Source organism: Elaeis guineensis, chromosome 13, assembly GCF_000442705.2.
Source record: "Elaeis guineensis isolate ETL-2024a chromosome 13, EG11, whole genome shotgun sequence".
In the NCBI taxonomy this organism is placed as follows: domain Eukaryota; kingdom Viridiplantae; phylum Streptophyta; class Magnoliopsida; order Arecales; family Arecaceae; genus Elaeis; species Elaeis guineensis.
The window spans coordinates 73,327,960-73,400,048 of NC_026005.2; the positions used below are offsets into that span (position 1 = coordinate 73,327,960).

Here is a 72,089-nt window from a genome sequence, read left to right on the forward strand (position 1 = left end):
GGATACAACAACGGATCCAAAATAGTAAGATTGCTATGATAGGATATGAAGAAGAAGAAAAGATTGAATATTATGGTGTACTGATAGATATCATAGAACTGAAGTATGGGTCCAGTAATTCTGTAATCTTATTTTAGTATGAATGTGGGATATTAGCAATAAGATCGGTATTCATATCGATCTACACTTTATCAATATAAACTTTGTACGAGCATGGTACCAGAATGAGCCGATATATTAGCAACTCAAGTGAAACAAGTAATATATCTGAAGGATCTAAAATATCAAGATAATTGATATGTCATACAAAGAATAATACCTAGAAACGGATATGATATACCAATCCGACTAGAGATGGATAAAAATTTAGATTTACATGAAGAGAAAGCTTTTCAAGAGGAAGAACAAATATTAGCCGAGCTTCTTGTTGATAAAGAACTTGTAACAACTCTTTTGAATAGAGCTGATCTGCTGCCCAACAAAGTTGAAGCTGATTTTGTATTTAATCTTGATGAGTCAAAGGACAATGATCAGTTCATTAATGACGATGAGATAAAAGATGATATATTAGTCGATTATTGTGATTCAGAGGAGGATCTATATATCGAAGAAGATATGAATATTAATAAGTAAATTTATATTTTTTGTTGAATCTTCTCTTGCAATAATGGTATGCAATATAATTCTATTTATTAGAATATAATTTATTTTTTGCTATTATTGCTTAATATTATATTCATTTATATGTCAAGAATTATAGGTATGGCACCAGGAGATAGACGACGATGTTCGCATTCACAACCTACCCCTGAGACTGAGGTGCCTTCACCCATTTTCACCGCCGCACCAGCAAAGTCGCCAGAGGGTCCTACACTGGCAGGTCCCAGTGAGGCAGGTCTGAGTGAGGTAGATCCGAGTGGTATTATTATACTTTTTATATAATAAAATTTAATTTTTTTTATTTAGATAGCTATCATACTAATAATTTATTTATTGTTATTTCAGGTCAATCTCCGTCGATGATGAGGTGAGGGCGTGGTCCATCAAAGAACCTCACTCAAGAGTATTGGAGATGTGAGAATCTGAAACAGCATCTTCGTATTGAGATACCACCTGACTATACCAGGCCCATTAGGGGATGATATGAGCCGTGGCAGATCGAGCTGGGCATCATATGCTGTAGCTATGCCCCCGTGACGTTTTTTGATTGGCGTCATATTGTACGGGCTCAGAGAGAGATTTTCTACATCTAGTTATAGATAAAATAAATTATACTATGAATATTTAATTAGCACGGTATTCTTCTAATATTTGTTATTGGTAAGGTATATTTGATATTATTGATTTTGAAGAGAATCACGTGTGGTGAGCTGTGGATGCTCATTTATATTTACGTTTTAAGAAGTATCGCCACCGTATTCATCAGCATTGGTATTATGTGATGCAGGACAATGGGGTAGAGGCATGCGGTAGTGACCCTATGACAGCATCACTATGGATGATTGGGCTCTCGTATGCTGGCATTATGAGGATCCGACATATCAGGTTACACATCCAAACTTTTTTTTTAGAGTTTAATGATTGAATCATTTATTCTTAAATTCAGTTTATTACCTACTAATTTGACTGCTAACTGTACAGAGACGATGTACCCAAAATATCACAAATCGGACGAGACAGACCATATCGCATTGTGGGGTTTCGAGGTCGTTCGCTCATCATATGGAGCAGATGGTAAGTAATTTTTAATTAGCATATTTTAACTCTCTAACTATTTAAAAAAAATTTAATTAATTATTTTTAAATTACAGAGAGATGCAGAGAGTGGCGAGCTTCCTGGTAAGATTGATATCTACCAGCAAACCCACCAGTGACAATTAGGAGAGTGGACGACGGGGAGCCAGGAGCTTTTTATAAATTTTTTTAATTATTTTTTTATTCACAATTTGATTTTCAGTATGAAATTAAAATAGCTATAACTTTAATTTTCAGGATCGTATGATAGGCATCAGATCTCAGCCTACTCTTGAGGGCTCGACCGCACCTACAGATGACGAGATCTGTGATCAAGTGCTTGGTAGGAGACTCTGTTATGTTAGGAGTCTAGGGCATGGGATCAGTGCTCCCTCATCCTCATGCTCATTCAGGATTGACATCCATACTGTCTGCGATGCTCTACTGACGGAGGTGCAGAGGCAGGCTACTGAGGATCGATAGTGGACTGAGCAGCGAGCTAATAAGTTGGCTGCATGCATCGTGAGTACCAACTGCTCCAGACCTCAATGATGGAGCAAATAGCACAGATAGAGCGGATATGCAGCTGATGAGACAGCAGCAGACCGGTCCGAGCTCTCCTCTTTCTCAGTCTATTTTTCTTCTGCAGATGCCAACACTTGACGGTCTCTTTATGTAGCTTGTTATTTTTATTTCAGACCTCTTGTAATTTTAATTTAATATAATAAAATGATAAAATTTATTTATGAGTTTATTGTATGAATTTTTTATTTTAATTTTATAGATTATAAATAAAAAATATTATAAATATAAATTAAAAATATATATTTATAAATTATTTTTAAAAAATATATGTAAATTTTTAGCGGTGAAATTATTTTCAATGAAATATTGGTCATCAAAAAATATATTAGTAATAAAAAAATTGATCGTAAATATTTTTTTAATAAATTTAAAAATATTAAAATTTTATATTAAATTAATAGTGATGAAAATAATTTTATCATAAATAATTGATAATTTAGTAGCAATAAAAATTTACATAAAAAATTATCATATTTACAATAAAAAATTTACATCGCTAATATTTTTTTTAAATCTAAATTTCATAAAAAAATTTAATTAAATTAATAATGATGAAAGTTTTTTATCACAAATAAATTATTTTTTTATTAGTGACGTAATAGTTCATCGTAAATTATTTTTTTTTATGATTAAAATTTTTTATCGCGAAATAATTTTTAAAAAAAAATTTAATGATGAAAATTTTTTATCAGTAATATTGATTATTGACGATGAAAAATTTTTTTCATCGTAAAAAATTATCAACGACATCATTATTTGTGACTAAATATTAGCGACGATAATTTCATCGCTAATAACTATTACCGATGAAAATCAATTATTAGCGACGAATTTTTTGCATCGCTAATATCTTATTCTGTTGTAGTGCCTACAGGTATGCATAAATGCAAAATCTCAAAATTCAGAGACTCTGTCACTCTTTCCTCTTAAGTCATTTACTAATTTGAGCATCGGAGGATCTTCGTTGGAACCACCTCCTATGAGATTTGTTTTGTAGGTCTTTCTTTCTCGATATCAAGCAGAACCAGCATCACTTCACTCTAATATCCGTCATTGCCCTTCGTCTTGACCTTGACTGTGTGCACATTCTCTGAAGATAATATCTCATTCATCGGCAATCCCACCGTCAGTTTCAAGGCATAATTCCTAGTTAGCTTCTAACCGACCACCGACTACCCACCGAGGAAAGGCCGCAATAGTTTGGCGTGCCAGAAAGGGAGATAATAGCCGATCGAGCAAAGAAAAATCTCTTCTCTCAAGGACCTCCATGGCCAAGATAAGGGCGCAGAATATCTTTGTTGGTTCAGTTCAATGCTCATCGCAGCGTGATGCACCTCCGACAACCCGTAGGGAGCCAAGTGCTTCACGGCCGTCGGTGATGGTAAATTTTTGGTTTGCTGCCCTCATGCAGCAAGTAAAAGGTCTAATGGAGGCTGTTCAAGATTTTCAACAACAACAACAGCTGGAAGAGGTTGCAGTACATGATGCACCTTCTAGGCACAACCACCGGCCGTGATCTCTAACCCGCCATTCTACTCAGCATTCCCATTGAGTGAGTTCTCTGCCTGCCCGATGACCGCCACGTTCAGAGTCTCGACGCACTTCACGTGTCGATTCCGATGATCGCCAGTCCCCACGTTTCTCTCAACAAACTCACTACATGGGGAAGAGGTCGTGGTCCCCTTTGAGATCTTCTTCTTCTGAGGAAGGCTCTACTCCAGGCTACTCACGGTATCCTGATATGTCACAACAATGGCTGGATAAGTATGATCAAAAATTGAAGGAGATAAATCGCCATCTGGAATGGCTCCAAACCAACCATCGTGACCCAATCGATGGATTCGGCGTTAGCATGAATCTGTCTTTCTCAAGATGGATCCTCGATGAGCCAGTTCCTAGTCGGTTCAAAATACCACAAATCGAGCTATATGACGGCTCCACAAGCCCACTCGATCATCTTAAGAGCTATAAAATCCTCATGCTTTTACAAGGGACATCTGATGCCCTCCTCTGCATTGCTTTTCCGATTACGCTCTGAAAAATTGTGCGGACATGGTACTCGGAGCTACAGTCGGGAAGCATCAATTCTTTCGAACAGTTCGAGCAGCTATTCATGGCACACTTTAGTACAAATCGAAGGGTGCCCAGAACAACTGACAGTCTTTTCTCTGTCTGCCAGCAGGATAGAGAATCTTTGTGAGAGTTTGTGGCATGTTTCAACATCGCCACCCTAGAGGTCAAGGACCTCGATCAGGCGACGGCCATTGTGGTGATGAAGCGGAGACTCTGAAACTCTAAATTCACCTACTCTTTAGACAAGATGCTTCCTCGGTCCTTCGTCGAACTCCTCAAGCATGCACAGAAATATATTCTTATCGAGGAAGTCGTGGCTGACCAACGCCAATTTGAGAGAAAGGGCCAGAAGAAGAAGGCCAGGAAAGGAGGAGGCTTCGGGGAGCCCAGTCGGATCTGTGCCAAGAATAAGGCTCCACCTCCCCGACTAATCCAAAAGCCCAAGAACTTCATGGGCAGGTATGACTCCTACACACCTTTGACTGCTTTTCGATCGCAGATTCTAATGGAGATAGAAAGGAGAAAGCTTCCTTCGTCGACCCTTGCCAATAAGGGCAAAATCTTATGATCTGAAGCGCTATTGCCGCTTCCATCACGACCATGGATATGATATAGAGGAGTGTCGCCAGCTGAAGGATGAGATCGAGAACCTGATAAGATGAAAATATCTTGAAAAGTATGTGCAGAAGTACCTTGCACAGCTGCCTTTCGATCTACCTCATCCAAAATTCGAAGAGTAGACTCACATCCAACCAACGGCAGGGGTGATCAACATGATCTCAGGAGAACCATGACTCCGGACGGCAGATAACCACGAAAATACTTTCAAGTGCCAGCGTGCCGACAATGACATCATTTTTACTGAAGCAAATCTATGAGGAGTCCAAACTCCTCACAATGATGCTGTAGTTGTGTCAATGACAATTGTCAATTATGATGTAAAGAGATGTCTTATCAATAATAAAAATTCTGTTGATGTAATTTTTTATGATTGTTTCTCCCGCATGCGATGATTTTCTACTAAACTTCTCAAATCCATTAATGTTCCTCTAGTCGGGTTTACAAGTGACTCAGTCAAAGTGGAGGGCGAGATTGAACTCCCTATCATAGTCGGGCAACTACCTCGGCAATCGACCATTCACCTCAATTTTTTCGTAGTTCGGGTCTCGTCCGCCTACAATATCATCCTGGATCGGTCCGAATTGAATGTGTTCTGAGCAGTCATCTCAACCTATCACCTGCTCATACGCTTCCTGATAAGGAACGGATCTGATGAGATGCGAGGAGACCAACAGTTGGTCTGACAGTGTTACTTAACCACGATTAGTGGAAAAAGATCAGTTAAAACTCTTCTCATCGACAACGGGCTAGATTAAAAAGAAATTAAAAGTCGAGGAGAACCTACAGAATAGCTCACTCAGTTTTCTTATTCGGTGGAGATCCGAATAAAATCATTCAAATTGGATCCTCACTTAGCAAGAAATTGCAAGAAGAGCTGATCAATTTTTTAAGAAGAAATACTGACGTCTTTGCCTGATCTGCCTCCGATATGTCGGACATCCCTCTAGAAGTTATTGTCTACTGATTGAACATTGACCCCCATCACAAATCGGTGAGACAAAAGAAGAGAAGCTTTGCTTCAGAGCGATAGAAGGTCATTAATGAAGAGGTTGACAAGCTATTGACAGTCGACTTCATCTGCGAAGTAATCTACCCAGATGGGCTCTCGAATGTAATTATGGACAAGAAAGCAAATGGTAAATAGTGCATCTGCATCGATTATACCGACTTGAACAAAATCTGTCCTACGGATTGCTTTTCTCTCCCCCAAATAGATCAGCTAGTTGATGCGATAGCCAGACATAAGCTACTCAACTTTATGGATGCCTTCTCTGGCTTCAATCAGATATGGATGGTGATCGAGGATGAGAAGAAGATAGCGTTTATCATCAAGAAGGGTTTATACTGCTACAAAGTCATGTGCTTTGGCATCAAGAATGTCAGAGCAATATATCAAAGACTAGTCAATAAAGTCTTCAAAGACCAAATTAAATGTAATATGGTGGTTTACATCGATGATATACTCGTGAAAAGCACTGAAGTTGCCCTCCACGTCAGCGATCTGGCTGAGGCTTTTGATGCCCTGAAGAAGCATCAGATGAAGCTAAACCTGACAAAGTGCACCTTTGGCATCATGTCGAAAAAGTTTCTTAATTTTATGATGACAAAGAGAGGCATCGAGGCCAACTCTAAGAAGATTAAGGTGGTTCTCGACATAAAACCCCCAAATTCTTGGAAGGACATTGGAAGATTGGTGGGTCGAATTGCATCCTTAAGTCAATTTATCTCCAAGTCTACAGAATGGTGCCTTCATTTCTTTAAAATCCTCAGGCAGATGAAAGACTTCACTTGGAAGAAGGAGTGTCAAAAAATCTTCGATGAGTTAAAATAATACCTCAGCTCTTCTCCACTTCTGATGAAGCTCAGCATCGATGATGAATTACTCATGTATGTGGCAACCACTTCTGAAGCCATCAGCTTGGTGCTGGTCCAAGAAGAAGACAAAGTGCAAAGGCTCGTCTACTATACTAGTCGGATGTTATGCGATGCTGAAATAAGGTACTCTAGGATTGAGAAGATCATTTTCACAATCATGAACACTATTCGACGGTTACGGCCCTACTTCCAGGCCCATTCAATAAAGGTTCTTACCGACCTCCCCCTGAGGTCTATACTTCACAAACAGACACCTCAGGGAGAATGGCAAAGCGAACGGTCGAGCTCACCAAGTTTGACCTTTTTTATCCTAAAAATATCAATGAAATTTCATATTCTTGTCGATTTCATCATCGAGCATACCCCGACAAACAATGATCAAGTCGAAGGTAACTCCTCGAAGAGCACTCAAGAGCCCGCCTGAATTTTGCACATTGATGGAGCTTTAAACACTCAAGGATGCGATGCGGGCCTGATCTTAACCAATATTGATGGGATGGTGACCGAATATGCTCTTCGATTCAGCTTTAAGACTTCAAATAACCAAATGAAATATGAGGTCCTGATAGTCGACTCAAGATTGCTAAGGATCTCGATGTCAAGTGCCTACGGGTATTCACCAATTTGCAACTCATCATCGGATAGTCCCAAGGAGAATATGTGACCTGAGATCATGTTCTCTCCAGATATCTACAAAGGCTTAAGTCTCTTTAGACATATTTTCATCACTTCAAAATTTCTCACATCCCTCGCTCTGAGAATGCTCGGACTGACTCTCTATTCCGTCCGCCACATCTGATTATGGAGACCTTGGAAAAATCTTCATCGAGCATTTTGAGAGCTCGAGCATTGACTCAAAAGAAGAAATCCATCGGATTGAAGTCAGATAAGAGCCGAGTTGGATTGACCCGTTCATCGATTTTTTAACGGACGGAGCCTTGCCAACTGATCCTACCGAGGTGCGCCGAGTAAAAAATTTGGCAACTCAGTATGTAATCATTGATAATCAACTTTACAGAAGGTCAGCATCTCCACCCCTGCTCAAGTATCTCTGACCTTTCGAGGCTGACTATACCCTCTGGGAGATGCACGAAGGCATTTGCGGCAACCACTTGGGGGGCAAGTCACTGTTTTACAAAATTTTCTTGCAAAGATATTACTGGCCAACCATGCAAAAAGATGTATATGATTTGGTGCAAAAGTATGATCAATGTCAAAGGTTCATCAACATTCAGAGTTTCCCATCCAGCCATCTTACGGCCATTCGGGACCTTGGCCATTTGATCAATGGGGTGTGGACCTACTCAGTCCATTTTCGTCTGCTAGTGGACAAAGAAAATTCTTCATAGTGGTCATCGACTACTTTACTAAGTGGATCGAAGTCGAACCATTGACACAAATAACAAAACAGAAGACTATTAGCTTCCTGTGAAAATCCATCATCTATCGATTCGGTCTGCCCTGAACAATCATCACCTATAACGGCCGACAATTCAATCACACCAAATTTAAAGAGTTTTGTGCGAAGTATCATATTATCCGTAAGCTCACTTCGATCGAGCATCCTTAGACTGATGGAGAAGTTGAGGTGACCAACAGGATGATTCTTCAAGGCCTAAAAATCAAAATCAGTCAAGCTAAAAGAAACTGGACTAACGAGCTTCACAGTATCTTATGATCTTATCGATAACTCCTTGAATTCCAATCGAAAAAACTCCATTCAAATTGGCATTTAGAATCGAAGCTATGATTTCAATTGAAATCGGCCTACCTTCAACTCGAGTGGCATACTATGATGAATCTATCAACTCAGATAAGAGACGAGCAGATTTGAATTTGCTCAAAAAAACTTGAAAAAAAGCTCGATTAAGAATAACCTCCTACCAACAAAGGATAGCATGATATTACAACTCTCGAGTTAAGTCAAAGATCTTCTAAATAAGAGACTTAATCCTAAAGAGAGCAGAAATTTCTAAGCCCACTAAGCAAGAAAAATTATCTTCGAATTGGGAAGGTCGCTATAGGGTCTCGACAGTCCTACGATCAGAGGCATACAAAATTGAGAATTTGGATGGCACTGAGATCCCTTAAACTTGGAATGTCGAAAGCCTACGAATGTATTATCAATAAAAATATCTTCGTCAAGCAAAAAGATCTTTCTTCTTGCAAATTATGTGCCTTATGACTCAAGTTTTTGACAGACTACAATACAACCACCCCCTCATCAGCTCGTACCTGATGAAGTGTTAGTCAGCTCATACCCTACTAACAAAACCAGGAGTGGGCCCATTCTTAACAATAGGTGGGTCCCTCAATCATAAGCGCATCCGTTAAGAGCTACAGTGCCAGATTGAATGTAAGAGCTAAACGAAATCATTGCGTTAATCGGCTAAAATTTGATTATCGAAGCTGCACAGTTTGACAACTGCCACCATACTCGCAACGGCCCAAAGGCTACGAGCATAAGAGATGTAGTTCATCATACGATCTGGTAAAAATAAATTGTGCTAAGTCAGCTCAATACTGACTAACCAAAGATCTACCGATCCTAAACAAAAACCACCTATAAGTTCTTACTTAACAGGATAATCTACAATGAATAGTTTATGATTATGACTTCGCTCTGGTCGAGTTCACCTAAAATGTCAGTTATATGACTTAGAGAATCTTCTCAAATTTAGTTAATCTGGCTATAGCCTACTCAGTTATCTGCTTCCTACAAACTATCTTACTTTATTACCAACTTCGTTACTTAGTCAAATTTGTGGAAAGTTTATCAAAAAAATAAAAAAGAGATGCACACATGCAAAAGAGGTCGGACAATTCATGAATAAAGTTTTCATTTCATTTCAAAGAAATTTATTACAAATATAAAAACAAAAAAAAGAGTACAAGAGATGTTTAGGAGCTCGATTGGGGATGGTCCACTTCGGCCTCTGCATCCTCATCGTCCGACTCATCCGATTCCTTGTCGGGCTGGATGGAGCTCAAGTCCACCTTGGGCATGAAGCGGTGAACTTGCTTCTTGCACTCTAAGAAGTCGAGTTGAAATGCGTCTACCCCGGCATCGACAAGCTCATCTTCATACTCTTTTGACTCACAAAATTCGGCCAGTGTCTGAGAAACAACTTTTTGGGTTCGAGTTTTTACCGATGTTAATTTTTCTTGGAGTTCGACGGTAATCTTCTCAGCTTTCTTGGCGATCTTCTCCACCTTCAGTACCCTCTCTTTCTTCTCGATGAGGGCATTCTCAGCCGACTCCATCTCTTTTTGATAATCGACCTTCAGCTTCTCAAACTCCTCCTTGTCACTCCGCTGTTGGGCCACCAAATTGGTCAACTCGACCTCCAACAGAGAGATCTTATCTTTGCTCTTTCTTTCCCACTCCTCGACAGCTTGGAGGAACTCATCGGAGACTTCAGCTCGTGCATGAGTAGTTTGGGCTTGCTCCTCCAACTCGTGGTTGATCTGTGCAGACTTGATCAATCCTTCCGACAGTATTGTAATATCGTGGATCATCTACAATATGAAAGAATAATTAAGTTATCTACTTGGCTAAGAAAGAAAAAGATCGAATAAAGAAGATCCGAATATTTATCCCGATTAATGACATGTAGGTGCCCGACTGAATCTTCGAGATTGGGCACGTTTTTCTAACTTTTCAATCTGTGAGAAGCATCACCATCTTCGCCAACTTTTCAGTGAGTTGGCGGTTCTGGAGTGCCTGATCGGTGGCTTTAAAATGCATTCTGATCGCAACTATCGACTCCCCGGAAGGCATGTTCGGACCGTAGTCTACAGTGAAGCTAGGGAGCATCGGTGCCTTACCCCTATCGGCACCCTTGTCGACAGCTTCTCGATTGGCTGCCCGACTTCTTTTGGACCCAGCTTGGACGAAAAGAACTTGCACCACCTCCACCGACCTCGTCGGTGCTTCAACGACTACCACATCGTCAGTCGAGGGAGAGGTCATGACTATCATGACCTCGACAGAAAGAGGCAGAGATAAATGCACCATCGGAGCTCGGGGTGGCGACGACGGCTGTGTGCTTCTAAGCTCTCAAACCGGAGACTTCTCTATCAGCTTCTTCAGTGGTCGAGATGGGCCCTTGGGCCTGGATGCTGCCTTACTTTTCTTCTTTCAGACTGCCTCCTTCAGCGATCCCATCGTAACCCGCATATCTATGTGAATGCAACAAAAAGAAAAAATGATTAGCCAACGAATAAAGTAGAAAGCAGAAAAAGGGTCAACAAAAAAGAAAGTGACCGAGATGACTGGTCCGACTAATCTCTGCATCATAAAAGGACTGCTCCTTGAGCAGCTCTTGATGTGCGGGGACCTGGACTTCAAAAAGCTTCTTTTATGCCTACCGATCTTCATTCAGGACTATGTCATTCTTATTCAAAAAAAAGTTTGGAGTTGTCCAGGTCCAATCAAAACCCCATAGGTGGTCAATGACAATATAGAAGAACTTGCTCTTCCACCCATGAATGGAAGAATGGAGCTTCTTGAAAAGCTGTTGTCGAAGCCGAGGACAGAAGAACCACCACCCCCGCTCTCGAGATATTTCTTCAGGATAAAAATGGCCTGAAACAGAGAGACTTGGGGTTCAACCCAAATAAGATGACAGAGAACAATGAAACAGGAAAGAATATGAATGGAATTGGGGGCAAGTTGAGCGGGAATGACTTCATACAGATTGAAAATATTGATAAAAAAAGGATGAAGGAAAAATCGAAGTCCTGATCGAAAGAACTCCTCATAGATGGCAATATAGCCATCAGGAGGACAAATGATCCGACCTCCTTCATCGGACGTCATCAATCGATACTGACTAGGGATATGATAATATCCCCCTGATCAGTCAACTACCGACTCAGTCAGCTCAGACCTCTCTGTGAGAGGTTCGAAGATGTTCTCAATAGTCGATTGTTCATCCGACTCATTCGAATTTGATGGGCTCTATCAAGAAGACACCCCATTGGACTCATCTCGAGTAATCTCCTCGGTCGCCCTCAGGGTTGTTAGAGCTCGAGAACTCCGATCGCCGACCAGAGTCTCATCTTTGGACTCTTTATCGAAAGAAGTCATGGAAAAGACAGAAAAAGGAAAAGACAAAGAAGAAGAAAGACGGAGGAGGAAATCTCTAAGAAAATGAAGAAGATCGGCAATGGAAGCTGACGACGGTGGAAGACCAGCATCGGAGGAGAAGACTCACAGGCAGCTAGACTCTCGATAGAGAAAAGGGATGGCATAGACTCAAGGCAGAGCGAAAACAATGAAGCTGAAAACGGAGGAAGATCAACCCCTATGTATAGGTCCCCTCAATGATCATGATCGACATCGAGTACCATGCCTAACTCGAAGATCATGACATGTGGCGACGATCTCGGCCAATCCTCCCAACATCTGTTTAGTGCACCACCGTTCAGATCTTGCCAAATAGGCTCAATCTGTGTGATCACAGACTGGACCAGTGGGCAGCTGACATGCGGACAACTCGGGTATGCATGCTCATTATTATCCTGTCAGGTGATCTCTTGTCATTTATATGGAAGATCATCTCAAGCTCCACGGCATTTATTGCCACATAATCTGTGAAAAGATCACGCCGTCACATAAAAAGATAAGGTGACAGTCTGCCCTATGAAGTATTGGCAGAGTGGCAGTCGGCTAAAGCGACTCATGATGGCCTGAAGATGAACTCTTCTTGTCTGACTAGATGCTAAGTCGGACTCGGGAGTTGGGGGGCAAGTGCTAGGGTAGGTTCCTGTCATTTAGCTAACTACCCTAGCTTCTCATCTCTGGACTGACTAAAAAAATTATGCCGACTAACTGACAATCAACCCGGCTCAGATATACAAAGTTTTCCCCAGTTGGGCGAACGTCAGGCGCCGCCGTTGACATCCATCTGGCTGAAGATTGGTCGCCCCGGTCGGCACCATCTAGACTAAAGTAAATATGCCTCCTATGACTGCTCGATCTGTAACCGACTTAATGGTCGGTTAATAGCCGACTACACCAATCGAAGACAAGGCATTTCTGCAATTACATCCTATCGACTCGGACAAAATGGACTTCTACCGACTAATTGAGCACCGAACGTGGCCATCATATGACTCTGACAGGCCACATCAAGGTCATGTCATTCAGGCACCATGCTCTGATCAGCCAGCTACACGCCGTGATGAGATACTACGATCTCATTAAATGCACCCTATGATCATTTATTATGCCCCACGTCCAGTGGCATCTACCATCGTGAGCGCGTCGAATAAAAGGCACGCTCGCCGTCGGTATTTAAAGATGCTCACGTGGCATCATGCGATGCCATATGACAGGACATGATCGACATGATCGACATGATCACCTATCTTTTCATCATTCATTTTGCTCCCTCTATAAGTAGAGGTAAGCGGAGAACCCTCCAGGTATGCATAAACACACAATCTCAAAATCTAAAGATTCTATCACTTTTTTTTCTTAAGCCATTCATTAACTTGAACATCGAAGAATCTTCGCCAGAGCCACCTTCTGCAAAACTTGTTTTGCAGGTCTTTCTTTCTCGACATCAAGCGGAACCAGCACCACTTCACTCTAATATCCATCATCACCCTTCGTCTTGACTTTAACTGTGTGTATCTTCTCCAGTGACAATATCTCATTCATCGATAATTCCACTGTCAGTTTCAAGGTGCAATTCCTAGTTAACTCCTGACCGACTACCGAATACCTACCAAGGAAAGGCCGTAATAGTTATTGTGGCAATCTCGGAATGACAGACCGTTTAACCGCACTATTATTTCTGCACCAAGTTCAGCAAGGAAGCCTCAAAGCTCTATCTTCTACAGCATCTCAACAGTTGCAAGGTACATATTCTCTGTCCAGGTACTATGGTGCTCTTTCTCCGTCTCAGCCACATCATTCTCCATCTCTTAAAACTGTGTGGGACCTCCTCTCTATGGAGCAATTAAAATAAATTTTGATGCTTTTGTTAACCCTCATATGGCTGTAGCAGATTTTGTTATTTGTGATTTCAGGGATGAGCCTTTGCTTGATGGAGGAAAATTGTTAACCTGCTCTTCAGTGCCTTTTGTTGAGCCAACCATAGCTTGGTTGGGAATGCAGGCCACAGTGCAACAATTGTAAGCCTTGAACATTTTTATTGAAGGTGACCCTGCTACTGTCATCTCTTGGCTGCATAAAACGCGGATAGAGTATCATATGAGCAACCCTTTGCTTCTTGATTTGAGATATTGGTTTCAATCTCCCACACATATATTTGTCTCTTATGTGCATTGTGAGACAAACCAAGTGGCAGATCATCTAGCCCATAAAGCTTTGATGGTGATTTTACTTATCATTCATGTTCTGATTTTGACTCGCATTGTCAGTTATTACTTTAGACTGATGCTTATGGGGTGCCCTTTCAACGGGGCATGTAGTTTGGTATACTGGTTAACAATGACTTGCAATAATGAGTGTTTTCATATCCCTCTTGGTTTCTTTGATGGCATGCTGGCTTCTCCACCATTTCTGCTCCTGTTTGCTTTTTTTCACAGGACTGTTGCTCGGTTTGCTAAAAATGTTGGTGTTGAGCACAACAGTTTCGTGTCACTTTTTTTGTATCAGGATTTCCGCTTTTCAACCTTGGTCATCGCGGTCCTCAAAGATTACAATGCTATGGGTTGCTCCCAAAGTTGCTCATGGATGATACATGGTTACAGTTATCTAAACCTGATTACTATGACATTGGATCCAGGTTGCTATATTTCTAATGAGTTTCTGGTTAAATTGCTCAACCTTATCACCAAATTATATTCAATGCTTATCCTTAACTCTGCATTTCATTATTACCGCGCTACTTTGGTTTGGCTATGGATTTATTCTCTAGCAGATATTTCTATCCAAGCTAGAGACCTTATATATACAGTGCTCGCGGAGTCTGGTCTGTTATGGTCTCCTAGCTTGAAGGTTTTTTCATTTTCAGATCCACATCACCAAAGAATTTTCAGATGGAGATGGGCACTGAAGGGCCAACACAAGCTTTTCATTGCATGGTTTAATTTATTGTGTTCCGGTGACTGCACCTACTTTTATAACATCACTACATTTTCCGGCGCAAGAGATCTCGCAAACTTCTGCTAGTTGTGAGTTGCATGCGGTGCCTCCCCTTTTCAAGTATCAGCTCGGTGTTCCATACCTTCAGGCTTCTCACGTATTATTCATCACGGTAACATGCAAACTTTACCAGGGTGTATAGCTTTTGCTTCCCCCGGCTTAATGCTCTACTTTGCTACCATGGCTGTCTTCGTTATTTTGGAGCTGAGCCTCCTTTGTTCATTCACTGCTTTTGTCAGTGTCGAGGCTCTGCTTAAACTTCAATTTTTGATGTTTATATGTATGAATAAAGATTCGCTTCCTTACCAAAACAATAATCCTCGTTGGTTTCAGTAGAAATTACAGCCAAAATACTTAAAGATAAGCATTTAAATCCACTAAATTCCATTACATGCATTACATCGCCTTAAAAACCAGCAAATAGATCAAAGAACCAAAAATCTTAAAGGAATTAGACCATTGGGGACCAATTAAGACATAAACTAGCACCTTTACCTGCAATAACAGGCATGTGACTCGAAAGGACTGAAAATGACTTATGTTTCAGAATAGTATGAAGGAGAACAAGAGAAACAGATACCATCCCCATTAGTTTCCCAAAAATGCATAAACAAAATCCAAAAAAAGCAAAAAAACAAGGGGGAGAAAAACTCAAAAGGAAAAGCAACGAGGGCCGTTGGGTCTATGCAACTGAAACCTTAGCGATCTACTTTCATCAGATAAGGAGTGGAGAAGGCTTCCATCGACCTGGATAACTCGAGACACCTCTGTTGGTTTTGGAGAGAAATTGAAAACTCAAAATTTTCTCAATCTATTTCCAACCAAACCTCTAGCTTTCATAAAGTTTAGTCTTATATTAGAAAAAGAAAAAAATGAAAAAGGAGTTTATTTGAAAGACCTTTCTCTTGGGCCTATGAACACGTGCATGTGGCCCGGCCCGACCTACACGCACGCGATCACACCCGCACCCATGTCGTGGCGAGGCCTCCATTTTGTTTCTTCGATCTTTATTTATTCTATTTAATCTTTTTTCCGTTGGATTTCTGAAAGTTATGTTTTGCCTGTTATTTTTCTACCTATTAAGATTTGTTAAGTTATTTTCGTCAATTTAGACTGGTTAACTATGAGATTAATGTTTTTTAAACGTTAGACTAGTTAGTCCATAGGCATATAAAATGGCCCAGTGGTGGAGGGGTTCCGAAGCAGAAAAATATGCCCTCCTCCCCTCTCTTCTAATCTCATTTGTCTTCTTGTTCTTCACCAGTATTTTTTTCTAAAATTTTCTTGATCCTCTGATCTTTAAGCTGCTAGATTGAAGCTCTATCATCCTCTTCACTGTAGTACTTGGGGTGGAGGTCTTTGGTTGTATCTTGGGATAGATTTCTCGAGTCTGATCCTGCACGAGGGTCGGAAATCATCTTACGACAGTGCATTGCATGCATCTGGTCGGTAAGCTTTAGATTAATTTAATATTAATTTAATATTTATTTTAGATTTATTTAAAATTAATTTGTTTGTTATTTTAATTAGATTGCAATCGATTCTTGTGAGAAACAAGATTCCTCACATTCTAAGGCAACTCCCTGTTTCGATTGTAATTTAATTGCTAACAGTCAATCAAATTTCTTGGTATAATAATTATTTTGTATAATCAGTTCTGTTAGCGATAGTGTAATATTTATTTCATCTTAAATTTCTCATCTTGATACAATAAGTTTGAGTTAATGATAGTATATAACTAGTGTTTATTTTTTTTGCTAATAGCCTATTGAAAATTTAATTTTTCATGAAAAAAAAATTTTATTTTTATTTATCAGTCCTGTATTAAAATTTATTTCTTATTGTCAGTAGAAAATAATAAAATTTTACAGATAAAATAGTCATATGGAATCACTAAAATATTTTGATATGTGTTTTTTGCAGCTATTTTTTCTTATTGTATTGTTCCTTAGTTTTCTTTTGAGATTTTTTCCTATGGATTCTAAAGATTCATCTAGTCTTAAATCTGATAGGTTCAATGAAAAAGATTTTCTTAGGTGGCAAGAATAATTAGAAGTATGGTTGATATCTTTAGATTTGTTATCTGCTCTAGAAAAATTACTACCATTTAAATCATCCTCCTCTTGCATAGATTCTAAATCCTCTAAAGAAATAGATTATCACTATAGGTTTAGAATTTTAAGTTGCCTATCTGATAAATTATATGAAACTTATGAAAAATATAAGACCTTTAAAGATCTTTGGTAAGCTTTAGAAGAAATCTATATCCGAGATAATAAGGGGGCTATAAAGTTTACCATTTCTGACTTTTATAGTTTTAAAATGGTAGACAATATATCTATTAATTATCAAATACATCAATTTCAAATTTTAATCTAAGAGATTCATAGAGGGAGATCTACTCTGAATGAAAACTATCGAGTATCATGCTTGATAGATAGGCTTCTACTCTTTTGATCTCAATTTGCCCGTGATCTTAGAAGATCACAGTCTTTCCTCAATCTTAGGTCTGTTCTTCAATCTATTAAGATAAAAGATCAATTTAGAATTAGAAAAATTCAAAAGAATCAAGAAAACTCATTTAAAACTAAGGTTAATCTAACTGAATCTCAAAATCCAAGTCCAAATCCTATAGATCAAATTTATAAAGATCAAAACCCAAATTTCAAAGCTAAAGGAAAGAATTTTAAAAGGAAAGGGTAAAGCTAAGTTTCAAAATCAAAAGCCTAGGTCTAACAATTAATTCCAAAAACTTAAGGAACAAGGTGGTGAGAGGTTTTGTTTTGTCTATGGTTGGGAAACCATCTTGCATCCAAATGTTCTACTGAAAAAAGCAGAAGGTGATCTATAAAATGAAGAATATGAAGAATCAAAATCAAACTAAACCTCAGGTCAACATGATAGAAGGAGAACCATTTTCTTTTAAGTCAGTCATTTTTACTCCATCTGTCAACTTAACCTACTAGATTCAAAGTGGTGGTTAAAGACTGGAGCCAACATCCATGTTTGTTCTGATAGATTTTATTTTTCATCATATCAGAGATCAAGTGGAGAAAGTGTTATCATGGGTGACAGGACAGCTATCAAAGTTTTTGAAAGTGGAATACTTAACCTAGAGTTTACTTCAAGAAAAACTTTAACTCTTCGAAATATGCAGTATGTACCCGCTATAAGAAAAAATTTGTTAAGTAGTTCTCTACTTGTTCAATTAGGTTTAAGGTTGTTTTAGAGTCCAACAAAGTTGTAATTTCTAATGGAGATGTATATGTTGGAAAGGACTTTGTATCCGAAGGGTTGTTCAAGTTAAATGTATTATCTCCTTTCAAAATTAATAAAAGTTCATTTAGTTTCTCTTCATCTCTTGTGCTAAATTTTGAATCTTGTGGAACATGATATGGAAGATTAGGTCATATCAATCTTAGATCAATCTATAGAATGTCTTGTCTTAATCTGATTTCAAAATTCAATATTGATCAAAATTCAAAATGTAAAGTTTGTGTTTAGGCCAAACAGCTTAGAAAATTTTTCAAGTCTGTAGCTTTTAAAGATACTCAAATTCTCGAACTTATTTATAGTGATGTCTGTGATTCTAATAGAAATCCAACTTATAGAGATAGTCGTTATTTTGTTACTTTTATTGATGATTTCTCTAAGTTTTGCTACACCTCTCTTTTAAAGATCAAAGATGAAGTCTTAAACAAGTTTAAGGTTCATAAAGTTGAAGTTGAAAACCAATTTGAAAAAAAAATTAAAATCTTAAGATTTAATCGAGGAGGTGAATATACTTCAAATGAATTGACTCTGTTCTATGAAAAAAAAAAGGATAATTCATGAAGTCACAGCTCTCTATTCTCCTCAATTGAATGGCATAAGCATAAGAATCGAACCCTACTAGATATGATCAATGCCATGATTATAAGTTTTGATATATCTCAAAACTTATAGGGAGAGGCTCTTCTATCAGCCTACTATATCTTAAATAGAGTTTCTCCTAAAGATAGAGAAAAGAAGTATCCTATTAACTTTAGAAAAGACATCCTTCTAGCTTAGTTACTTCTGAGTTTGGAGATGCGTGGATAAAGTTGAAATTCCGAAACGAAAGAGAGTTAAGATAGAAACTAAAATTATTGATGCTATTTTTGTTGGCTACTCTTTAGATAGTACTACATATAGATTCTTTATTGTCAACTCTGAAATACCTTCAATATTAAATACTATCATTATTGAATCTAGAGATGTAACTTTTTTCGAAAATATCTTTCCTTTTAAAACTTAAATTTTCAGATCAATCACTGATCAACCATTCTCTTCTGATTTACAACCATCATCATCATCTGTTCCTACTCCAATAGAATCAACTTCTGAACCTAAGCTTAGGAGAAGCAAGAGAACTAGAGTTAGAAAATACTTTGGTGATGGTTTCTTTATCTTTTAGATAGAAGATATCCCTACTTCTTTTCAAAAAATCATGAACTCTTCTGATATTGAAGCAAGCTCCTAAGCAATGGCATGAAAAATTTGATCAAATAATCTTTTCCTATAGATTTCAAATTAATGCATCAGATAATTATCTTTATTATAAATAATTTGATGATCGATTCATTCTTCTTTGCCCCTATGTTGATGATATTTTGATTCTTGCTCCAGATATTGACTTAATCAATAATATCAAGAACTTTCTATCATATCATTTTGATATGAAAGATTTAGCTAAAACTAACACAATTCGTGGTATGAAGATCATTCTTACTTCTGATTCGATTTATCTATTTCAATCTCACTATATTCAAATAGTTATTAATAAATTTGAATATTTTGATTATACTTCTATATCTACTCCTTATGATCCATCCCTCCACCTCTTGAAAAATACAAAAGAATCTATGAACCAAAAAAAATATGCTCAAATTATTGGTTCATTAATATATCTATCTAATCAAACTAGACCTGATATCGCTTATATTGTTTCTAGACTTAGCAGATATATCTGTAATCCTAGGCTGGTTCATTGGACTGCTTTAGAGAGAGTATTTTGATATCTTAAAGGAACTACATATTATTCTTTATATTTTGTAGGTTATCTAGATGTACTTGAGGGTTATAGTGATTCAAATTGGATTTCTGACACATTAGATATTAAATCAACCTTCTGGCTATATATTTCTTCTAGAAAGAAATACTGTTTCTTGATAATCTTCCAAACAAACCATTTTAGCTAGAAGTACTAAGTAAACTGAACTTGTTATCCTTGATTCCATCTATTTTGAAGCTGAATGGCCAAAAAAATTTTTATCTGAGATTTCTATAGTATCTTCTCCTATTTTTTCAATATCAGTTTATTGTGATTCAAGAGTTGTAATAGCTTTTTCTAAAAAAAAACTTATGAATACTAAAATAAACAAATATATTAGACTAAGATAAAAGTCTATAAAAAGAAAAGAGAAATTTTAAATAATTTTTTTGAATCATGTTGCAACTAATCTTAATCTAACAGACTGCCTTACAAAAGACTTAAATAGGACTAAGGCCCTAGAGTCATCGAGGAGGATGGGGCTTAGCCTATCAAGGACCTTCCAGCAATGGAAATCCAACTTCTGTGATAGGAGATCCCTTGAAAGAAGTTCAATATTGTAATAACAAGGTGATTGGTTGGTTAGGAAGCACATGTGATTTATTTGATATAGGAGTCATAGACTCTAGCCCATCCCTATAGTGATTGGTACTCTTATGTAGTGGTTAGGAAGAGTTTATCTCTGAATAAGATCCAAGAGGTATTTTTCGAGTTGTGACATTATACATATCCCTGGAGAGGCTCATCTATGTGAAAGTATCCATACTTGATGGTAGCTAGAGACATAGGCAATCTCCAGAAACTCTCATGAAATAATCAAGATACATGCATACGGCCATTAATGTGCAAACTTATGATATGAGCTTCTATATTGTGTATGTTATAGTAGAAACCTGAGTCAAAGAAATGTAGTTCAAGATCTAGTTCACTCTGCTTCCTTCAGATTGTACCATTAACACTAAGTGAAGATTAAGTCATGAAAGATACTTCATCTATTGCATAATATTTATACCCAGCAAGAAATTATTTCACATCATTAATTATGTTAGAAATTTTGAGTTTTGAGAGGAATTGTTGGTTTTGGAGGAAAATTGAAAACTCAAAATTTTCTCCATCTATTTCCAACCAAACCTCTAGCTTTCATGAAGTTTAGTCCCATATTGAAAAAAAAAATGAAAAAAAAGATTTATTTTGAAGACCCTTCTCTTGGGCCTATAAATACATGCGCACGGATCGGCCCAACCGGCTCACTTGTGCCCGCATCTGTGGTGTGGCAGGGCCTACATTTTGTTTCTTCGATCTTTATTTTTTCTATTTTATCTTTTTTCGTTGGATTTTTGAATATTGTGTTTTGCCCGTTATTTTTCTACTCGTTGAGATTTGTTAAGTTGTTCCATCCGTTTAGACTGGTTATTATAAGATTAATATTTTTTAACATCGGACTAGTTAGTCCGTGGGCCTATAAAATGGCCTTGTGGTGGAGGGTTTTGAAGTAGAAAAATATACCCTCATCCCCTCTCTTCTGATTTCATTGTCCTTTACCAGTATTTTCTTCCAAAATATTTTTGATCTTCTGATCTTTTAGCTATTGAGTTGAAGCTCTATCATCCTCTCTACGGTCGTGCCTGCAGAGGAGGTCTCCAATAATATCTTAGGGTGGATTTCTCGAATTTAATCCTGCACGAGGGTCGAAAATCGTATTAGGACGACAGTACATTACATATCTTCGGTCGGTAAACTTTAAATTAATTTAATATTAATTTAATATTAATTTAATATTAATATTTATTTATTAATTTAATTAGATTGTAATCGGTTTTCATGGGAAATAAGATTCCTAAGAACCTGTCCTAAAGGAGGGAGAGAGAGAGAGAGGAGGCCAAGTCCACGCAGAGCGGAGGACCGGCGTCCCATTCGGTTTAAATGAGGGCAAAGCGGGAATTTCATCACAATATCTGGTTTCATTTCACCAGCCCCGGACCAGATCTCATCCGGCTTCCAGCCGTTCGGGTGTGTTGCTTGGGGAACGTATCCCGTAAACAGATCAACGTCGGGCCGTCGGCCCAGTTCGAGGAACAGTCCCTCCTTCAGATGCCGCCACGTGTCCTTCCCCGCCAAAACATTCTAGGGTTTTAAAAGCCCCTGGGCTCGGGCGAACCGCTTCTCTCTTTCGGGATGCAGAGAGACCCCCGAAAAGTTCCTTCGGGTAAGCGAGGATCTTAGGGCGGTCGAGATGGAGAAGGAGATCGAAATCCGAAGCCTTAACGGGGAATCGATCACCATCTCGATCGCCTGGCACAGTTCGATCAGTAAATTGAAGGCTCTGGTGAAGGAATCGTTCCTCCCGGCGAAGAATTCTCCAAAGTTCCATCTGTTCTTCAAGGTAGGAGTCCTGTGTATTTTCCATCAGATGTCACCTCCAATTTATCCTCTCTTGAGCAATTTGATCTATTTTGAAGGTTAGAAAGCAAATTGGCACATTTGAGATGCTATACTATTATATTTGTTTCTTGACTGCACCAAAATCTCTCTCCCTTGAAAGACTTGTCTCGGAGAGAAATGTTGTTATTTTCAATATAAGATGAGCTTAATTTATTAATATTTTGCATCTGGATTCCTGATTGCTGTCAATTCTGTGAAGGGGGCAAAACTGAGGTTGGAAAGCCGTATTGAGGACTATCAGATCGAGCCTGGTGAATTCATGGTTATGGTTCCATTTACGAAGAAAAGCCGACAATTTTCAGTAGAACCTGATCCCCCCGGGCCTCATACTGGCCCTTCAAAATCCTCACGTGAGAGCATGGTGTCTTCTGCTGCTGACTTGGCTTGGCTTGATATAATGAATGATCTTTCATCTCTATCTGATGTCTCCCAACTGGATGGAGCTCCAAGTAATTTCAGTCCGTCAAATAAGGTGGGTGGTGGGAAGGAGGGGGTCTTGAAAGTTGAAGGTTCTAGTAAGCTTTCCTCAAATACGAAGCGCAAGAGAGAACCAGAAAATGGTCACATTCTTCGTGATATATTATGCTCCGATTTTAAGAATGTATTCGAGCAACAGACCAGTGACAAAATAAGACAATTCGTGGAATCTGCGGGCTGCTTATCAAGTCCTACTAAGGATAGCTGCTTGTTGTTTGAAGAATTCTTTAAAACATCCAATGAAACAGAGCAGTGTGTGTGCCCATCATGGTTAAAGAGACTGTTGAAGAACTTCACTTTTCTGAACACCTTTTATGCCTTTTTTCACATTCAAGGTAAATGCATGACTTGGGAGTGTATAGAGGGGGCACTGAAGAATCGTGGTAGGTTTGGACTCGATGATGCATGCATTTCAGATGTGGAGAACCTCTCACTACTCTGTCCCAAGGTAAATCTTTCTATAATTAGTGCAATCATGCTGATGAAATATAACTGGGTCCCATGATTTGGGTTTTGGTTTTCATTACCTGGAAGGCAGAATTCAAATTGCAATTATTGTTGCCAAGCTGGAGTTTAGCATATCGTAAAGATTTTGTTTCATATGTCATTATCATCAACTGTCCACTTGTAGGTATCCTATAGTACAGGGGATTTAGATCTGGTCATGTGAACCAGTGAATCTAAAAATAAGAGGAAAAAGAAGTCAGATTGTAAGTCAGAAGAAAAAAATGAAATCGAAGGAAAAGGAAGAACAAGATGTAATAGAGGTAGCAATCATATCCATGGCTTAGAAGAATCAACCTTTTGATCAAAATTGATTCTTAAAGATAAATTGGTTTCTATAAAAAAGGTCATCTAAATCATCACTGGAGAATCATTTATGGGGGTGCTTGGTTGGGGGGAATGGAGGTCTGGAGTAGGAATCGGAATGGGTGACTCCTATTTTAGCCGTTTGGTTGGGGAGAGTCCCATTCCAATATCGATTCTGGAATGGAATGGGAATAGCCTAATCTACCTAAAACTCAATCCCCACTCTCCCCTATGGATTCAAATTTCTATTCCGATTCCGATTCCGATTCCGGTCATGAATCAAATGCTTCAGGGGATTTGGTCATTCCGATTCCCATTCCAATCCATTCTGATTCCTTTTCCAGTCATGAACCAAGCACCCCCTATCTTCAAAGGACATGAAAACAGACTTTCTTAAAATTCTATCATATGTCAAATAAGGCTAATCCTAAATGGCCTCTTTATAAACTGAACATTGGTCTAGGACTTTCAAACTTTCTTCAAATTCCATCAGATGTCAAATAAGGGTTTTTATGTGTTACCTTTGACTTTTGCTCAGGCCTAAACAACTTTCTTGAGTGATCCCAGTAATCGTTGAATGAATACTTTTTCATATATTAACTTTATCTGTCCTGCATCATTTGCTTCTGTGCATCGGAGTTGTTCTTCTTGAACATCATTTTAACATGTTCATTTATGAGTCTATATTCTGCTTTCATTTCATGGCATCTAATAGATTGCACTCAATTGCCTGTAAATCAATCTATTTACATGTTTACTAGTTTGTCAGAATGGAATAATACATCAGAAAATTTTTTTTATTCTGTTTTTACTGATGTTTTCAATTGCAATTTGTCCTCTTCTTTGTATTATACATGTAGAGTAAGTTTGCATGTTCTTGTTTGAAAAGTATGATGTATCTCTACTTGCTAGGTGGTGGTAATTCTGGGTAAGCAAGAAAATATGGTATCCAAGTTGGGCTCTGCCATTGTTATTGGCAATCCTTCAACAGATTTATCAGACCAAAGTGGACTGACAAAAATGCTTAGGACTGGTATGATTTACCTATATCCCCCCATCCCTTTTTGTCTCATTTTCTAGGTTCATATGCTAGTCTATAAGTGGTTAACTTCTCCTTGTTGATTGTTTTTACAGCTAGAAAGAAAACACCAACCTCAGCAGTTATTAATGCTATGGAGAAACGGGTGGTTGCTTTCAAAACTGAATTACGGAGGGCGATTAAGTGTTGCATGGTATGCTTAGTCAAGATGCAAGCTTGGTTTTACTTATATCTAGAGCTCTGTTAGACAGACAAGGATTTTTGTGATGCTTAAAAGAGAAAATCTTTTGGTGGTCATGGTATTATAAGTTATTATGACAACTTTTTTTGGTATAGTAAATTCAAAAGAGAAAAATGAATGTGGAAGTGAAAACAGAAGATGTATTGTTAAATTTTCTTTTCTATCATCGATGTATTCCTTAAATTTGCAATGCTGATTATTTCTATATTTTCTCCATGCACATATTCAATATGCTTAATTTACATGGTAAGTTCATGCAAGTTGTGTGGATTTTTGAGGTTGAGAAAGGTTTAGGGATTATGGTAATAATAGCATGCATATTTGGCTTATTTATATAGGTCCAAAGTATGGGAATGGTTGGTATGCCAGTCTGATGCTTATTCAGTGGCAAACATGTTGCTTCCTTGTTAAAGTACTTGCTGATGAGACTAGATGTCTGAACTTTTTCCCTTGAATATCCTGCCTGAAAATTTCTCTGGCAGATCCAAGATGCTTGACAGAATTATTGGCTTAGCAGTTTTCATTAGTAGATAGAGGCTTTCCTAGTTCATGATTTGCTGTGGACCTTCTGTTATGCAGGAAAAGAACCTGTCAAAAACCAGCATCCCTCTCATGTTGTCCCTAGAAGATCTTATATTGATGAAGGATGGTTTTGCTGTTCCAGAAGGTAGTGAAGTGAAGTCAGCGAAGACTCGATCATTGGCATCAGCATGTCATGTAGGTCTCTTTTGTTCCTCTTCTTGATGTTATCCTCTTGTTCATTTAACTGCAAATCATCATAAATTAGAAAAATCTGAAGTAACGTCCTTTAAAGCAATGTGTATCTTTTAATAGAGGGACTTTGAATTTTTTTTTTGTTGCTTACATGTCAGCCTCTGACAAGTTTATGGATAAGATTGCTTTTATCTGATCATTGAACTATCAATCAACAGGGTTTGCACTCAATGGAACCTGCTGAAATGATTGAACATCTTAGACAAGGCATCGGAAAGCATGGACAGGTTTCTTCCTACATGCATATTCTTCAAGTTCAGAAAATGTGGTAGAAGAGCAACGTGAATAGTATATTATTGATGTCTTGTTCTCTACAGATTGTGCATGTGCAAGAAATTGATGCAAAAGAGGCAATGTATGTGGAACTTCCCAATAATCTGTCGGAAACATTAAAGTGTGCATTAAATAGGATGGGAATATCTGCATTATACAGCCACCAGGTGTCACCATTTTTCTGTTATTTTCTATTTTTTTCTTGGAGCCCATATTTTCTAGTGGTATTTGACCTTCTGTAATGATAATTTACAGGCTGAAGCTATACAAGCTTCACTTTCTGGGAAGAATATTGTGGTGGCAACATCAACTTCTAGTGGAAAATCTCTGTGCTACAATATTCCCGTTCTTGAGTCACTCTCTCAGAATCTATTCCCATGTGCTATGTACATCTTTCCCACAAAGGTTGTCTCTTTAAATTTCTTGCTTACTGTTTAAGGGCAGTATCCAGTTCTTTTCCTCCCTTTTGGGGTACTGTTTACAGAATTACCAGAAATGTTTCTCCTTCCTATTTTGTTATGTAATTTTTTAATTTTCATTTTGGTTTTTGTTGAGCATATTCACATAACCAGAAATAAATGGTTGTTCTTTCATGCAGGCTTTAGCTCAAGATCAGCTTAGAGCTTTATTAGAGATGACGAGGGGCTTGGATATCGACTTGACTGTTGGTGTATATGATGGTGATACATCTCAAGAACATCGTATTTGGATCAAGGATAATGCAAGATTGGTATTTGTAGAGACTTTGGAGTTCTGTACATTTTGCATTTCTTATGTTGCACAGCTTCACAAACATGTCACACAAATTATATCTTTATTTCTGTAGTTGATTACAAATCCAGATATGCTGCACATGTCAATCCTTCCATATCATGGACGGTTTCAGCGGATTTTATCAAATCTCAGGTAGTGGGTGGGCATTCTTTATAACTTCTTAACATGCACTTACACTTTTCATTTTTTATATTAATTCAATTGTTAGCCTCCAATGGTTTTATTCAGATATTGTAATTATGAAATACATAACAAAAAATTTTGTTTTGAACAATTGTTTGAAGTGCTGCATTATTGTAACTGCTTTCTCAGACAAGTCTGTAAATCAGGTATATAGTGATTGATGAAACTCATTCGTATAAAGGGGCATTTGGTTGCCACACGGCTCTTATCTTGAGGAGACTCCGTCGAATTTGTTTCCATGGTACATTTTGTTTGATGGTTTTCAGATGATACTATGGTAGGACTGCATTTTTGCCTACCTTTAATATTAATTAGAAAATTAACAATGGTAATTTTTAATTCTATGCTTGCAGCATATGGTAGTGATCCTTCCTTCATATTTTGTACTGCTACCTCTGCAAACCCACGAGAGCATGCTATGGTAGGCTAACAAATTGCAGATTAGAATCTTTGCCTCACTTATTATGTTGTTACATGATAGAAGTATTTTGCATGTCATTAATGCTAGCAAGAGTAGGAACTGGTTCATTGGTGGCATTGTTTAATTCAAACATATTGTTAAGATAATGCTATTATAGATTGTAAGGTTTCCTTCTAACATTTGTTTGGTGAAAAATTCTCCCTAATATGTTGGCTGGTGAATGCCGTGAATTTAAACCTTCAACCTGGTTGTTTTCATGATTATTTTACAACGCTTTGAGAGAGAGGCCTATGAAGTAGAAGATTAGCTCCATAAAAGAATATCAGAGGAAAGTTGCACGACTGTGTTTAACTATTTCTGGAATAACTTTCAATATTAGATGGTTATTTTCTGCCTTATGCCAAGTGCTCTACTTGTTGAGTATGCATGATCCCTTAGATGGGCTACATCATGTTATTACAACTTGATGTCATGTATCTTTAATCTCATTGTTATTTATCTTGTTACTCTAATATATCCTGTTAACAAAAATCTTGAACAATAGAACATTTGATGGAAAATGGTATAATCATCAGGGAAATGGGTGTCATATAGTAACCATAGATATGGGTCAAAGCATAGCCAGTTTCCAAATTCCCAATGCCTCAACATACTGATGCATAAACCATATTAGCAGGGAGGAAAACTAAGAGCAAAATTAAATTTTAAAAATTATGCGTGTAATTAATCAATAGGCATTTGAGACTTGGAACAATTTCTTTATATTATGTTAAATGAAAACTAGAAGCAAAAGATAAATCATAAGACCAAAGATTTAGTTCTGTTATTGGTTCAGGCATCCTTGTGTTACATCACAATTAATTTGCCACCATTATCATAGCATTAAGAAAATAAAGCAATTAGAAAACGCATATTGAAAAAGATGACCAATTAACTGGTAATAATTTGAAGAATGACATTTTCCTAACTCATCGCCGGCAGAAATGAGGAGTATAAATAACCATAACTCAAGGTCTATGGAATCAATATCGTGCTGGCCGGCCGATGGTATAAGTCGGTACGGATCCGTACCGGACTAGACCAGCACAAACCGATAAAGAAGCAAAGAAAGGAATTGAGGAGGAAAAGAGAGAAAGAGGGGAGGGGGAGGGAGGGGGATGGAGAAGGGGGGAGGGAGAAGTGGTCGGAGAAGACATTGGCGGTGGTCACAGGTGGGCCGTGGGCATGTTCGAAGGGCCACTAAGGCCTCCGTTTCCTCTCTAAATCATGGTCGAGAGAGAGATAAAGGGGGGAGGGGAAGCTGGTGGAGAGATCGTGGCCACTGGACAATGAAATCACAGTCCGCAACTCCACTGGCATGAAACAAGGATAGTAGTCTCTATTTCATGGGTTTTTTTTAAAAAAATCTTGACCACAGTGAAGCCGGCAATGGGTGTGTTAGCTTTACTTAAGTGAAGCCAGCACACTCATTGCCGACTTCACTATTCATCATCATTTTAAAACAAATACGGTAAACAGGGGCGGTCATCCTATTTCACTACCGCGGTTCCGTCCATGCCTTTGCCACCATCCGGTGGCTACGACAGCCATCCGGCGCCCTCTGCCAGCTTCTTTGCTGACTATGCCTCCCTTCAGTACCTTCGCTCATCCTCTCTCTCTATCTCTTTTGATTAAATGTCCTATCGGGTGACATGGAGCCGTAGAGGCCTCCGTGGCCCTCCGACAACCTCGATGGGCCATCGCCGGCCCTCCCGCAGCATCGTCTCCTCTTTGTCTCTCCTTCTCTCTCTCTTCCTCTTTTTCCCTCTTTCATTCGGTGTTCTGATTCGGAAGGCCGAATCATCTCAGTTTGTGGCCGATCTAGCTTGAAACGCCTCGAACTGTTCGGTTCGAGACGGTTTGGTGAACCATGCCATAACCTTTAAGAAAATCGGATCATCATATTGAGAGAATGAGGGATTGTTTAACTTATTTTGCACTTAATTTGTTATTTTTAGTAAATGTGTTTACAAACCATAAAACCAATCCTAAGCTCAATTTTAGTGAAGTTGAAATTGATACAATCTCCACACTTCTAAATTAGAACTTCTAAAGGAACTCCTTACCAAAAGTTGTTCTTCTAACTCATGCAAATTAAAGAACTATCACATGATTTACCTGACATGTCATATGACAATTTAATACAAGGGAGCCTTGTTTAAGAATATTCAACCTAAATTAGATCCAAAATGAGTAAAAAGTTTGCTATCATGCTTGCCTCCCTAGGATTGTTGTCGTTGAGTTAGCACACAACAACACTATCTTCCTTGATTAAGTAGTTAAATGAAGTGCTATCATGAATAATGATTGGTGCATCAACCTGTTTATTTCCAAATACTGCATTTTCCTGAAATTTATGATCATTATGATTTGAAATTGGTTTTTCATGACTAGTTTAATGCCTTATCAATTTGAATAGTCTAATATTTGGTCCAGTCTTTCAAATGCTGATTCTTTATTGCAACTGGCATTAGTCTTGTTCACACAATCACACTGAAAGGAGCAGCATGTAGCTTGGTAGATATGTTGTTGAAGTAGACAATAATTGGTTATATTGTTTTTGGGAGAATGTTGTAATTATATCAAGGGCTCTTCTGTTTTGAAAAACCAAGTTACTTTTTGGGGTGTAACTTTAGATATTACTTTCTTTTGCCAAATTTTGCAAATTACTTAATGACTGCCTATATGAAGGATGCTTCAATTTATTTTGAGAAGTTTTCTTTTTCTTTGTTCACGTGTTAGGAGCTTGCCAACTTGCAGAACTTAGAGTTGATACAAAATGATGGAAGTCCTTGCAGTCAAAAACACTTTCTTTTTTGGAATCCTCCATTATGTTTGGTAAGTGTTGTTTTCTTACCTATACCAGTGATAATAAAAATATGAATTCTCTTGTAAAACTTACAACGCTCTTGGGTGAAAGATTTATGTTTTATAATGTTTCTGATATTCAATATATGTTGTTATTTTGTTTTATTTAGGGATCTAAAGCTCCAAGCAGCAGGAATGATAGCAAAAATGTGGAGTTAGATGTGATGACCAGGCGTTCAAGGTAGGCTTATTCTTTAGTGATCGATAGTCTAGCATTCCTCTAATTTCTTCTAGTTTCGTCAGTGCATGTCCTTAATGGAGAATCTCTTTTGCTAGTCATCATGAAGTTGATTGTTTGCTTCCTTGGAGGCTTTTACATTATTTGTGAGAAATGATCGGTGCCTCCCCAGCCAGTATAATATTATGTTATACGATATATATTATATCATATTATACAATATCATATGTTATTATATCATATCTATAGCATGGGGGAAAGAGCTTTTTTTTTTTAATGTCAATATTAAGGGGTAGTTATCTAAGAAATAGAAACAGTAATACTTCAGGTGAAACGCCCAAATTCAGTGGAGCAAACAATTTGAAAGGGTGGTCTACAATACCTAACTTTTAGATGAAGCCACATTATTTACATGTAATTTTCCTTCGTAAAGAAACATTGAAGATGGATGATTTAGAGCACTTGGTTCTCTGTTTGATGAATTAATGTAAATTAATTATGAAGTCAATGCTTGCTTTATGTTTCAATTTAAATATACATCATCGTGCGTTAATAGACAGAAGGCTCGTGTCACTAAGGAAAGGTACTTCAATAACTGTGATGTAGGAAAAGGAGAGGGAGGCCTATGATAACATCAATAGAGGTTATGAGACAGAGATATGGAAAAGCTTGAAATTGCGTCTGAGGTTGCCTGTTATCGGATTGCTTGGAGAACAAGGATCTATTAAGCCAACCCTGAATAGTTGCGATAGGGTATGTTTATGTTGATGGTCATGGTTTCATGCTATGATGGACAGAAGAAAACCATTCTGTGATTTGTCGTAATAGTCAACTCAAAAGTTTTGAAAGTTACTCTTGCCCACTTTCAACTTTCTGTTCATCATGTGTCACATGATGCCTTGGCGTGGGAGTCAATACTATTCTAGAGAAGATTGTCATTGGATTCTAAGCAAGTCATATGATACCTGTAACTAAGCGAATAACAGTTGATGCGGTAATGCTTTTAAAGATGCAATAGTTACTGTTGGTGTAGAATTCCGTCGAAGTCGGAGAAGCTGGAGCTGGGATGACCGCGGCCGCCGCCGGGACCTGCAAAGAAAGTCTAAACCGGAGTTGGGGGTGCTCCGGCAAGATCCTCCGACGCTCAAGTCAGTATTCTGCTTCAACAGAAATGGAGTGCTCGAGCAGAAATTTAGGCAGAGTTTCAAGATAGAGTTTTTGAGCTTAGAGAAGAACATATCTGGAGGTCCTTATTTATAGATGGAGGGCGCAACTGATCGACAGTGACGTCTGTAACCGTCTGGTAGTGGACCGTTCAGGGCTGCGTGGAGTTTGTTACGGAGAGTAGTGGTGTCAGGGGTCGTTCAGGGCCACGTGGAGCTTGTTGCAGGGGGTGGAGTGGTATCTGTTGTCGTGACTTGTCAGAGAGTGGTGGAGCTGCGTGGAATCCGTTGCAGAGAGTGGAGCAGGGTGGTGGCTCTTGTCATGGCTTGTCAGAGAGTTCGGATCCGTCGGTTGAAGCTCGGCTGGGATGTCCGATGAAGCAGAATGGCTCTTCACATCGTCGTTCTGGGAGAGGCTCGGATGTTCCGAGGTCGCTGATATTTCAGGCGGGAGTCGCCTGTCGTAGGAGCTCAGATGGAGATTTTCTGTTAGCGGAGTCCGGGGAAGTCCGTCTGGGATTTATCTGATGTGGAGGCTCATCCGAAGATCGTCCGCCGGGGAAATCCAGTTTTATGGAGAGCCTGGTAGGAGGTCGGTCGGCGATGGACTTCGGATAGTGCGGGGGAGGCTCGGCAGACATCGGAGGCGATCGGCTATCGCAGGGATCCAACTGCTGGAGCTCGTCCGTTATAGAAGCTCGTCCGGAATCCATCCGGTCGAGAAGTTCGGACGGGATCCTGTTCTCGCGAGAGGTCGAGAGGGAACCATCCATTGTAGGAGCTCGGGCGAGGATCAGTTGTCGTGGAAGCTCGGAGTAGTGTCTCGTCGTAGTAGTCCGTCCAAAATCCACTCGCTACGGAGTAGCTCAGCTGAAGTCTACCTGTGATAGAAGTTCGGAAGAAATTTGTTCATACCAGAGGCTTGAATGAAATTTACTTACAGTAGGCGTCTGGGATAGCCAGCCTGTGGTAGGAGCTCAGAGTAGACCGCTCATAGTAGAAGTTCGGCTCTCGTGGGAGCTCGATTAGGATCCAGAGGGTGGTCGATCGCTGTAGAAACTTGGGTGGAGTCTGGTTATCGTAGAAATCACATTGTCGGGGAAGCTTGAATGCTGGCGAAGCCCGAGAGAAGTTCGGGGTAGAAACTCAGGGGGTCGGTTGCTGTAGAAGGTTGGCAGACAGTGAGTCCCAGAGGGCCTTTGGGGCGGCCCGATGGATGAATGCAGAAGTTCACTATTGGAGAGGTTCGGATGATCGAAGAGGTTCGGAGAGGCACCATGCACAAGGTCGGGAGCTGGAAGAGCTCTGGAAAGATCGGTCCTTTACAAACTTCGGTCGGGGGGGATTTTATATCCAACACCAGTCCTCCTACTTCCGAGTTCGGGTTACGAATGAAGTACAGGAAAGTTCTCACGGCCGAAGCTGTCCTCAACTTCCACGCTTGGCGGTTGCCAGATATTTGACGTTCGGCACGCTGGTACTGGAGCCTTTTCGGAAAATAATTCTATTTTTTCAGAATTCCTGTTAGGGCGTGGCCCTAGGTACGGTGCCATAATTGTGTTACTAATTTGTCGGCCACCTTCAGCCGTTTGCCACGGTGAGTGAGCCACGCGGCGGTTACGGACTGGCCTGAGGAGTCCTGCAGCCATTATTGCACCGACCCCCGTCGCCTATTTAAACCTGCCTCCCCCCTTCGGGGATCTCACTTTGTATATGAGTTTCTTCGATCTTTCCTTTCTGGCCTCAGGCGTCCGTTGAGTCCTCATCTCTGTACCCCCACCTCCCTTAGACCAGCTTGGGTTAGCCCCAAAACTTTCCTTGCTTCCGTACCCCTGTTCATAGACCGTGTTGGTCTTCCTTCGTCGCGTAAATGGGCGCGGTCATGGCTCAGATGTTAGCCCAGAGTCTGAAAGCCCACGAACGGGAAGACACTGCAACTTCCCGGTTGGCGAAGAAGGCGAGGGTAGAAGAGACAGATCCGGCCGCGTTTCGCCTTGATAGCCCAAAGCCCGCGCTTATAGCACATCCTCGACCGCGAGGGCTTCCTGGTGCGCGTCATTGCGAGGGGAAACCTGACCTCAGGAAGAAGGTCATGTTCGTCGTCACTGTGAGGGGGAACCTGACCTTAGAAAGAAGGTCATGTCCGCCGTCATCGTGAGGTGGCGGAAGCCATGGCGCGGAAGAGATGGCGTCTACATGTACTTCGAAGATAATGCTAGAGTAATTGTTGATCCGAAAGCAGCGGAAGCCATGGTGCGGAAGAGATGGCGTCTACATGTACTTCGAAGATAATGCTGGAGTAATTACTGATCCGAAAAGGGGGACTGGAGGAAGAAGCCAGGTACCTGAAGTAATTCTCGACGATGGTCGGAACTGAGAGTTCGAAGTCTGATGAAGCCGAGCTCCTTTAGAGTTGTTCGTTTTGTTTGCTTTTTGTTTGTTTGTTTTTTTTTTGTTTTTTTTTTAAGGCTTTGTAATGTGCACTTCGCCAATGAAATGAAAAGAGAATTTTCCGTTACCTCGTCCCCTTCTCTTCTTCTTCTTTCTCTCTTTTTTTTTTTTTTTTTTGGGCTTCAAGGCTTTGTAATGTATACTTCACCAATGAAATAAAAATGAAATTATTTATTACCTCGTCCATTCTGATGTTAACCGATTATTTATCGGACTCCTTTTGTCTTTCGTCGTGTTCGATGTCGACGCTGTTTGGAGGTTCCCGGTCGTGGCAATGTTGATTTGCCCTTCGGTTTATGACCGTAGGTTCTTTTGAGGCTGTTTGAGTTTGGCGCTTTCTCCCGGTGCTAGAGCTTGGGGGTCCGAACTTCTCGTTGCTTTGAGGAGGTCGATTTATCCTCGGTCTATGTCAGGTTTCCTCTTTGCGACTGAGACGAAGTCCCTTATGTCTTTGATATAGTTTGTTTTTACTTGTCGCAGAAGTAGTTCGTCGGTTTTTCTTTTTCATTCTCCCCTTTTTCTTTCGCGTTCGAATGAGGGTCTTCCCTCTGCTCTTGATGGGGTCGTGAGAGTGTAGAGGAGTCATTGAGGAAGCTTTCCTCCTTGTCGATCGACCGAGTCTTTACTTGTGTTGGGACGAGGCCTTCCCCTTGCTCCCGACAGTCGGATTCAGCTCGTGTTAGGACGAAGTTCTCCTTCTGTTCCTAACAAGGCTGTGGGGGCACATAAGGGCCGTTGTGAGGGCTTCTCCCCCCATCCGGTCTTTAGAAAATCGGGCCTTCGACTTTGCTCGTGTTAGGACGAGGTTCTCCTCCTGTTCCTAACAAGGCTGTGGGGGCACATAAGGGCCGTTGTGAGGGCCTCTCCCTCCATCCGGTCTTTAGGAAATCGGGCCTTCGACTTTGCTCGTGTTAGGACGAGGTTCTCCTCCTGTTCCTAACAAGGCTGTGGGGGCACATAAGGACCATTGTGAGGGCCTCTCTCCCCATCCGATCTTTAGGAAATCGGGCCTTCGACTTTGCTCGTGTTAGGGCGAGGTTCTCCTCCTGTTTCTAACAAGGCTGTGGGGGCACATAAGGGCCGTTATGAGGGCCTCTCCCCCCATCCGGTCTTTAGGAAATCGGGCCTTCGACTTTGCTCGTGTTAGGACGAGGTTCTCCTCCTGTTCTTAACAAGGCTATGGGGGCACATAAGGGCCGTTGTAAGGGCCTCTCCCCCCATCCGGTCTTTAAGAAATCGGGCCTTCGACTTTGCTCATGTTAGGACGAGGTTCTCCTTTTGTTCCTAACAAGCTTAATTTCAATTGCGTGGGAGAGTTATTTCCTGTCGTTATAAACTCATGCTAAAAAAAAATATGCAAGTATGAAACTTTTATTCAAGGCGTAGCTATTGGTAATACATCCGTAGATTTTTTGAGTTCCATGGTCGCGGAAGCTATGTTCCTCCGAGCTCTTTTAAATAATATGTTTCGGGTCGGACTACCTCCCTGACTTCATACAGGCCTTCCCAGTTCGGGGCAAGTTTTCCTTGATTCTGAGGTTGTGAGGCAGCGGCTCGCCGTAGCACCAGGTCCCCCGCCCGGAAGACCTTGCTTTTGACCCGGGAGTTGTAGTAGCGGGCTACTTTCTGTTTGTAAGCCGCCATCCGAACTTGAGCCGCCTCCCGCTTTTCTTCTAACAAGTCGAGGTTGGCCTTGAGATCCTGTGGGTTGCGCTGTTCATCGAATGCCACGACTCATGCTGACGGAAGCTTGGGTTCTATTGGGATCACGGCTTCTGTCCCGAAAGCTAGGGCAAAGGGGGTCTCTCCGGTGGGCAATCTCTGAGTAGTCCGATATGCCCATAACACAGATAGAGCTCGTCAGCCCAAGTTCCTTTTGCCTTTTCAAGTCTCGCTTTGATGCCTTGCAACAGAGTCCGGTTAGTCACCTCGGCCTCACCGTTTGTTTGAGGATGGGCCACCGAGGTGAAGTTGTGGGAGATGTTTAGGCCCTCACAAAATTCGGCAAACTTTGCTCCAGCAAATTGTCGCCCGTTATCAGTAATGAGGGTTCTGGGTAAGCCAAACCTACAGACAATCGACTTCCAGACGAAGTCCTGCACTTTAGCTTTCGTGATTTTTGCCAAAGGTTCAGCTTCGACCCACTTGGTGAAATAGTCTATTGCCACCAGGAGGAACTTCCGTTGCCCCGATGCTATGGAAAAAGGTTCGAGGATATCCATCCCCCATTGCGCGAACGGCCATGGGGCACTCAATGGTGTAAGTTCGGAGGCAGGTTGCCTTTGTACATTGGCATATCTCTGACACCGGTCACATCTTCGGACATATTCGACGGAGTTATGGTACATGGTAGGCTAGTAATAACCTTGTCGGAGCAGCTTATGGGATAAAGATCTGGCCTCCAGATGATTTCTACAGACTCCCTCATGTACCTCCCTCAAGGTGAAGTCGGCTTCGAAAGGTCGGAGACATTTCTAAAGGGGCAAGGAGTACGACCTCTTGTATAGCTTGCCTTCGTAGAGGATATATCGGGAGGCCTGGTTCTTAAGCTTCCGAGCCTCTTTTGCATCAGGAGGAAGAACCCCGTCCTTGAGGTACGCAACTAGCGGGTTGATCCAACTGGGTTCATAGCTGATCTCCATCATAGACCGCGATTCTTCCGTGCTTGGGCGCTTCAGAACCTCGAAGAAGACTTTCTTAGGCAGTTCGATCGGAGCCAGCGTAGCCAACTTGGAGAGAAGGTCGGCCCTAGCATTTTTCGATCTCGGGATCTGCCTGATGTCGAAGCTGCCGAAGGTAGGGATGATCTCCCTTACCTTCTCGAGATATCTAGCCATACTGTCCTCCCGAGCTTCGTAATTTCCACTGACCTGTCCTACTACTAATTGAGAATCACTGTAGGCTTGAAGCCGATCTACTTTAATTTTTTGACAACCTTTAGTCCTGCAATCAGAGCTTCATATTCTGTTCTGTTATTTGTTGCGGGGAACTCGAAGCGCAGTGCATACTCTGCGACAATCCCGTCTGGATTGATCAAGATCAGGCCCGCGCCTGCGCCTGACATGTTGGAGGAACCATCCACGTAGAGGGCCCAAGAACCATCAGGGAGATTGGCTTTTTCCTCGGGGAAGTTCGGCCGGAGCCCTAGATTATCGGCTTCATCTTGTCCAAGTTCAGCCTCCTCTGGGATAGTGCATTCCACCACGAAGTCCGCTAATATCTGGGCTTTGATCGCTGGCCGAGGTCGAAAGTTGATGTCGAACTCCGTGAGCTCGACCGTCCATTTCGCGATTCTTCTGGAGGCATCCGCTCGATGCAGGACTGCCTTGATTGGCTGGTCGGTGAGCAGTGTTATGGTGTGTCCTTGAAAGTAAGGTCGGAGCCTTCGAGCTGCAATCAACAAGGTATAAGTTAGTTTCTCTAACTTAGTATACCTAGTTTCGGCGTCTCTCAATACTCGACTTATATAGTAGATCGGCTGTTGAATTTTCGCTTCTTCTTTAATCAGAACTGCAGCGAGGGCTACAGGAAAAACCGCCAGGTATAGGAACAATTCTTCTCCAGGCTCAGGCTTTGCCAATAATGGTGATGAGCCAAGGTAGGTCTTCAGCTCCTCGAACGCCTGCTGACGTCCAACGGTCCAACAGAAGTTCTTGGGCTGCTTGAGGGTCTGAAAGAAAGGTAAGCATCGCTCGGTCGATCTCGAGATGAAGCGATTTAGAGCCGCTACTTTCTCGGTGAGGCGCTGAACCTCCTTTATCGACCTCGGGGCGGTCATCTCCTGGATGGCGCGAATCTTTTCCGGATTTGCCTCGATCCCGTGCCCCGATACCATGAAGCCCAGGAATTTTCTTGAGGTTACTTCAAAAGCGCATTTGGCTGGGTTCAGCTTCATCTTGTATTTTCGAAGGGCGCTGAAGGTTTCCTCAAGGTCGGCGACGTGGTTCACCGAGGATCTGCTCTTTACGAGCATGTCGTCCACGTAGACCTCCATGTTGCGGCCGATTTGTTCTTTGAAGATCTTATTCACTAGCCGCTGATATGTCGTCTCTGCATTTTTGAGGCCAAAAGGCATGACCCTGTAACAATAAAGGCCATGGATAGTTATAAAAGCGATTTTTTCTTCGTCCTCTGGCGCCATCCTGATCTGATTGTAGCCAGAGAACGCATCCATGAAGGTGAGAAGCTCGTGGCCCGAGGTTGCATCTACTAGTTGGTCGATTCTGGGCAGAGGGTAACTGTCCTTCGGGCAGGCTTTATTCAGTTTTTTGAAGTCTATACACATCCTCCATTTGCCGTTCGCCTTCTTAACCAAGACCACATTGGAAACCCAGCTCAGATAGTTGACCTCTCTGATAAACCCGGCCTTTAGGAGTTTATCAACCTCCTCGGCTATTGCCACCTGTCTCTCCGGCACATGACTTCGAACTTTTTTCTTTGTCGACCGGTGTTTGAGATCGACGGCCAGACGATGCTGCATAACTTCAGCATCGATCCCTGGCATGTCTGCCGGAATCCAAGCAAAAACGTCCGCGTTCTTTCGCAGAAAATTGATAAGCTGCGTCCGCACCTCTTTTCCCAAGTTGGAGCCGATCTTCACCCTGTGTTCCTCGTTCCCATCATTCAAAGGAATTGAGACAAGATCTTCCATTGGCCCGCCCCGTTCTTCTGTCAGGTCGTCGCGGGTGTCTAATCCATCAATCGGACAGGGGTCAGGCTGACCACTTCTTTATAGGGCTATATTGTAGCAGTGCCTTGCCAAGGCTTGATCTCCCTTGACTTCTCCGACCCCCTGGTTAGTAGGGAATTTCAATTTCAGATGGTAGGTTGACACCACAGCCCGGAGGGCGTTGAGGCCAGGTCGGCCGAGGATTGCGTTGTAGGCTGACGGCGCCCTCACCACCAGGAAATCCACTAGAGCCTTGGATTGTCTTGGATATCGACCTGCAACTACAGTCAAAGTTATTACTCCCTCCATCGGGATAGCATCGCTGGTAAATCCTACTAAAGGGGAGCCAATCGGCTCCAAACGACCGTCAGGGATGGATATTTTTGAGAAGGCGTCGTGAAACAAAATATCAGCCGAGCTTCCACTATCAACAAGAATGCGGCGTACATCATAATCAGTAATATTTAAAAAAACTACAACTGCATCGTTGTGGGGGAACTGGACCTCTCGGGCGTCTTCTTCAGTAAAGGTTATGGGTCCTTCAGTCCTTTGCCGCTTGGACGGTCCGGTCGATCCGCTGGCTGCTCCCTTCCGGGGCTCTCCAGAGATGGTGCAGACGATCCCGATTGAAGGCCGATTTCCAGGTTCTTCCCTCGACGGCGCCGATCGTGGTAGGGTCCTCGGCCGATTCTCCCTACCTTTAGGCCGGCGTCGGATGGATCTGTCGACCATTGTTGCCGGAGGAGGGGGAGGGGTCTGGAAAACCAGGGGTGAGGCCGGAGCTTGAGATCTGGCCGTGGAGGCCGTGGATCGCCTGATGGATGCTTTGCGGGGAGGCATCAGGTGAAGATCTAGTAGAGGAAGGAGAAGAGGATGTCGGAGAAGATGATCGGAATCGGTCCCGTTGAGCACTCCTTTAAAAACAAGGGTACTGCGAAGACACAGTGCCCTTCCTCTAGCGCCAATTCTGTTGGTGCAGAATTCCGTCGAAGTCGGAGAAGCTGGAGCTGGGATGACCGCGGCCGCTGTCGGGACCTGCAAAGAAAGTCTAAACCGGAGTTGGGGGTGCTCCGGCAAGACCCTCCGACACTCAAGTCAGTACTCTGCTTCAACAGAAATGGAGTGCTCGAGCGGAAATTTAGGCAGAGTTTCAAGATAGAGTTTTTGAGCTTAGAGAAGAACATATCTGGGGGTCTTTATTTATAGATGGAGGGCGCAACTAATCGACAACGACGTCTGTAACCGTCTGGTAGTGGACCGTTCAGGGCCGCGTGGAGTTTGTTACAGAGAGTAGTGGTGTCAGGGGTCGTTCAGGGCCACGTGGAGCTTGTTGCGGGGGGTGGAGTGGTGTCTGTTGTCGTGACTTGCCAGAGAGTGGTGGAGCTGCGTGGAATCCGTTGCAGAGAGTGGAGCAGGGTGGCGGCTCTTGTCGTGGCTTGTCAGAGAGTTCGGATCCGTCAGTTGAAGCTCGGCTGGGATGCCCGATGAAGCAGAATGACTCTTCACATCGTCGTTCTGGGAGAGGCTCGGATGTTTCGAGATCGCTGACGTTTCAGACGGGAGTCGCTTGTCGTAGGAGCTCGGATGGAGATTTTCTGTTAGCGGAGTCCGGGGAAGTCCGTCTGGAATTTATCTGATGTGGAGGCTCATCCGAAGATCGTCCGCCGAGGAAATCCGGTTTTATGGAGAGCCTGGTAGGAGGTCGGTCGGCGATGGACTTTGGATAGCGCGGGGGAGGCTCGGCAGACATCGGAGGCGATCGGCTATCGCAGGGACCCAACTGTTGGAGCTCGTCCGTTATAGAAGCTCGTCCGAAATCCATCCGGTCGAGAAATTCGGACGGGATCCTGTTCTCGCGAGAGGTCGAGAGGGGACCGTCTATTGTAGGAGCTCGGGCGAGGACCAGTTATCGTGGAAGCTCGGAATAGTGTCTCGTCGTAGTAGTCCGTCCAAAATCCACTCGCTACGGAGTAGCTCGGCTGAAGTCTACCTGTGATAGAAGTTCGGAAGAAATTTGTTCATAGTAGAGGTTTGAATAAAATTTGCTTACAGTAGACGTCTGGGATAGCCAGCCTGCGGTAGGAGCTCAAAGTAGACCGCTCATAGTAGAAGTTCGGCTCTCGTGGGAGCTCGATTAGGATCCGGGGGGTGGTCGATCGCTGTAGAAATTCGGGTGGAGTCTGGTTATCGTAGAAATCACATTGTCGGGGAAGCTCGAATGCTGGCGAAGCCCGAGAGAAGTTCGGGGTAGAAACTCAGGGGATCGGTTGCTGTAGAAGGTTGGCAGACAGTGAGTCCCAGAGGGCCTTCGGGGCGGCCCGATGAATGAATGCAGAAGTTCACTATCGGAGAGGTTCGGATGATCGAGGAGGTTCGGAGAGGCGCCATGCACAAAGTCGGGAGCCGGAAGAGCTCTGGAAAGATCGGTTCTTTACAAACTTCGGCCGGGGGGGGATTTTATACCCAACAGTTACAAAATTCACTGAACTTTAAAAAATCTGCAAATTATTCATAGCTCATAGTCTGGCCAAATAATTTGATGAGTAATTTGTCAATCCCCAATGCACTACAAATATATCATGAATGTATCATTAGATTTGTGATTTTGGTGAATCGATCGTGAATCTTTAAAGTTTAAATTATTTGTTTGAGCTGATACCTGCTTTGGAAAAGTTCACGGCCATGCTCTCGCTTTTGAGGCATGAAGTGGTTGCGGTCATGGAGAAACAGTTGAGAGAATGGAGAAACTGGTGTTTGACATAGTTAAAATAATTTTTTTTTGAAAGAGTATTAAATGATACTGATTCTTTCACTCTTTTTGGTAGAAGAGTAACTCTTTCCCTTCTTTACTTTATCTTCACCACCGTTTTTTCTTTTTCCTCTCTTCTTCTTATCATCCTCCTCCTTTCCCCAGTCAACACTGTTATCCTACCCTCTTATTTTTTCTTAAACTATTCTATATTATGTAAATTAAGATGAATTATATAAATATTATATAATGTAATATATGTTATATGAATAGTATATATGTGTGTGAATATATATTATAAATATTAGTTTGAATTTTTTAAATATAATTAATTTTTGCTGATTTTTTCCGAGTTATTCCTGAGCACTGGACTTGTGACTCTGGATGTAACCAGGCTTGCAAGTTCCAGTTAAAGCTTTCTAGTTTGGGACCGACAAGGTCCATTATATTGGAGCATATATCTAGTGTGATCCTGCATGAAATATTTTGTAGTTTGGCTAGCATAAAAGAGGGAAAGAATAATCTGTACGGTGGCACATGTAAGCATTATTAATAAAAGAATAATCTGAGTTACTTTATTTAAGATGTATACACGTCAACGTATGCAGATTTGAAGCTACAAGATTTGCATATGCACATGTTCATGTAGAAATGCATATTTCTGTAAGCCTATGCATACAAGGTCAAGACCTTATTTATAAACCCCAAACCCTCTGCCAATATTGGTTCTTCAAGTTTCATTAAGACCAACCTTGTTCTTGGTATGTTGTGTAACAAGTCATAACTGACCACCCCTTCTGTGTTAAATTGATGAAGGCTGATATTGTGGGATTGCTTATAGCTGGTGCAAGCACATAGGCTGGTTTTATATTTTAGTGAATAATATATGATGACTGTTTTGTTCATTAGAGAACCAAAATTTTTAATAATTGTTATGTTTTTTATTTCTAGCTCAATTATGGAAGTTTCTTATCTCTTTGCCGAAATGGTTCAGCATGGGCTTCGCTGCATTGCCTTTTGTAAGACGAGGAAACTCTGTGAACTAGTTCTTTGTTACACGTAAGTCACTTAAATATTTATAAGAACCACTTCTAGGTATATGTGATTAATAGGATATTTTTTTTTGAAAATCTTATTCTGTTACCATATTAGATTTTTGGGTATCTTTATAGGTTTAATATTTTTTTTTTTGTAATTATAATAGGCGTGAAATTCTTCAGGAGGTTGCACATAATCTGGTTGGTTCTATATCTGTATATCGTGCAGGCTACACACCACAGGTTGTTCAACTCTTTCATGTCATTATGATACACTACCATGTTAAGGGATTATTTAAATCACATCCATATAGATTTGCATGTACCATAGGATTGCTTTCTTCATCTCATTCCATCTTAAACTCCCTCCTCTTATTTGAAGTTCAATACTCCTGTCAATTGGCATCAGATGGTAAGACATTTAGCTTAATGTACTTTAGGTTGGGACTGCATATTAACTTCACGATACTTAATGTTTGCTCTGAGTGAAGCCCATCGAGGGTATCTTTTCTTATAAAGCATTCATAGTGCAGGGCAAAGGAGATATAGTATGTAATGATCAAATAGGAATGTATGCAAAGTAAGAGGATTAACCATGGATATATACAAAATCAGGTGCATAATTGTATACAGACACCTAAAAGAGAAAGATAGGAATGGGCTATACTGCAGTGTTTCATTCAATTGCTATAACTAAATTTCTTCTCAGTTTGCGGTATTGCACACCTAAACCCTAGATGACTTGTATGGCAAAGTAGATGGATCATGTGAGAGATGGTATTCCTTGTGAACATTGTCTCCATGCTTTGAGGAACTTCTGTTTTGGATTGCCATCTTTCCATTGTTAGGGACCTTGATAGGGTCCATACTCCGTATCAATTGATTCATTGGCTGATAAATCAAAGGATTGAGATTTCTTATGCTTTTATTGTTTACCATTATGAGTGGGATGTTAGATGTATATCTTGTCATGATGAAGATATTTATTCATGATATCGAGGATCTGAGTTTAGTGGCACGGATTCATATGAAGCATCACTGTGTCCTCTTGGAAAGGTCTTTTGTGCAGTCAATGAAGATTGTACAAAGTGACTAACCGCTGTTGACCATAATTTGCACATGCAGGGGGCAGAGGGGGAGAGGGGGGGAGGGGGGGTGCTAATATACCTTATTAATGTGAATTATTTAGATTATGCTTTGTCTACTCAATGCTGGTTAAATCAAACTCTACATAATATTTATGAAAATCTGACTTATCTTTTATGTGTATGTAGCAGTGTTTTTTTGCACTTTCGTTTTCTTCTTTCTTGATTAGTGGTCATATTTCACGAAATCCTTGACTATGGTTTGCTGGCTTGTGGAATAAATGATAGAGCAGGAGAGAAGAAGAATAGAAGCTGAACTTTTTGAGGGGAAACTTCGTGGTGTTGCTGCAACGAATGCTCTTGAACTTGGGATTGATGTAGGACATATTGATGCAACTTTGCATCTTGGTTTTCCTGGCAGTGTTGCTAGGTGGAGAGCTAACTGATATCTTGCATTATGTATATGTGTTCCCTACCAGCTTGATGATGTTTATTTGTTCCTTTTACCCCTTAATCTGTAGCTTGTGGCAACAAGCCGGGAGATCTGGAAGAAGAGCAAGGCCATCACTGGCAGTCTATGTTGCACTTGAAGGGCCACTTGATCAGTACTTCATGAGGTTTCCGCAAAAGCTTTTCGGGAGACCAATCGAGCATTGCCAAGTTGATGCTCATAACCAGAAGGTTCTGCTTCTTTAATTTAAGGAGAAAACATTTTTTTTAAATTCTATTGAGGGATTTCTGTAAATGGACAAAAGTTTGCTATGTGTTTATTTTTGAATTGCCTATTACAGGTGCTGGAGCAGCACATTGCCTGTGCTGGTTATGAACTCCCATTGTGTTTACAATATGATGAAAAATATTTTGGTTCTGGTCTGGACTGTGCAATAATGGCTCTCAAGCTTAAAGGATACTTAAGTAATGATCGGCTAGGTGTTTCTTCTTCCAAAATATGGAATTATATTGGACCTGAGGTGTATTTTTGTCTGCATGGCCTTTTTCCTATGGTATATGGAAATGAGAAGTAATAGTTACTTATTTAACTTTTTCGTTCCATTTTTCCAGGAAAGGCCATCACATGCAGTTAGCATACGTGCAATAGAAACTGATAGATACAAAGTGATAGACATGTCAAACAATGAAGTGCTTGAGGAAATTGAGGAAAGCAAGGCTTTTTATCAGGTAATTTGCAGCCGATGTTATTCCAAGCTGCAGTGCTGTTAATCTGCAATGGTTTGATATTTGTAATCAGCAGGTTGCATAATATGAACTGTAGAATTTTATTTTCTAATCTGCTTTAGGATGTTTTTCCGTGTTATTATTTACAGAAGCTCAAGTTTTTTTGTGCCACTTATTTTATGTTAAAAATATATAGCAAGAACCTACTGTATTTTATTTTTGCTCTTCCTTGAAAAAAATATCTAATATGTATAATTTGGGTTGAGACAGTGTTGCATGAACATGAACATGAGAATCAGATTCGGAGACGTATCCATGCACCTGACTCAGCAAGAGGGAAGGAAAGACACGGATTTGTAGGATAACATATAAATTTAACTAAATTATATATTTATACTTTTAAAGTTTAAACATTATCTATTTAAACATTAAAAAGAAAATGTTAAAAGATAAAATTTGTTAAGATCTTTCAATATACATGTTTCTCATTCCAACTTCCCTCTAAATCATGCAACAATTATTTTGTAAAGTTGTTTCAATACCCATATACAATCTTGGAAAAGAACAACTAATCACTCATCATACCAAATTAGGATCAAACTCATTGTTGGAAGAGTTCAACTCTCTTCCAATCTTTTAAAGTGGCTACCAAAGAACTTCATAAGTATCCAAGTGTCCAATATGTATCCAACTCAGATATGCATGTAACATGGATATTTGGAGCTGGATGTGAGTGCCCAAGTACCACTAGTTAAAAAAGGAGAAAAGAAAGAAGAGATGAATTGCATGACTTAGAGGGTAATTTAATTTTGAACATACTTGTATTTCAGAATTCATCTTGCATGTGGGCTTTTGTACCTCAATGTTGGTTGGCAGTTACATGTGTTGTCAAAGGATGATCACTTCACATGAGTTGCTGATGTCTTATATTTTTCCTCAGTGTTCAAGGTGCTTCTTGGAATGTTTCTTGCTACCTGTCTTTAAGGAATTTAAGATTCTTTTAATCTATCAATATTTTTCGTACAAGGCAAAGAAAGAAAATTCTTTACGTTTATGTATTTCATACATGCTATTACAACCAAGGTTTTAAATCTTGTGGGACAAAGGTGTCCCGATTTCTCCATGGAACGGGATGCCCCGTCGTCCCTTTCCATCCCAATAGTAGTTCCGATCATGCATCCCAGTGGATATCCTCCATCTTTCTTCCCTTCTTCTTTCCTTCCTTTCTTTCTTTTTTTCTTTTTTTTCTTTCTTCCTTCTTTTCTTCCTTTTCTCTACTTTCCTTTCTTTCCTTTCCTTTTTCTTTCTTTTTCTTCTCTCTTCCTTTCTTTTTTTTCATTTTTCCTTTTATTTTTCCCTTTCTTCATCTTTCCTTTATTTCTTTCTTTCCTCTTTCTTCTTCTCTCTTTGTAAGGATGGGTTTCGGAGTCCCAAGTCTATCTCGGCTCCATTTCTCACAGGAACGGGACGAGACATTCGGGATGCCCTCCGTCCCATCGGGACGTAAAACCTTGATTACAACCACATGGATATTCAATTCTATAAAAGGGTAGGCATATTGGTGTCTAGTTCAAATGAGATTATTATATTTCTTGTTACAACTAGCCATGGATTTAAGTGCCAGTTGGCATGGGACAGCATTGACCACCATGGATTGTGCCAGTTCTGGTACCCTGTTAGCAAACTACCTCCTTGTGATTTTTCAGTCCTTCCAACTAACTGTATTACAACATATCAAATTTCTAAGCTACTATTTTTATCTAGTGACAGATCTCCATCTTTCTCAAGCGATCATCATCAATACATCCTTGCACGTTTTATTCTCCCAATAACAATTAAGGTCCTATTTAGATACCCAAAAATACCATGGTGTGGACCAATTTTTGTTCCCGGCAAATAGTTCCTAAACAAGTGTTTGGACTTTGGATACATGTTTTAAAGGCATGAAAAATACTTTGAAACAGACCCCGTATCGGAGTATTTTCATACTCCACTAAAGCCAATTTCACTTATAGCATGTATCTTGTCCATCCCCCTACTTCTGTACCTTATTTGCTGTTGCTTCCTAGACCCTGTTGTGCTTACCCTTAGTCCATTACTGCAATGTTGATGATACTAGACACAGCAACAGTATTGGCAGCCTCCACTGGTCATGGTGATGGCACTGGCAAGAATGATGCCCCCGACCTCTCTCTCTCTCTCTCTCTCTCTCTAGTTCACCTCCAAATGATCCCTAGCCATTCGGTTCGGGCCCCCTCTTTGCCAGCCCATACCAGTCTACCAGGCAGATCCTTCATCCCTCTTCCTAGATCCAGTTCACCAAATTCATCGTCTTTGGATGATCCTAACACACATTTGGTGGCTCATCTCCAATTCCCACTTCTCCATCCCCATTACTACCACTACCACCACCACCACCATCGTGGTCATGGTGATGCAAGTGATAGTGATGGCGATGGTGATTATTGTGGCTATGGTGGTGGTGGTGGTCTTGGCAATGTTGGTTGTGATTGTGGTTGTGCCATTGTGGTGGTGCTTGTAGTGATGATGATGGCAATGATTGCAGTGCCACTGGTCATGGTAATGGTGTCCAATGGTGGTAGTCACAGTGATGGTGGTGGTGGTGATTGTGATGGTTGTCTAGGGGATGGTGGTGGGCATGGTGATATTGATGATTGCAGTAGTGGTGGTGGCAGTGATTCTTGTGTTGTGGTGGTCAGGATGGTGATGGTGGTGCTGGCACCCATGGTGGTAGCGATGGTGTTGGCAGTTGTAAGGGTGGTGATGGTGGTGATGAGGGTGGCAGTGGTGATGGTGGTGATGGTGTTTGTGGTTGCATGGGCAGTGGTGGTGATTGAGGTGGCCAAAGGCTAGGGTTCAGATTGGTTGGAATAGAGTGGGTTGGCAACCAATTCTTGTGGGAGGAAAAAATTTTTCTTGATTTTCTCTTGATCCTAGCCAAACAGCTATGATCTAATATCCCAGAGTAAAAGTTTTGCAGAGTAGTGGCATGATTTATCACTCTATTACAAGAGAAGTTTTGTTCTCAAGAAGTTCTTTCAAAGTACCCAAATTGGACCTAAGATGTTCAAGCATAAGGTCCCGAAGGCAATTAGTGGCCCACAACATAGTCCTAGCTTAATTCGTTAGAAACTTTGATAATTTTATGTGATTGCTTCATTATTCCTGGACGGAACATGCTCTCTCTTGCATTTCTATATGTTAGCCATTTGTATTTTCTTTCTATAATTATAATGTGATGTGGATTTTACATAGTGGATGTTGTTTCTAGTTCTTTATAGATCAAGTCACTATATGAGACACACCTCTGTTTTTTTCACCTATCAGGTATATGAAGGTGCTGTTTACATGCATCAAGGCATCACCCATCTTGTGAAAGATTTAGACTTATCAGGAAAGATTGCTTTTTGCCAAAAAGCTGATTTGAAGTATTATACAAAGACACGAGACTACACAGACATTATTATTACTGGAGGTGACCTTGTATGTATAGCTATTAAACCTTTTACAGTGCAATTTGTTTTCATTCATTAATCAACAATCCTTTTATCTTTATGAAGATACCAAATCCTTGTTTTTGATGGTTGAATTATTTTTCCCCATTTCAGTTGATTTCAGTCATTTGACTGTCATCTATGTATGATTTCAGTCTAACGGTTATGTAGACTCCTTTTTTCTTTCTTTTCTTTTCATCTATATATTTTTTAAATTGTCCAAAAGAAAGAGCTTGTGTAAAAGTTTTTCTTCTTTTCTTTACCCTTTTTCTTCTTTTGGCACTGCTAAATTTTAAAGACTGGAAATGGATTTTCAAGTTTTAAGCTTGACTTATCACTGAGAATGTCAAGGTTCTTGAATCAGGTCTTACAAAGATCCATGGTATGGTGCTAGCCCATTTGTGTGTTATTCTTTTATGTATCCTTTATATCCTAGTAGGGAACATGACAGGTTAGTTTTTGATGTTGTCTTCTTGCAGGGTGGCTTTAAACCTTGCATTTGTCATTTGAAATAATCAAAATAGTGGAGATGGTCACTACCTTACATCCTAGCTGTATAAATAGTCAAAGATTGCACATACATATCTAGGTTATCTTGAGTATTGCGGGATTTATTATTGCTAAGTTGCTGTTTGGAATGACACTCTTAAACTGATTCTAAAATCATAAAAAACAATTGATTGTTCTTTTCTTTGTTGTGTTTAGGGTTATCCACCAGTGAGGGCATCTGAATTTGAGAAACTAAGAACAACTGCCCAAGCAAATGCTTGCAACATAACAACCAAATGGTTTGGCTTTTATCGCATATGGAGAGCAAGTAACAGGATATTTGACAGTGTTGAGCTTTCTTTACCTGCATATTCCTTTGAATCCCAGGTTAGTGGTACAAATCACTATATTTTTAACTTTCTTTTACTCTGATTTTTCAAGATTTTGCTCAATTTTTGGGTACCATTCTTTTAAATGGTTATCCAGGCAGCTTGGATACGAATTCCTCCATCGGTAAAGACAGCTGTGGAGATGCAGAACCTTCCCTTTCGTGCAGGGATGCATGCTGCTTCCCATGCTCTCCTTAACGTAGTTCCATTGTAAGTTCTTGTCACTTGAGTTATCAGATGGTTAGCGCAAATTAGGCCTCTTGCCCTTGATAAGATGAGTTACTGGTTCTCTTTTCCAGTGCATCCTTTGGACTGTAGGAACTGACAGCTTGCTGGGTTTCTACTGCTCATTATGTGAATATAACATTTCTTTTTTAAATATTAATTTAGGAACATACAAGTTCATTTGCATATATGCTGCATTTTTTTATTGAAGCTTGCATTTGTCTGATATGCACAATACCACATGAATCTAATGACTATGCATATTTTGTACGTAGGTATATGATGTGCAACACTTTTGACTTAGGTACCGAGTGTGCAAATCCCCATGAAACTCGTGCTGTTCCTGAAAGAATTTTGTTGTATGATCAGCATCCTGGAGGTATTGGTATTACAGCACAGGTAATCTCAGCCAGTAGTTGTACTCCCTATTTGTAGTCACATTGTTTGTGCTTTTATTGAAGTCTAGATCCTGATAATATGAATGCAATCTTAGAAACATTGAGGAGTTGCCCACATCGCATTTTTAAATTTTGAGGTGCATGTTTCAGAATCTTGTGATGGGTGAGTGGGGCGGGGATTATTGCTTAATTCCAATTTCTTTGGTTGACATTGGGCAATGTCGATGTTTAGAATAATGTTTTCAACCCATCCACCAGTCAACACATGCATACACGCATCAAACAGGCATTTGGCGGTCCCACATGGTCATATGTGCTCATTCCAACCCCTCTAAATGCACGTGGGCACATACACAAGCATATACACTTGCAAGCAGGCATGAAACATGCATAGGTACTCACAACACCATCACTGCTAACTTATGCATACAACTCCATGCAAGGTCTGCGGAACCGGTACTGGTGGCCGGATCGGCCGGCCGGCGATACGGTTCCGCACGCCTCCGTTCCGTTCCGTTCCGAACCGAGGCAAACCAACGAAGGAAAACGGAGCCGAATCGGAGAAAAAGAGAAAAAGAGAGAGAAATAGAGAGAGAGAGGGAGGAAGAAAGAAAAAAGGGAGGGGGTCCGCCAGAGGGCCTCTGGCGGGCCGTCGTGGCCCGCAGGCCGTGTTTACGGCCCTTGCGGCTCCGCGGCATGAAACAGGGGCGATTCGTCCCTATTTTCGTGTTTTTTTTAAAAAAAATATTTTTTAAAATGAAGCCGGCAGTGGGTTTGCCGGCATCACTTAAGTGAAGCCGGCAAACTCCATGCCGGCTTCATTTAAAAAAATATTTTTTTTAAAAAAATGGTGCATGTGCTGTTTTTCATGCTGGAGCCGTCTCTGTTCCCCTCCAGAACGGTTCAACACGTCCCGTACTGGGCGGTTCAGCCCGGTACGGCATTCCTTGACTCCACGGATGTATGTGCGCACACAAACCAACACTTGCATGCCTATCTTCATATGCATGCCCAGTTACTAGATCAACCACGCATGCATAGATATTTATGCCATACATGCAGGCACTGAAAGAAGCATACATGCACCTGCATGTGCACACTTTCATGCATAGAGAGATCCAAAGATGAAATTTTGAATGTCTTCTTATTATGAGTCAAGCGGCCAGAAAAGCATGGTCTTAATGAAGCTAGATTGAATAAAAATACTTGTAAGTTGTATAAACTGAAATCACTATTGATTATGACAGATTCAGCTCACTGCTTTAAAACCTATGGACTAGAGTTCAAGAGGTCTGAATGTGATGGAGGATCATCCATTAATAAGAAATCTAAGCACACTTGTGTTAGGTGCAAATATAGAAATTAAAAAAAAAAATTATGTGAAAATCAGAAAATTTTATCTCTAGCACTAGAATTTTGCGGAATCTAGAATTTGAATTTTATGTGGAAGTTAGTATTTTTTGTTTATGTGGACTTGGGTAAAAACCTATTTCTATGTTAATGGAGAACATGGTTTTTGCATTATTAAGATTCAAGGATACAGAATATTGAGTAACTATCTCCCTTTACCTTCTTCTCTTCCCTCTTCTTCTTTTTCTTCTCTCTCTCCTTCTTTTGTCCTGCGTTAAGTGATCCAACAGCAATGTTAAATTTGTTAATTACTTTTGGAAGACACTTTGGGAATTATGTGGTACTAATTTGGTGTTTTCCTCTGCATTGCACCCCCAAACTGATCGTCAAACCAGAACACTTAATTTGTAGTTGGAGTGATTTGCTTAGATATTTTGTTGGATACGAATCGGGTAATTTGGTGCTATGTACTACTGAATTCACTTATAATAACTCTGTTCATAGGTCTACGAATAAGAGCGCATCTGCGTGTGTGTATGGTTATCAACCCCATATCCCTATTGATCTTGTTCCTTTGCCTGATACCCATGTTTCTGAATCTGCAGAAAATGTTGCCCAACATATGCATGATTTGTAAACAGAGATTAGGCACAAAATTGCGATGATCAATGCCAATTATAAACTCTCTGCTGATATTGTATCGTATGGCTGAGGTTAATGTAGGAAATAATGTCGTGGTTTGCATTTGTCTTGAATGTTTGCCTAAAAATTCTTTCATCTGCTGATAGTGTATCGTATGGCTGAGGTTAATGTAGGAAATAATGTCATGGTTTGCATTTGTCTTGAATGTTTGCCTAAAAATTCTTTCAAGAAATTGCATGCCCAAGCCATTGGCCTGTTTTCCATCATTAGAAACTTTGACCAATGTATATTTACTTGGTTTACCTGGTCATATGAATATGAGTCCTGTTTTCAATAGGGAGGATTTATTACCTTACCGAGACTCCTTTGAGCTTTCTGCTTTGCAATCTAATATTCTTACAGGTACTTTAGTTCTTAAGGCACCATGTTTTCTTCAGCAGCGAGATGAGATCGAGACAATTATGGATGATGGGATTGTTACTTCTTCTAATGGTGGTTTCCATTGTTTTCTTGTCCAATGGAAAGGCTATCCTTGATCTAATGTTTCTTGGATTCAAAGAATAAGTTTTATGCCTTGAATCCTGAGTTTTTAGAGTGGTACTTGCAGTTAAACTCTTCGGAGTCTTGTTCTTTCCAATTGGAGGAGTATGCTGGAGGATCATCGATTAATAAAAAATCGAAGCATGCTTGTTTTAGGTGCAAATATGGAAATTGAAAATTTTTACTTTATTTGGAAATTAGAGAATTTTACTTTCATGTGGACTCTAGAACTAGATTTTTGTGGACTCTAGAATTGGAATTATATGTGGATTCTGGTATTTTATTTTTATCCGGACTCTTATTAGGGTTTTGGATTGCCTATATAAATTGATTGCTATGTTAATTTAGAACAAGATTTGTACTATTGAGATTTGAGAATACAGAATATTAAGTTTCCCTCTTCCTCTACCTTTTTCTCCTCCTCTTCCTCTTCTTCTCTCTCTCTCCCTCCCCTTCTGCCATGTTATTAGAACATGTATTATATTTTACTCTTAAGTTGCCTATATCATGGTCAGTATACAAGGAAGAAACCTTGAGAGCATTTGTTTGCTAGTTTTTAATTATGGTAAATGTTGTATATCATGATTGACCATATGGACTTTTAATTTGGAATCCTGTCATGCATCTTGTACCAGTAAAGATTTATTCTTTAGATCCTGCCAGGAGAATTCTAGCTTAGCTAGCATGTGCACACTTGTGCGCATGCATGCACAGACATGTGTGCCAGCATATACACTCACAAAGAAATCACATAGAGAAAGAGAGCTTTAATAGAATTTCTGCATTGATGCTTCCTTTATTTAGGTGGTGGATGTGGCCTAGGTTAAGTATGGTTTAAATTGAAGACAATGAAGAGATTCATTATGATCATAACCAATGCACAGGCATATTGGATGTGTTAGATGTTAGTTACAACCAAGCAGATACAAGACCACCATGCTCCACGGCTAATGTCCTCGACAGCCCATTTCGTGTTGGCTTTTTCTCTAGTCTAGGTAGTCCTTTTCCATCTCACCGCTTTCACTCTGGGGCAATTAGCTACTCCTTCCCATGTAAGTATTTTCACTCTAGGACATTTAGTTAGCCCTTTCTGTGTGGTGGCTAAATTCTGTAGCCTTATCCATAGGCAACTTGTTATGGCCTTTACTTTTTCTTCCTTTTTGTCCCATTGGTCACCCCCTCAGTGACTCAAACTTCAGATGTGGGTCTAGCTCTAATACCAATCATTTTGACCCTAACTAATGCACTTAAAATGCTTAAGCATTAGGGATGGTCCTGACCAGGTAAATGGCAAGCCTGAAAGTTAAAACTGGTAAACCAAAGATCATGAAGGAGCACTGCTGTGATTATTCTCATATTTATCTAATCCTTTCGCCCCATTTGCAACTTTAGCTAATCCTTTTTTTCTTTCTTTTTTTTTTTTTTTTTTTTGATGTGGAATCATAATATTGGTTTAAGATAATAAATACAGATTGTAATGCCCAATTTTTGGCTTTATCTAAACATGGAATGTTACATGTGCATGCCCTTGGTAACACAAATTTCAAGTTTTGTAACAGGTCCAACTACTCTTTGGGGAACTCCTGACAGCAGCCTTAGAACTAGTTTCAACATGCAACTGCATGAGTTGTTCTGGTTGTCCGCATTGTGTACAAGTCAGTCCCAGTCATCTTCATTCCAAGCCCCTTTTTTATCAAGAAAATGCCAAAAAAAAAAAAAGGGTGTTTATCAATTTCTTGTGTTGTAGGTGCTATCGTGTGGTGAATACAATGAAGTCTTGGACAAGGAGGCTGCCATTGTAATTCTTGAGGTATTTGGGTGTTCTATGTTGGTGGAACTTACATCCCATGTATATTAGCGCCTTTCCACTAGATCTAAAATTTGACTTTATATGAGAGATTTGGTTTGTGCAGGGTGTGATTGAAGCTGAGAAGTCATATTTTGAAGGCAAAGCAAAATGTTGTGAAAACTCTGCTGCAAACTAGCAGTTGGTGTTCCAAGTATCATGGTGAAGCCAGGCGGAGTTTTTTCTACGCTACTGCAGGGTATGCTGCAGTTGTAGTTTGGAATTATGTAATCACTGCTACATGCTAATCCTGATGTCAGAGCATCTATATCATTTACCACCGGGAAGATGCAGGCAAATCAGCCTCCTGCCAATTACCCCATGCCAAGAAACTTCTGTCCAAATAAGTGGATATTTTTTGATAGAACAGGGGTGATCCAACCAGTATTTCATCAGAATATGGAATCAGAACAAAGCGTGGGAAGGGAGGCGGAAGTATCAGCATGAAACTGGTTGCTGCGGAACCAGTTGAGATGGTGGAAATTGATCAACATATACCAGCGGTACTTGCAAATACATAGCTCATGACCTTTGTTATCGCAGATCACATGAGGTTGATGAGGTGGCGACTGGTGTAATGCTATGTTGTATGTCACATGTACCCCATTACAATGTGTCATGAAAACGTGTTACTTTTGTGAGCCCATAATTGTTACTCTGCTTCTCTTCCTTTTGCTTCGATGTATATCATTTTCAGCCAACACATCAAAGTTATATAATCTTTTGTTTAAGTGCCTCTGCTTAATGCCTACCGTTCAAAGTGGAAAATTTTCAGATTGTTTAATGTCAATGCTTGTGAGTAGTGGAGAGAAAGTAGTTCCTTCTCTGGTGGACTTCTTTCCTTTATATTTTTTTATTCTCGGCTTGCCTTCGATGATTTAGATCTCTGGTTGTGAGAAATGCTACAGATTGATGAAGTTTAGGAAGAATGGGATTAGAAAGTGACAACGAAGTAACGGTTATTGCTTAGTTTCCATCCGTTTCCATTAATGACGAAACTCGTCAGGGTCCGAGAATGGGCTTAAGCCCAAAAGGTTGGTATTGCTTTAATGGGGATGCTGATAGATAATTTAAGTTGGGCCTTGTGCCCGCAGACTGAGGGCATTATGCGAAGGGTAAGCTAGGGTCGATCTTTTCGTGTCTAGGGTACTTTTTCTCCCTTTTATTTATTTTTCGTTTTGTGCCTGCGTGCACAGTTTTATCTAAGCAAGTTTCTTGAAGAAAGAAAGAGGAATGTACTATCATGGATTCCAATTTTAATGCTTTTGCATCATAGACTTATTTGTAGGCTATGGGTAGATGCTACTCTCTTTGGTACCTAATGGAGTAACCAACTAGGTATCCTTATTCCTTGGATGCTAACCTGCAAGAGGGTGGATTATTGAGGAAATAGGTCCCATGGAAGCGGAGATGTAGGAAATTATAGGATGTTGATTGGCCTAAGCTGAAAAATATAGGTGACATGAACTCAAAGAGGGTGCCCATTTTTGTGAAAATAAAGGAGTCCAATCCTAATAGAGTGGTTATTGGTTGGATCAGATTCACTGCTCGGTTGAATCAGTCCATCCACAAAGCAACATGCACAATCCTGATAGAGTAGTTATTGGTTGGATTAGATCCACTGTTCAGTTGGACCAATCCATCCGCAAAAGTAACATGCACAATGACAGATTAAAAGAAAAAGAGTGCGATACATGTATTCATGCATATTGCTTTATGATAGAACTGAGCCATCAACTCAACGGCTGATCTAATCTAAGTAAAAAAATTTACACCCGAAACAAGTGGAGGAAAAAAAATCACCTCATGCCATGCATGATTATTGCCAAACAGCACAACCTCATCCAGCCTACACATGAACTGCACCGATCACTTTTAGACGTATGTCAGTGAATATGTCATTTGGTAGCATAGTCGGGCCTCACAGCAGTACCATATATCATAAAAAATAATAAGAATCTTGACTCATTAAAAAAATATATTTTTTTTTATTTTTTAATTTTTAAATAATAAAAATTAAAAAGCAATGTTTGGTAACATCACAAAAAATAAAAAATAGAAATCAAAAAAATAAAAATAATTACTTTCTATGAAAAGTAATTTTTTTTTGTTTTTTAAAATTTACTTTTGCTTCTTCCCGACTTATCCTGACTCGCCTCGATACTCACCACCTCCTCCTCCCCCTCCTTTTGGCTCTCTGCTTGTCTGGTCGGCGAGCACCACCGATCGGCTCCTTCTCCCTCCTCTTCCCTAGCTCCGATCCCTCCTCCCTTGCTGCCGACCTCGATACCTGGACTGCCATCACCCCTCCCTCACCGTCGATATCATCATCCGACTCTCCTCCTCCCCCACCTCGGCTGCCACCTCCTTGCTCGTCGCCTCTTCTTCTCTCTTCCTATCCCTACCAACCCCTTTCTTTGGAACGCCCTCATCAAGTCCTCCCACAGCCGCGACCCCAACCACGTTGTCCTTATTTTTGCTCTCATGCTCGTCGCTGGTATCCCTACTGATGAGTTCTCCTTCTCTCTCATCCTCAAAGCCTGCTTCCGAGCCTCTCTCCTTAGAGAGGGCTTTTAAATGCATTCGTTCACCATAAAACTGAGCTCTCTTCGAACTTTTATTTTCAGAACTCTCTTATCGATTTTTATTCTAGATGTAGGCTCTATGAGCTTGCTCGCCAACTATTTGATAGGATTCAGCATAGAGATTTGATTTCTTGGAACTCGATGGTCGATGGGTATGTTAAGAGTGGGAGAATGGGTGTGGCAAAAAAGTTTTTTGATCAGATGAGAGATGGAAATAAAAATCTGGTAACTTGAAACTCTATGCTTGCAGGTGTTGTGTCTGAAAGTAGTGGGATTGGAATTGATATGGCTCGTTAGTTGTTTGATGAAATGCCTGAGAGAGATTTGGTTTCATGGAATATAGATAGGTGGTGGGATTTTTGAGAGCTTGTGAGTCTAGTAACAGCAGTAATTTTTTTTTTTACTTTTAGCTTTATAGCAACTAATTATTAAATATATTTTTTACTTTTTTACTTTTGTTCTATAATAAAAATTTAAAAAAAAAATAAAAATCAAAAATTAAAAATCAAAAGGTGTAACCAAATACACCCTAAATTGCTCCACAATTGTGGTTTCTTTCTTAAAGGCCACTCACATGGACATGCAATAAGGAATGGTAGGTTTTTTAGCCATACTCTTCAACTTGCTTGAACTTGCTCAAAATAAAGAAAAATAGGAAAAGAATTATTTTTACCTTGGCTTCAGACTTGATGTGTCGCCATGAATCGGAGAAACCCTTGCAACCTAGTCCTACTTTCCTAGGATAATAGCAAGAGTGTTGCCAGTCCTGGACTAAAGCTAAAAACGATGACCACACAATTTAATGTTCAAACATAAAATATATTTGCATAACGGAGAAGATTTGACATGATATTATGAATATACCATCTTTTATCTGGAGCTCCATTTTAAATTTCTTCTCATCTCTCTCACTATTATCTTCTTTACATGATTATACTTTATCTTTATTTTAAGATATATGACTAACAAGTGAAGCCATAATTACATCCGCAGGTTAGATATCCTTGTATAGAATTAGATATGAGTTTACTCTTCTCAACCTAATTATAAGTAAACTGGGTATATATTGAGAAAATATTTTAGCCCAAGCCATCCTATACTGCCACTCCACTAATATTCACGAATCATGTGTTCCACTTTAAAAGTCTGAAGTGTACATTATCCATTAATTCTTGATGACACCATACAAAATGGCACTAATGGTTATCAGGTCAAGGGATGCAGCTGAATAATTTTTTCCCTTCTGTGAGAATTATGGTGGACGCACTGTTTTCTACAATCCTCAAGCCAAGATTTAAACCCAAAACACTTGGTGGGTACAAACCCTTAACAGTATGCAAGTGGCTAGTTACTGTTGAAGTACAGAAAGAAATGTTTTCTGGTTTTATCCGTGCAGGTGCATATCGAATTCTCTATAAAAGCCACCTTTAGCTTGCCAACCTCTAGCTGAAGTCCAAATGGACAGTGGTTCCGGATTCCTCTCAACCCACCAAGAAGGTTCTTAGTGGAAGCGACTCCCCACTCTCTTCATGGTCATGGTAAAATCTTTCCAATGGACCCATGCAGCACGCTTGGTGGCTCGCGTGGGGAGAAGACTTCCCTTCTTTATTTTTTTTTTTCTTGTCTCTTGCACACAAAGGTACGATTATGAGGCTTACCAAAAGGAAAGGAAAAAAAAAGGGGGGGCATAATGACAATTGCACCAAAATGATGGAAGGAATATGTTTGGCTAGTGGAAAATTGGTGCTCATCTTTGCTTGGTGGAAATGTACAATGGAGATTTATCTGCTTCAAAAAATATCTTTTCATGACTCCCGAAGTCAACCTAGCAGGGAAACCTGAATTTGTGGTCACCTCAAGTCATTAGATCAAAAGCTTTCAGTGGACCTCCATTAGATATTTGGATGGTGGAAGAGACAAAAGGCATGTTAACTTCAGGTAGCCTTTAACCTGCAATGATCCAAAAATCCTAGATCACTATCAAATGGAATTCGAACCCATGAATATATATCAAGCTTCTATACTTTTCCCATGGCTATTATAACCTCCAAAATTAGTTCCATTGTCAGCATACATGTTTGGTTGAAATTTTGATTCAAGTGAGCTGCTATTTTATGCAAACGAAGCACATAGAGGTTACCTCTGTTATTATGTGGTGTTTGGTTGCGGAATTAGTAGCAATATATCTCTCAAAGTAGGAGGATATCTCCCAAATTCCTGCCGAGCATCAAAGAGTTGGGGCTTATATGGTATGGATTTATTCAACCAAAATGGTGGAATAGACTTATACCTCGGAGTGGTCCTATCTTTATTCCCTTCGATTACCATTTTGGCCTTGGAATAGTCCTATTTCTATACCCTTTAATTACCATTTGTCCTTATCCATTCTGTAAAGGCTTGTAAAAGTACACGAGTAATTTGATCTTTTTGATATAATGCAAATTATCATAAAGTTCAATGTATATCAAATGCGGCTTATTCCCTTCACCCACTCCCTGTACTTATTCCTCCACCAAACACTAAAATAAGTGGAAGGGGCCGATTCCTTCAATAATGCATGGGATATCCTTACCCCCACTTATTCAGCAACCAAAAGCCACCTAAGATTTGATAATTCCCGGTACAAATTTCTTTCTTCATGTCATAATTAACAGCATAAATCTTAAAGCATGCCCATCCCACTTAGTCCTATATCAGAAACAAAGCTACAACATTCTCTGCTTGTTTCTCATAAGTTCCATCCATGTAGAAAGACCATCCCTAATGCAGCTCACATATTTCTCAGCGCTTGACAAGCTTTCATCCAAAGAATCCATGGGAAACTGTTACATTAGCTTGAATATTTTCCTCTTGAATTTTTTTTCCCCAAGAACTATGGCCGGAGGAAGTCCAGCCAAGATCAGGATGAAAGTGGGATCTCAAATCACTCGCTTCCGTTACCAGCCTAACCACTTGGGATCATCTTCTCTTAAAATTTTCGAGTCAAATGATTTCTGATGTAGACAATTTAGTCTACAATTTTTTTTTTTTTGGTAAGATGGTTCATTCATATTATTGTAGTACGAATATAACCAAAAAAAAAAAAAATGAGAAACAAAATATCTCAAAATGGCTCGAGGACTGCTCCCATCCAAAGGATATCATTCGTATATTCGGCAACATAGACCGCCATCCAATCAGTTGCAATATTCTAATTACCAACACATTACATCCCACTAACAAAATCAAAACATTATGTAATAAAGGATGAGCGGCACCTCCCCGTATGTTGCTCTATAACCGGGACACCACCATAATCGAGTCGCCCTCAATGACTATGTGGTCGAGTTGAGAGTGAGGCTCTTCTTTTGGAAGGTTCAATAGATAATCTTTATCTCCAAAGTATCAATAGATTTCAACCACGGAGAGATGAGATATCACAAACTAATCATCTTTGCCTATCAGTATGTGGCAGCATCACAACCAGAACACAAGCACCAGAGACTACACCACTCGTAGGAGTGGCTTTTAGAATCCCTTTCCTCCCATTACTATTCCCAGATTATTCCACTTCCCCCACATTCTTCTCTCTATATGCCATTGGCTCTTTATTCGGGTGCTGCTTCAATGTAAACAGCCTCCCCACCTGACAGCATTGGGAAGGAAGGCTTCTTTTGGTGCTTAATTTCTCAAACTTTCTTTTGCAACTGCAGCCCTTGCAAACCAAACATTAATTTGTAGCTTCAAATCCGGTAACATTTACGCTTGTGTTAGCCGAATTATAGATAAATAGAAGTTGTGGATATTCGAGCAGCACCTAATTTAGTGGACTAATAAATCTAAAACTTGGCCTAAACCGCACCCATGTTGTGTCAGATTGAGATGAGGCAAACTAACACCGACCTAACCTGCACCCTGCAGGGCTGACAAAAATTTTACCCATGTTGAATTTTGTGCATGTTTCTTCCTTCTCCCAGCTTGACCCGTGACAGATTTCAAAGTTCAAAACTACTTTTTTTTTTTTTTTTTTTCTTTCTTTGAGGGAAAGCATTCAAAGTTTGGTTAATTGTGGGGGACCTGTGGAACATGTAGCTAAATAACAACAGGAATGTAGAACCATCAACCAACCCCCTACTTCTCCGACATCCCTCGTGCAGCAAGAGGAAAAGATTTGGCCCCTAGCCGTTATTCTTGAACTACAAACTACGAAGGCCTTGTTTCATGTGCTTCTCCAGGTACAGCCTCTTAATGAATGAAAACTTGCCCTGGCCAATGAGAGCCCCTCCTACCTTCCCCACTTTTCTTGATGTTTTGGAAGTACCCCCCCGTGATACCTCGAGGGTGAGCTTTTAGCTATCCATCCTAATCCATGTCATCTTTTTTTTCCTTGGCTTTCCAATGATTTGCCTCTCACGAGGACCAAGCCAACCACCTGAACCGCTTTCTTCGGATAAACAAACTTGTGTAGGAGATTCAGGAAAAGTAACAGAGAGAGTACCGAACTCCGCAAACATTTGAGGCGTGTCCCAAGTATGATGGACATAAAAACAACACAAAGTGACTATGATTCCACAGGATCCCAGTAAATTTCACAATCCACCCTACCGCTCAAAATAAATGTATACGTTTCATTCCTCCTCCAAATTGCTTGTTTAGAACTAAAATATGATAGAAGCGAAATGATGGTCTAATTACTTGTACCATCGACCAAAGTACACCCCAATGGTCCCTGTCTTTGTCACTAAACTTCCTAAGCAAGCAAAGAGCTCTCATAGGTGAGGGGGCTGGCCATCTTCTGCAGTCACTGACATCTCTCACCAATGTTGGAAGAGTAAAAGCTGCACAACAGGGTGATAAGACAGGTACGGTTTACCATGAGGTCTGAATTCTGCCTGCAATTGCTGACCTTTCTTGAGAAAATGTCATTTGTGACTCCTCAAGTATGTCTCACATTACCTTTACACTAGATTATACCTGAGATAAGTTCAGCATTCTAATTTTTCCAACCTTTGAGCCGCCGAGGAACTCAAATGTAAAATATGTATCTAGAAACTGAGATGGGGAAGGCACTGTTACTAAACGACAAGCTCCTAGAGACAGTTGCCATGCATTATTACATCACAAAAATCCATGCAAAAGGACTCTATTGTTCTTTCCTCACTTGCAAACATTATCCGATGTATCCATAACCGACTAAATCAACAAAAAAAAAAAAAAAAAAGCTCATTTGGCAACAGAAGTAAGTTCCATTCATCATCATAAATTCGCAGTATTATACAATATATCCCCTTTCACTCCCCATTCAGAGAATTCAGAGATCAGACCAACCCCATCATCCAAAGGACTACACTATGTTACACATCTCATTCCAATGTTTCTGTGAGAAAATCACCTAAGTGTAACTCTGACTTAGAGAACCCAAACTGTGACAAGTAACAAAAATCCAAGCAATACTAAGACAACAAAAGCACTAACATGAACTATACCAGCACAGTGGACATCATACCCTGCCGTGCCTTCCAAGCCCAGCTGAAGAAGAGGTAGAACTCCCACCACCACCACTCCCCATACTGCCTTTCCCACCCAATGGCATCTGATGGTGATACGACGGCGGCGAGCCATACATCTGCTGCCCCATCATCATCATCCCTCCACCACCACCACCACCATACATTCCGACACCGCCGCCGCCGCTGTTACCGATAGCGCCGCCGCTACCTCCTTCCTTGTGCTGGGATTGGGACGACGAGGTGCTGCCCTTCTCGCCTTCCATCTCCCGGAACTTGTGGAGGTAGACCTTGAGGGGTTCGACGTACTCCTCGAAGCCGAGGGTGGTCATGGCCCAGAGGAGGTCGTCGCCGTTGATGGTCTTGCGCTTCTCCCGCTGGCACTTGTCGGAGGCCTCGCCGGTGATGAAGCTGATGAACTCGGAGACGCACTCCTGGACCGTCTCCTTGGCGTCCTTGGAGATCTTGGCGTTCGCCGGGAGGGCCTTCTTCATGATCCGGCTCACGTTCGCGATCGGCAGGAAGCGATCCTGCTCCCTGGGCGACGAGAACTCGCTGTTCCCCGCCGCATTGCTGTTGTTCTGCCCTCCCGACTCGTTGTCCGAATCCGCCATCGATCAAGATCCAAACTTTATGCTAAATTCGAATCTATTTATCAATCCCCTGATCAAAGTCTAGGGTTTCCGAGCCTGTCTCGAGAGAAAACGAATGAAGGCTTGATCGAATTCTGGTCCTCAGAGTATAATTCTATACGCGAATAGGAGCTGAGAAGATTATCATATGGTTTAATTTAGACTGGAATCAGGTATATATATATATAAAAGAAAAAAGCGAGCTTTTGAGGTTTATGGATGGAAATTCTTGGATTCCAAGTCGAAGAATAACACCTCAAGTATAACGGAGAAACAGTAGAAGGAGGTGGAAACCGGGATAGTTTCCAGCTGAAATCCAGGCGATTAGGGTTATAGAGGATCCGATCCAGAAACAAAGAAAGTTGGGATTCTTTCTCATCGAAGATTCAAGGAACTAGGGTTTCGGTTCTTCCACTGGAACTGAGAGGACGGCGACGACAAAAAAGCTGAGATTTTTCGTAACTAGGGAGAGAGGGAGGGAGGGAGAGAGAGAGAGAGAGAGAGAGAGAGAGAGAAAGAGAGACCTAAGGTGAGTTGGTGGAAACCCTAGACCTCCATCGATTAGGGTTAGGGGTTGGCCTCGCCGTATAAGGTGGGTCGGGCGGCGACCTGGCGGTCGGAGATCCGGTTGGGGCGAAGGAGGAGGAGGAGGAGGAGGGGCAAGAGAGATAGAGAGAGAGAGAGAGAAGGAGGGGCTTCGGGGTGGGAAGGTCCGTTGGATCTTGGTCCTAATATCGCATCGATAACGACACGTGGAACTGCGGCGGCCTCTTGTTTACCGATAAGTATGGGCCAAGTGGCCTCCAATCGGCCATCGATGCGCCGACCGTGCCGCTGATCTCGGTCGTCCGTGGGAGGTGGGCCCCACTTTAAAAGTCTTGACGCGGAGTGAGCCTTGCACAAAGTTTAAAGGAAGCATGCCTTTCAGCTGCATGTAACACTACAAATCTACGATCTCATCTGATTGATAAAATATTCTATTTTTATTTACTTTACGTTTCTTATTTCTCATCAAACAAGATGTGAGTGTAGGGGTGTTAAAAAAAATCGGCCCGAGCGCGAACCCATTGTGAACCGGTCTTTCCAGCTTGGTTTATATTGATTTTTTTTTTTTTAAATTCAGTTTGGCTTCGGTTTGAGAAGATTTAACACCATAATAATTTGGTTCTGTTTCAATTTAAGCTTTAAAAATTTATTTTAAATCGATTTGATTTGATTCGATCCAACTTAAATCATGTATGTATGTGCACGCGCGTGTATATATATATATATATATTCAAACCGATCCAGTCTAACTCAATATATATATATCTCTACATATATTTTTTAATTTTTTAACTATTTATATATATATATATATATATATAACATCAATTTGATAAGCCAAACCAAACTGAAGGTTTTTATCGATGGCCAGTTCAGTTCAATTTCGATTCTAGAAAATTAGTTGAAATTGGTTCAGTTTCGAATTTACCTCCAAACTGACTTGATCCAACTAGTGCATGCCCCTGGAAGCAAAAAAATAAAATTTCATTCAAGTTGAGCAGTTTTTATTATTCAAAATGATGTTACGGTAGTTGTGGACAACATGGGTTGGAAACTAGATAATATTGTATGAACATTACGAGCTTCATATATTTTTCAAGAGGCCAATTTTATGATAGTTATTACATAGTTTCCGAATTCGTTTACCAATAAGTTTCATCCTCTTTTATAGAATTGTTGGAGATTATTGTGATCACTATTATTTTAAGACCTCGCATACTTATCCCCGATTGATCTTCCTATTCAATTTTATCATATTTTATTTTTTGATTTCTATAGATACATCTTTTCTTGAGTGATTTAGATCATCCAAGTTACCTAAAAATATCAATTGTTCATAAAAACAATTCGGATCTTCTATCGTATTAGGCCATTAGATGATAAATGAATGCCCATGATTACATACACCCCCGATCATGGAGCAATGTGTGACATGGATACATGTGATACACGTATCTGTATATGGATGGTACAGATCGGTAAAGATGGACCTGGGTACCATAAGATGAAGAGATGGATAATTCTACGTTGAGTTTTCTTCAACTTGAAACCTTTGTTTACGATAATTCTGTTTCAAATTTTAAGCATTCAATTATTTCTTGACTAACGAGGAGGCAAATTATCACAAAAATGAGTGGTAACAAGTCTTCAATGGCATTTTAAGATGCACTAGATTTCAAGTATCAGCTGTCCCGAAGACCAGTGAAATCTAGGTGACCCCATGTCCATGGACATCAAGAAATTCTCAAGTTGGAGCAATGGATTTTAAATGCAAAGTTACATGGAAAGGTATAGCAAATTAAAGTTTATATTGGTTGTTTGATAGCAAATAAAATCTTCTAATTCCTATATTTATGTTAAACAGAAATGCCTATAGATTTCTTGTTAGATAGTTCCTAACGAAATATACAAGAACCTTTCCGACACAAATAATAAACATAAAGGTGGAAACACACCAACTACTAAAGAATCTTGTCATTTGTCTCATGTTGCTGTGACTTGTATGGCATTGTCCATCACATATTGTGAAGTTTAAGAATCCTGCCTACATTGTTTAATAATTACAAACTTGCTCAATGGGAAGGTTGCAACTTAGATAAGAAAATTAAAGCACAAGGGGCCCCCAAGAGTGCTGCATTAAGCACCAACAACACACAGCTTGATGCCATTAGAGACCGAGACAGTACCAAGCTAATTTTGTATAAGAAGTTTTCTTTCAATCAGAATTTATGACACCTACTTCGGATATACAATTTTGCACCCATCATGGCACGACTCCACCGTAGATGGTCCCTACATGTTGTTAGTTGAGAAAGCACGAGATTATGGGGTGTCAAAAAGTGGGTGCATGGATTACTTTTCCTACCTATGTTTGTGGTTGGTGGTATGGGACTAAATTATAGAACCCATAAGTATAAAAGATTGGGACCATTCCTTTTTGTCCTTGTAGAAGTGCGACTTGATTCATTAAAGTATCTTTTTAAATCTTAATGCCCAAGACTTCCAATCTAAACAAATGTTAATGATTCAAATAATTGATCATATTATATTGATCAATTAAGAAGCAAAGGTCGAAGTGGCGTGGGTTGGGGACCATATGGTTCTGGAAGAGTAGCAAGATGCTATATGGAGAAAAAATATTTATTGCAATGATGATACTATGTCAAATTTGTAACAAATCAATAAAATTTTTTATATTTTATCGATTGTCGTATATTGCATTGATTCTCGTGGATAATATCCCACACTACTCTATGTATTTCATCCATTCCTAATTTTTTATTGGTTTGTTACAACGGTGACATGGTATCACTGTTGCAACGAATATTTTTTCCTATACGGGGGACAGTTCAATATAAACATTTTCAATGATCAAACTGTGATGGCAGCGGTCTCTACTCTTGCACCTCTTGCCAAGAAGCATACATCACCATTAAGTTGGGGCTGGGGAAAATGGGAATTTCAATGTTTCATTTAAGCAAGTTTGCCGTCATACCGTTTTAATTCTGGAAATCATTAATCCACAACAAGAAAATACTATGAAAGACAAGACTTTATATCCCGAAAAAAAAAAAAAAAAGGGACAAGACTTTGCTACTAATCTTTGTTCATCTCAAGCAACCCCCGTGGCAACACGAAGTGGCAAGTTTATGTGCACATTGGTGACCCCAAATATACCCCTTAGGCTGAGCTCGTTCAAGAAGGCAGCAACCTAAACAATAGCTGGTGTTCATAAATGATATTAAGATCATGATACAGAGCAAAGAGGGCTACACCGTGGCAAAGAGAAATATTAAAATTATTGGCTTGCTTCAGGCTTGAATCGATGTAGAGCACATAGCTGGTAACTATGCATACCATGAAACCATGCTACTGTGTGATCACGGTTGCATGTAATTAAGAACGCAAGACAAATGTACACCTGATTGATAGACATGGATCTTTGAGAGATGGATGAGATTGATAATCCTTCAGATGATAATAGCCAACTCTAAGCTTGGTACCATATTTTGTCCTTGACCTTCAAATTCAATATTAAGCCGGGTCCAGTTCTTATCAAAGCCTTCTTCAGATTTGTGTGAGCTATCATGGAAGACTTGATCAATGATCATGGTTGTAGAAAAAGTTTTTCACCAACATTCAAATCTCTCCATACTTGTGCTAAAGTTCAATGCTTCCCCACATAATTTTCTATAGAATGAAGACAAGCAGTACTTACGATTCGTTTGGTTGCAGAAAAAAAAAAAAATTTAAATATTATTTTAAAAATATGATATTTAAAAAAATAATTTTGATATATTTGATTAACTATAAGAAAGTGGCTTATATCAGAATGGTTTATATCTGATTGACCATCTACTTTTTTAGAAAAATTATGTAAAATACCTACTATACTCTTAATAAAAAAAAAATCTAATCTTATTTTATACATTGTCATTGTTTGTAAATAAAAAATTATGATAATTAAAAATATCTTTAGATGTGGATCGTGGTGGAGGGTTTGAGGTGCTGTAATGACAAAATATTCATTACAGCCACATATAAGACCCAACCTCTTTGTCCCAATAATCAAAGATGAACCAAAGATTTGATAATGGGCTCACGGGCCCATGAAGTAGCACAAATATTTGTAGGACCAAAAAAAAATGAAACCTCACGTGACTAGCATGTGAGGCAGGAAGGTGGACTCGTGATGGAATCCGATTCCTTCTCCAAATTCTATTGGAAGAAGGACTTCTAGGGCTCATCAGATTTCAACAAAAGCTTTAGGATTCGGCCTATAAAAAGCCCTCAACTCTTCCTTTAGGTATTGGCCTTCATCCCTGTTCTTTCATCAGCAAAATGCTCTAGATTTTCTTGATATTTTATTGAGTGGGCTCTGAGAAACATCATTGAGCCACCATTGATTCTCCACCAGAATCGACATAAGAGGGGCCTGACTTCATCACCACCTTCTCCTAGTTCCTTAGCCATCTTCGATTATCGGACGGTCATCGGCAAGTCATCAGATTTGGTTGAGACAGGATGCTCTATTTTGTGTCTTCCTATTTTGGTTCTCCTCCACTTGATTCTTTGAGATTTGGGTTGAGGTTTTCGATCGGAGGGCTTATATGAGTGCTCTGCCATCATAGTGAAGCCTCGACCATCAGTCGATGAGCTAGAATACCTCAACTTTCCTCTATTTCTGGCTATTACCGTCCGTCGTTGCTATTGTCATCAGGATATTCACTGGAGGATATGCCTAGACAGATGTCTGCCACCGCTGTTGGCCACCCCCACAAGTCATTAGCCCGACCTCACTACTGCTGAGTTGGGGAAGAAGAGGGGGAGAGTTTCCTTCATTCAAAAAAAGAGACGAGAGCTCTCTCTCTTCTTTCTCTCTTTCTCTTTGTTGCTCTCTCTCTCCTTTCTTTCTCTCTCTTCTTTCTTTCTTTCTCTACTCTCTCTATGCGGTTCATTGGACCCAATCTAGCATTTGAGATTCTTAATTAGTAGACCCCAGATTGGACCCTAATGTGGGGTCTTGGATTGATACTGCAGACAACTGTCTATCTTGTTGTTCTTTATCCGAAATTTTATTGGCTATTCTCGGACTCACCATTAATAATACCTAACTTGTTATCCTAGTCTTGATTGGACATCTATTTATTGGTCTAAAGAATTTGGTTATATTATTCTGATTAATTAGGGTGGCTAGATGTCGCTATCCAATTAGCCTCATCTTTCATGTGCTAATCTTGTTTTACGATCAACACTGATTTGTATAGAGGCACTATTGATTGGACAAGAAGTTTCAAGCGAAGATTTTACACTCTTCATTGAAGATAGAATCATAATTTTTCATTTATTATTTTGTCTTGAATTCAATAGGATAGCAAAGTTAGATTTAAGAGTAATTCAAATATTAGAGTTTCAAAATTAAGAAACTAGCAATAATGTTTTTAGTTCTTATGTTGATGGTTAGCAATGATGGATTGAGTTTATATGGATGGATATGCTAAGCATGGACTAGTAGACACTGCATTTAGATTTGACCGGCAATAAAGATAAAAACTACTGGACATTGATAATCTATTTACATAAAATTATTTTATGCATCGATAATTTTGCTCTATATGGTTTTTGATAGTTGCATACTATATACTTATTATTAAGAATATATATGACTCTACATAAAGTTATGTATCTTATATCACTGATCCTTACATAAAGTTGGGTATAAAATACCCGCAGCCGAAATCCTCAGCAGAACGGCTCCGCCCGGACTCCTACGGGAGCCGGGCTCCACCCTCGACAGCAGAACGGCCCCGCCCGGACTCCTACGGGAGCCGGGCTCCGCCCTCGACAGCAGAACGGCTCCGCCCGGACTCCTACGGGAGCCGGGCTCCGCCCTCGACAGCAGAACGGCCCCGCCCGGACTCCTACGGGAGCCGGGCTCCGCCCTCGACAGCAGAACGGCTCCGCCCGGACTCCTACGGGAGCCGGGCTCCGCCCTCGACAGTAGAACGGCTCCGCCCGGACTCCTACGGGAGCCGGGCTCCTCCCTCGACAGCAGAACGGCCCCGCCCGGACTCCTACGGGAGCCGGGCTCCGCCCTCAACAGCAGAACGGCTCCGCCCGGACTCCTACGGGAGCCGGGCTCCACCCTCGACAGCAGAACGGCTTCGCCCGGACTCCTACGGGAGCCGGGCTCCACCCTCGACAGCAGAACGGCTCCGCTCGGACTCCTACGGGAGCCGGACTCCTCCCTCGACAGCAGAACGGCTCCACCCAGACTCCTACGGGAGCCAGGCTCCGCCCTCGACAGCAGAACGGCCCTGCCCGGACTCCTACGGGAGCCGGGCTCCGCCCTCGACAGCAGAATGGCTCCGCCCGGACTCCTACGGGAGCCGGGCCCCACCCTCGACAGCAGAATGGCTCCGCCCGGACTCCTACGGGAGTCGGGCTCCTCCATCAACAGCGGAACGGCTCCGCCCGGACTCCTACGAGAGCCGAGCTCCGCCCTCAATCTCCGACCTCAGTATCAGCTACCAGAGCCGGACTCCACCCACGACCTCAACCGAAAGGAGAACTCCTCTCGGACTCCTACAAAGGCCAATCTCCGATCACTGCCGAGCCTCAATCAACAGATCCGCGTCCCTTGGCAAATCACAATAACAACTATGATCCTGTTCCACTTTCTGTAGCGGATTCCGCGCGGTACCATCATTCCCTGACAGGCCGCAGTAACCATAGCCACCCTGCTCCACCTCCTGTGGCGGACTCCGCACAGCTCCACTATCCCCTAGCAAGCCACAGTAACGGCCACGAACCTGCTCCACCTCCTGCGACGGATACCATGCGATTCTCCTATCCACTGACAACGGACGCTGCTCCACCCCTCATAACAGATTCCACATGGCAGGTCAAGGTGACGGCCACGTGTCTGCTCCATTATCTTTCGCAATCAATTTCCCTGACCATGGGCGGCGCACTACCAGGCGGTTACAAACGTCGCCATCAACCCGTTGCCTCCTCCCGTTGCCTCCTCCGTCTATAAAAGGGGGATCCAGATACGTTATTCTTTAAGCTCATTCTTCCTTATCTCAAAACTCTGCTAAATTCTCTGTTCGAGCACTCCATGCTTGTTGAGGCAGAGAACTGACTTGAGCGTCGGAGGGTCTTGCCGGAGCAACCCCACCTCCGGTTTAGACTTTCCTTGCAGGTCCCGACGGCGACCGCGGCTTCCCCGACTCCAGCTTCTCCGGCGCAAGCGGATTTTTGCACCAACAGGATTGACGCTAGAGGAAGGGTCTGTGCCTTCGCAGCACCCTTGTTCTTGAAGGAGCGCTCAACGGACCCGCTTCCGGCCATCTTTTCCGGCATCCAATCCTCTTTTCCCCATCCGATGCCCTCTCGTGAGGTTTCTGCACAACTATCTCCGGCTATGGTTGCCGATAAAGGGTGGCCGGATGACCAGTCTCCATCGGATTCCGTCAACGTCATCTCGGGGGAATCCCGGCAGGAGGCAATCAGCACATCAGCTGCACCCCTCAAGCGGTAAAAAGTTGAAGAACCCATAGCCTTCACTGAAGAAGACGCCCAGGGAGTCCAATTCCCTCATAACGACGCGGTCGTAGTTTCCTTGAACATAGCAAATTATGACGTCCGTCGCATTCTCGTCGACAATGAAAGTTCGATCGACATCTTATTCTACAGTGCCTTTTCGAGAATGGCCATTCTTGGCGGTCATCTAAGGCCGATTTACTCCCCCTTGATAGGGTTTACTGGTGATGCCGTTCCGACGGAAGGAATGATAACTCTAACTGTGACCGCGGGCCAACATCCAAAGCAGTCCCGAGCCCTGGTGAATTTCCTGGTGGTAAAAGCGCCATCTGCCTACAATGCAATTCTTGGCCGACCCGGCCTCAATGCCCTCAGAGCCATTGTTTCAACCTACCATTTGAAATTGAAGTTCCCCACTGGCAAGGGGATTGGAGAAGTTCGGGGAGACCAAGCACTGGCCAGGCACTGCTACAATATTGCCCTGCAAAGAAGCGATCAAGCGGACCTCTGTCCGGTCGACGGGTTGGATGCGCGCGATGACCTCACTGAAGAGAGGGGCGGTCCGATCGAGGACCTAATACCAATTCCTTTGAATGATGGGAATGCGGAGCATGTGGTGTTAATTGGCTCCAATCTGGAGGAGGAGGTGCGGACGCATCTCGTGGATTTCCTCCGAAGGAATGCGGACGTTTTCGCATGGGTCCCGACGGATATGCCGGGGATTGACACAAAAGTCATGGAACATCATCTGGCGGTCGACCCTAAACATCGGCCAACAAAAGAAAAAATCCGGAGTCATGCCCCGGAGAGGCAGAAGGCAATAGCCGAGGAAGTGGATAAACTTCTCAAGGCCGGATTCATCAAGGAGGTCAATTATCCAGAGTGGATCTCCAATGTTGTCTTGGTCAAGAAAGCAAACGGCAAGTGGAGGATGTGTATCGATTTCAAAAAGCTGAATAAGGCTTGCCCAA

General features: G+C 40.9%; 3 protein-coding genes across 6 annotated transcripts in view; 1 reads left to right on the top strand and 2 right to left on the bottom strand.

Moving 5' to 3' along the window:
- The first annotated feature begins 22,233 nt into the window (after nt 1-22,233).
- LOC105056057 (uncharacterized) lies at nt 22,234-55,060 on the top strand. 4 transcript variants are annotated; one of them, XM_010938119.4, is made up of 27 exons: nt 22,234-22,464; nt 22,723-23,448; nt 24,723-24,843; nt 24,945-25,042; nt 25,670-25,807; nt 26,023-26,091; nt 26,182-26,304; nt 26,393-26,542; nt 26,736-26,867; nt 26,964-27,043; nt 27,241-27,335; nt 27,448-27,515; nt 30,297-30,392; nt 30,533-30,603; nt 42,584-42,691; nt 42,837-42,912; nt 44,048-44,184; nt 44,276-44,435; nt 44,546-44,725; nt 44,817-44,933; nt 48,279-48,434; nt 49,151-49,321; nt 49,421-49,533; nt 49,824-49,947; nt 54,038-54,133; nt 54,226-54,288; nt 54,392-55,060. In XM_010938119.4, the coding sequence occupies exons 1-27, from the start codon at nt 22,315-22,317 to the stop codon at nt 54,461-54,463; spliced, it is 3,690 nt and encodes a 1,229-aa protein (XP_010936421.1). In that variant the 5' UTR covers nt 22,234-22,314; the 3' UTR covers nt 54,464-55,060. The 4 variants fall into 4 exon arrangements, 3 of the variants coding, with proteins under 3 accessions (XP_010936421.1, XP_010936422.1, XP_073103379.1); XM_010938120.4 differs by having other exon boundaries at nt 30,300-30,392; nt 54,392-54,613; XM_073247278.1 differs by lacking the exon at nt 48,279-48,434 and having other exon boundaries at nt 54,392-54,613.
- Nucleotides 55,061-62,114: 7,054 nt separating this feature from the next.
- LOC105056056 (nuclear transcription factor Y subunit B-3) lies at nt 62,115-63,729 on the bottom strand. Its single transcript, XM_029267849.2, has one exon. It carries the CDS (start codon nt 63,007-63,009, stop codon nt 62,389-62,391), a length of 621 nt encoding a protein of 206 aa, XP_029123682.1. The 5' UTR covers nt 63,010-63,729; the 3' UTR covers nt 62,115-62,388.
- Nucleotides 63,730-66,685: 2,956 nt separating this feature from the next.
- LOC140853180 (nuclear transcription factor Y subunit B-3-like) overlaps nt 66,686-72,089 on the bottom strand; it is a 10,701-nt gene continuing 5,297 nt past the window's right edge. The window contains exon 3 of the mRNA XM_073247262.1: nt 66,686-66,784. Coding sequence (XP_073103363.1) covers nt 66,686-66,784 — 99 coding nt within the window. The remainder of the gene's footprint in view (nt 66,785-72,089) is intronic.

Excerpts from the sequence above, each read along its gene's own strand:
- LOC105056057 (XM_010938119.4), top strand. The coding sequence starts at position 22,315 with ATGGAGAAGGAGATCGAAATCCGAAGCCTTAACGGGGAATCGATCACC. Across the intron at positions 44,185-44,275 it reads TTTCCTGGCAGTGTTGCTAG|CTTGTGGCAACAAGCCGGGA; the intron begins GTGGAGAGCTAA and ends CTTAATCTGTAG. Across the intron at positions 44,436-44,545 it reads TTGATGCTCATAACCAGAAG|GTGCTGGAGCAGCACATTGC; the intron begins GTTCTGCTTCTT and ends TGCCTATTACAG.
- LOC105056056 (XM_029267849.2), bottom strand. The coding sequence starts at position 63,009 with ATGGCGGATTCGGACAACGAGTCGGGAGGGCAGAACAACAGCAATGCG.